This window comes from Heterodontus francisci, chromosome 29 (genome assembly GCF_036365525.1).
Source record: "Heterodontus francisci isolate sHetFra1 chromosome 29, sHetFra1.hap1, whole genome shotgun sequence".
Taxonomy (NCBI): domain Eukaryota; kingdom Metazoa; phylum Chordata; class Chondrichthyes; order Heterodontiformes; family Heterodontidae; genus Heterodontus; species Heterodontus francisci.
Window position 1 is genome coordinate 49,544,495 of NC_090399.1, and position 71,259 is coordinate 49,615,753.

At 47.3% G+C, this 71,259-nt stretch overlaps 2 protein-coding genes across 2 annotated transcripts; one reads left to right on the top strand and one right to left on the bottom strand.

Annotated features, from left to right (window-relative positions):
* Positions 1 to 4,424: 4,424 nt before the first annotated feature.
* LOC137345835 (probable G-protein coupled receptor 139) lies at positions 4,425 to 6,828 on the top strand. The gene is made up of 2 exons (XM_068009084.1): positions 4,425 to 4,494; positions 5,942 to 6,828. The coding sequence occupies exons 1-2, from the start codon at positions 4,425 to 4,427 to the stop codon at positions 6,826 to 6,828; spliced, it is 957 nt and encodes a 318-aa protein (XP_067865185.1).
* Positions 6,829 to 7,517: 689 nt separating this feature from the next.
* LOC137346274 (major histocompatibility complex class I-related gene protein-like) lies at positions 7,518 to 53,763 on the bottom strand. The gene is made up of 6 exons (XM_068009739.1): positions 53,647 to 53,763; positions 34,027 to 34,287; positions 24,646 to 24,921; positions 24,152 to 24,418; positions 21,978 to 22,082; positions 7,518 to 7,845 (listed from the first exon to the last, which is right to left on the bottom strand). Exons 1-6 carry the CDS (start codon positions 53,753 to 53,755, stop codon positions 7,829 to 7,831), a joined length of 1,035 nt encoding a protein of 344 aa, XP_067865840.1. The 5' UTR covers positions 53,756 to 53,763; the 3' UTR covers positions 7,518 to 7,828.
* Positions 53,764 to 71,259: the final 17,496 nt, after the last annotated feature.

The following is a 71,259-nucleotide window of genomic DNA, read 5'->3' on the forward strand; positions in this document are numbered from 1 at the left end:
CTCCTTCACCCCATTGCAAGCAAATACAGGGAGAGGCGGAGGGAGAATGTAGTATTAACCCTGAAACCTCAGTGGCAGGTGGAATGACAAAACTTTCTGCACCAAACTCATTGCCCGGATAAATCTTCCAAGTCGTTCAGTATCAATTTACTAACAGCTGCACGGCTGCCAATAGCAGACCGATAAAATCAACACTGTATTGTCCACAACCACTTGCAATGGAATTCCCTGGCAGCTGGAGCTGGAGGTCGGGCTCATTTTTGTAGGTGTCTCCAATATTCCAAAAATACACGAATTCCTGCATAACGCCGGGAGAAAAATGAGCACACTGGCGGCATCTGGAAGCAGTTTGTTGGATGTTGGCCCCAGAAATGTCAGCAGCAGAGACCACAATTTTCAACTTCACCTCCTGACAGATCCCTCACTCCACCATTACCTTCAAATCTTGGTTCAATGAGGAGTGTAGTGGAGCATGCTACGAGCAGCACCAGGCATACCTAAAAATGTGGTACCAACCTGGTGAAGCTACAAGGCAGGACGACATGCTAAAGAGTAGAAGCAGCATGCAATGGACAGAGCAAAGCAATCCCACAATCAATGGATAAGCTCAAAGCTCTGCAGCCCAGCTACATTCAGCCTTGAATGGGGGTGGATAATTAATCAATGGGAGGAGGAGGCTCCACGAACATTCCCATCCAGAATGATGGTAGAGCCCAGCACGTCAGTGTAAAAGACAAGGCTGAAACTTTTGCAACCACCTTCAGCAAGAAGTGCCGAGTGGATGATCTATCTCAGCCTCCTGCTGAGGTTCCCAGCATCATAGCTGCCAGTTGTTAGCCAATTCGATTCGCTCCATAAGATATCAAGAAACAGCTGAGTGCCCTGTACACAGGAAAGAGTATGGGCCCCCACAAGATCCCACCTGTCTTGCTGGAGACTTCTGCTCCAGCGTAGCCATGCCTCTAGATGAGGTGATCCAGTACAGCAACAACATTGGCATCTGTTCAACAACTGGCAACTTACCCAAGTATGTCATGTACTCAAAAAAAACAGCACAAATCCAATCCAACCAATTACTGCCCCTTCAATCTACTCTCAATCCTCAGCAAAGTGATGGAAGGTGACATCAATAGTATTATCAAGCTGCACTAACTTGGCAATAACCTCATCACAAATCCTCAGTCTGGGTTCCACCAGGACAACTAGACTCCAGATCTCATTACAGCATTCGACCAAACATGGAAAAAAGAGCTGAATTCCAGATGTCAGGTGATACTAACTACCCTTGACATCAAGACAGCATTTTGCCAAGTGTGGCATCAAGACGACTGAGTAAAATTGTAGTCAATGGGAATCAAGGGTAAATTCTCCACTCGATGGAGTCATAACTAGAACAAAGGAAATTTTTGCACTTGTTGGAAATCGATCATCTCAGTCATTGTTGTAGCAGTTCCTTAACATATGTCCTGGGCCCAACCATCTTCAGCTGCTTCATTAATGACTTTCCCTCCATCATAAGGTCAGACATGGGGATGTTTGCTGATAATTGCACAGTGTGCATTCCCATTCATAGCTCCTGAGATGATGAACTAGTCTGTGCCGGAATTCAGCAAGGCCTGGACAATATTCAATCTTGGTCTGATAGGTGACTACTTATATTAGCCACACACAAGGGCCAGGCGATGACCATCTCTAACAGGAGAGTATCTAACTATCTCCCCTTGATGTTCAACATCATTACCATCACCAAATCCCCTCCGATCAACATCCTGGGGTTGTCATTGACCAGAAATTTAACTGGACCAGCCACATAAATACTGTAGCGACAATAGCAATCAGGGGCTTGGAATTCTGCAGAGCGTAACTCACCTTTTGACTCCTCAGAGCCTATCCACCATCCCAGAAGGCACAAGTCAAAGTGTAATGGAATAGCCCCAACTTCCCGAGACGAGTCGAGCTCCAATGACTTTCAAGAAGATCGACACCATCCAGGACAAAGCAGCACAATTCTTTGGCACCCCATCCAACACCTTAAACGTTGATTCCCTCCACCACCAGTGCACAGTGGCTGCAGTGTGTATCATTTACAAGAGCCACTGCAGCAACTCACCAAGGACCAGCTCAACAGCTCCTTCCAAACCCGCAATCTTTACCATCCAGAAGACCAAGGGCAACACCACATGGGAACACCTCTACCCGCAAGTTCCTCTCCACCACACATACCATCCTGACTAGATTACACAGTGGCGCAGTGGTTGTGCACCGCAGCCTCACAGCTCCAGGGACCAGGGTTCGATTCCGGGTACTGCCTGTGTGGAGTTTGCAAGTTCTCCCTGTGTCTGCGTAGGTTTTCTCCGGGTGCTCCGGTTTCCTGCCAAAAGACTTGCAGGTTGGTAGGTAAATTGGCCATTATAAATTGTCACTAGTATAGGTAGGTGATAGGGAAATACAGGGACAGGTGGGGATGTTTGGTAGGAATATGGGATTAGTGTAGGATTAGTACAAATGGGTGGTTGGTGGTCGGCACAGACTCGGTGGGCCGAAGGGCCTGTTTCAGTGCTGTATCTCTAATCTGATTACCATTCCTTCACTCTCACTGGGTCAAAGTTCTGGAACGCCCTCCCTCACTGTACTTTGGTTGTACCTACAGCACACGGACTGCAGCAGTTGAAGAAATCGGCTCACCACCATCTTCTCGTGGGTAATTAGGGATAGGCAATAAATGCTGGCCTTGCCAGCGATGCCTAAATCCCATGAATGAATAAAAAAGTCCTTAGAAGTGGGATGGGGAGGCAGGGCCCAGGAGGGGCATTGCAGGCCAGCGGTTTATTGTTTCCAGAGGAGAACTCTTGCTCCACAGTATCAAATATACCTTTCAGGGCCTTTGCCAACACTAATGGAACTGCTAGAACGTGCATGGAGCCCAACGTTCATTCCAAATGATCCACCAAGGACTGGCCCGAGGCAACATTACCCTGGCTACATTGACAGCAGGGATGGACTAGTCAGTAATTCTGCACCAATTTAGGGATTTTTTCCGCCCTTGTTCAGTTGGGTGGTTGACCTGATTATTCAGTCCTGTACAGTCCATGCAATATGTCTCAAAAGCAAATAGCATCAATCGCCTATGCCACCAATAGTAATTATTTTTCCCCACAGAGCCTAGAATCGTTGTTTGCTTTTGCATTCTATCTCAGATAATGGCCCCCTTCTGTTACGTATCATAACCTAGAATTTCAGTCCAACGTTCTTCCTTCTTAAGGCAGTACTAACAATAACTTATTGTATTTAATAAAAACAAAAAATGCTGGAAACAATCAGCAGGTCCGACAGCATCTGTGGAGAGAGATGCAGGGTTAACGTTTCAGGTCAGTGACCTTTCATCAGAACTGGCAAAGATTAGAAATGTAATAGGTTTTAAGCAAATAAAGCGAGGGTGGGGCAAGAGATAACAAAAGGGAAGGTGTTGATAGACCAGAGGGTCAGAGAATACCTGACAGGAAGGCTCTTGGAGGACAAGAGCTGGAATTCTACCTGAAGAAGTTCAGAGTTTTGAAGAAGTTTGTGGTTGTTCAGTGCCATCTATTGTTGTATCTGGTAATTAATGTGTAATCTGTAAATCATATATATTGACTGTGATTTATCTGTTAATCATTAATTTATGTTGATTTTGCTTTGATGTTAGAGTAGAAGTTATAAAAGTGGAATCCTGTCCATTTTTTTTTTATTTTCGGTAAATTCGGTTCCTTTTGTTTATTGATCTCCGCGAGGCTCATAACAGTGTTTGTGCATCTGTATGTAACGCTGTGTTTTCCTGTGCATAATACTGACCTGGGAGTACTAGAAGGTATCTAGTTCCACGCACCGGTAGCCCTCACCTTAAGGATGATAAAGGAGAAAACATGAAAATTCTAACACACTTTTTAATGTGTTTAACAGTAACGTTCAAGGGGGTGATCAAGCAATGGAAAATGTAATTAAAACACAATAGATATACCAGAAAATATAAATTGGTGCTTTAATGTTTAGAAAAAATGAAGCCCCGTTTAGGATTACTCTGTTCCTTGGTGTGATGTAGCGTTTTTACTGATGATACTAAACAACAACTGTGAATGCCCAAATCTCAGAAGGATCACACCAGTTAATTTGGATCTTTCAACAAAAAAAAATGCTAAAAAGTCAACGTGACATTCTGGCTGTTTTTAATAGATGTTTGCATCACTAGTGGGATGAAACGTATTCCCTAATCATTATTGCACCAAGAGCAGGTACATAATATGCTTATTCATACAGCTGTAACTAATGTTAATTACTATGTAATCATCTCATGAGACCTTTGTTAGATATATATATATATAAAAATGTGTGTGTGTGTGTGTGCATGAGGGTTTGATCTGAATACATTTCGGCCCTGCTCATAGAAAATGGGAAGTTCAATACTGACACAGATAGAAGAAATCTACTACCCTCTTCTTGCACTGCTTGGTATTCCTGGTAAGTTATTCTCAGTAATTGTTTATCTTTGCGAGTGTTTAAGAACAAAGAACAAAGAAAATTACAGCACAGGAACAGGCCCTTCGGCCCTCCAAGCCTGCGCCGATCCAGATCCTCTATCTAAACATGTCGCCTATTTTCTAAGGGTCTGTATCTCTTTGCTTCCTGCCCATTCATGTATCTGTCTAGATACATCTTAAAAGACGCTATCGTGCCCTCGTCTACCACCGCCGCTGGCAACGCGTTCCAGGCACCCACCACCCTCTGCGTAAATAACTTTCCACGCATATCCCCCCTAAACTTTTCCCCTCTCACTTTGAACTCGTGACCCCTAGTAATTGAATCCCCCACTCTGGGAAAAGCTTCTTGCTCTCCACCCTGTCTATACCTCTTATGATTTTGTACACCTCAATCAGGTCCCCCCTCAACCTTCGTCTTTCTAATGAAAATAATCCTAATCTACTCAACCTCTCTTCATAGCTAGCGCCCTCCATACCAGGCAACATCCTGGTGAACCTCCTCTGCACCCTCTCCAAAGCATCTACATCCTTTTGGTAATGTGGCGACCAGAACTGCACGCAGTATTCCAAATGTGGCCGAACCAAAGACTTATACAACTGTAACATGACCTGCCAACTCTTGTACTCAATACCCCGTCCGATGAAGGAAAGCATGCCGTATGCCTTCTTGACCACTCTATTGACCTGCGTTGCTACCTTCAGGGAACAATGGACATGAACACCCAAATCTCTCTGTACATCAATTTTCCCCAGGACTTTTCCATTAACTGTGCTGCTGCTTTCTGCCTGTGCAATAACGACATCATCTCAATCTGTCTATTCATTGATTTTAATGGTTTCAGAAAGACGGAAAACATGTTATCAATTCCCAATTCCCGCATATTCTTCTAAATAAATTATATTATTAGGCCATAATACTTAACTTTTGTTGGACATTTATCAGCGTCAAACACAAAGGACAGGATTGAATATTAAGAGATGATTAATACTGTTACATTATTATAAGTTGCAATGGAAAATAACGAAGGTTAGTTGCAGAAAATACACAAAAGCATTTGTAGATCCGTTTTATGTTATCATTGAAGTAATGCGTAAACAAGGCACTGAATCTGTAAGGGCCCTGCTGTAAAATCTGCGTGATCCCTGATTTGAGTCTAAAGTGTCTGAACAACTAAATGGCAAATGACTATTAAGCTCCAAATGTTACCCAATTTCACAAGTTGTTGTTTTCCTTTGAGGTAACAGCCAATAAATGATGTGGCGTGGATTGCTAAATAGTTATGCCTCCTCAGGATTTCCACATTTACGCGGACAGAGTGAATGATTTGAGTGAAAGAAAAATCAGCACTAATTATTACAGTTTATTTTGTTCGAATTATTCGTCAAGTCTATGCTCCTGATTTATTTCATTACTCCCCCACTTGCAGCCAACCTGGTGACCATTGTGATTCTCTCCCGAGGAAAGTGTGGCCTCTCCAAATGCATCACTATTTACCTGGTGGCCATGGCAGCGGCGGATCTCCTGGTCCTGATAGTTGATGTGCTCCTGTATGAGATGAATGAAATTTATTTCCCAGAATCATTCCTGGACTACACTCCCGTCTGTAGTCTGAATTTCTTCCTAATTTTTGCTTCTATTGAATGTTCTGTCTGGTTAACTGTCGCTTTCACTTTTGATCGATTTATCGCCATTTGTTGCCAAAAAATAAGAACACATTATTGCACCGAAAGAACTGCGGCCGTGGTTGTGGCAACGATGTGGGGATTGAGTATTTTGGAAAACATTCCAATCTCCTTTACATTTGAACCTCGCATAATAATTGACGATGTATTGTGGTTCTGCAATGTAAAATCAAGCCTCTATACTGTACCGATATGGGTTGCATTCTTGTGGGTTGATATAGCTTTAATGCCTTTTATTCCATTTCTCTTGATTCTGATATTCAATGGTCTGACCATCAGACATATTCTATTGACAAACAGGATCAGGAGGGGTCTCCGGAGCAGCAGCAGCGACCCAGAAATGGAAAACCGAAGGAAGTCCATCGTTTTACTGCTGGCCATATCTGGCAGTTTTATTCTGTTATGGATGGTGACTTTCACTCATTATATATGTGTACAAATTTTGGATATTCAATATTTGCATACAGACTACAGTCATCCTTTCACCATCATGGAACAAACTGGATATATGCTGCAGCATTTGAGCTCCTGCACAAACACCATCATTTATGCAGTGTCTCAGACTAAATTCAGACTGCAGTTAAAGAATCTGTTTAAATATCCGTTGGTGTTAATTAAGTTCGGGAAATAACTTAAAGGTCTGAGTCTAACCAGAATTGGCGACCGGGAATTGAGACTCGCTTCCATCTAAATTAGGCAAAATGCGCAGGAGCCGATCAGATGTGTTGTGCATCCCACACGATTTTCTTTTCCATTGAATTTGAAGGAGAGGAAAATAGGACGGGATGTGCAATGAGTGGGTGAGCTGCTCCCGCCTGTTCTGCACCGCAGCTGCAGGTAGATTTGTCTAGCCGGATGATACATCCAACTGCAGAGGCGACCGAAGTGAAAATCAGGCGGTATTGTTAAACGTCAGTCGAAGCCTTGCAGTGAGTTTTATGCCCCACCCTGATGTTTAACCTTCCCTCTAAAGTATTCACTAAATCCATTGTAGTTGTGCGACAGCTTAACTTTCAATTTCACTATCTGGGTATGATGTTCAACTTGCCTCTGCGGCTTTGCAAATTGGCCACCGGTTAGAGAAAGTGTCTTATTCTCACTCCCATTACAATCATGGCCTAGCAGCAGAGGTGCTACATGAGCCTCGTTCCCTTCAGTTAGAGAAGGAAAAGAAGCCTTGGGTTTGCTTGGGCCCACTGTACTGGGGACGCTGCTGATGAAATGTGTGTGTGGAAAGGATGAGCTCGGCTGTGTTCCAGTAGTTGACAAGAGTTTCCATGATCACTGTTGTAGCTCACAAGTAGAGACTTGAGGTCAATGTTGGAGAAATTAAGCTTATGTTTATTAGGAGTGCATTAATATTTACAAAATATATTTAAAATGCCAGAAGCGTATTTATTCCGCACAGCTGTTATGTAATATAAAGCGATAGCAGTTGCAATTATGGATCAGATTTGGCAATGTTCCTTCAACACGAAACAAGTTACTAATATTTTAATAAAGTGATTGAAACCTCGTGCATGCGCTTATACAAACAACTTTGCTTTCCTCAGAAAAAAAATCATTGACAACCATTTCTTTGTGTTCTTGGATCCAATTCAAGTCTGGCGTTCGTCCCTCTCAGGTACTGGTTAAACAGCATTGTAAGCTAGGGATGAAAAATAATTGTTAGGCAATCCAGAGGTGATACTGCAGAGCACAGTGTGGTGAACTTATTCATTCTCTTTTCATGATAGTTCCCTTTACTCTGCTAGCTACAACAGTGCAACTATCTTCTGTCAATGCTACTCCACAGTCAATTATATTGAAAATAGTTGGATAGCTTCATTTCCTATTTCCCCTCAGTGGCAATGGGTACCATCTGCAGCTCTCCTTCTTTGATGGTACGACTGAAATCAGGAACTCAGAGCTTCTACTTGAAAATGACTAAGTAGAATGACTTGCCATTCACAAATACTTGACTGCAACCTGTCGCCTTCTATTAATTGGATGCTCGAATTCCAACAAGGACATCCAGCTGTTAGCAAACATTAGGGAGAAATTGATTCAAAGGCCAAAACTTAATGACAAAAAGGTTCGTCTTTACTGGTGCTGATTGCGCTGGTGAATGCGGGTTGGCTTTCGGGGAGTTAGAAACATAGAAAAATACGAGCGGGAGCAGGCCATTCGGCCTTTCGAGCCTGCTCTGCCATTCAGTACGATCATGACTGATCATCCAAACTCAGTAACCTGTTCCCGCTTTTCCCCCGTATCCCTTGATCCCATTACCCTAAGAACGATATCAAACTCTTTCTTGAATATATTTAATGATTTGGCCTCAACTAATTTCTGTGGTAGAGAATTCCACAGGTTCACCACTCTCTGAGTGAAGAAATCTCTCCTCATCTCAGTCCTAAATGGCTTACCCCTTATCCTTAGACTATCACCCCTGGTCCTGGACTTCCCTGCCAACGGGAACATCCTTCCTGCATTTAGTCTGTCCAGTCCTGTTAGAATTTTGTAAGTTTCTATGAGATCCCCTCTCATTCTTCTAAACTCTAGTGAATACAAGCCTAATCGACCAAATCTCTCTTCATACATCAATCCTGCCATCCCAGGAATCAGTCTGGTGAACCTTCGCTGCACTCCCTCCATAGCAAGAACATCCTTCCTCAGATAAGGAGACCAAAACTGCACACAATACTCCTGATGTGGTCTCACTAAGGCCTGGTATATTTGCAGCAAGACATCTTTGCTCCTGTACTTGAATCCTCTCGCTATGAAGGCCAACATACCATTTGCCTTCTTAACTGCCTGCTGCACCTGCATGCTTACTTTCAGTGACTGGTGCACAAGGACACCCAGGTCTTGCTGCACCTCCCCCTTTCCCAATCAATTGCCTTTCAGATAATAATCTGCCTTTCTGTTTTTGCCACCAAAGTGGATAACCTCACATTTATCCACATTATACTGCATCTGCCATGCATTTGCCCACTCATGCAACCTGTCCAAATCACACTGCAGCTTCTCTGCATCCTCCTCACAGCTCACACTCCCACCCAGCTTTGTGTCGTCTGCAAACTTGGATATATTACATTTAATTCCCTCATCTATATCATTAATATATATTGTGAAAAGCTGGCGTCCTAGCACTGATCCCATATGGTACCCCACTAGTCACTGCCTGCCACTCAGAAAAAGACCCGTTTATTCCTACTCTTTGTTTCCTGTCTGCCAACCAGTTCTCTGTCCATGACAGTACCTTACCCCCAATCCCATGTGCTTTAAATTTGCACACTAATCTCTTATGTTGGACCTTATCGAAAGCCTTCTGAAAGTCCAAATACACCACATCCACTGGTTCTCCCTTATCTATTCTACTAGTTACATCCTCAAAAAATTCCAGTAGATTTGTCAGGCATGATTTCCTTTCATAAACCCATGTTGACTTTGTCCGATCCTGTCATTGTTTTCCAAGTGCTCTGCTATTACATCTTTTATAATGGACTCTAGCATTTTCCCCACGACTGATGTCAGGCTAACTGGTCCATAATTCCCTGTTTTCTCTCTACCTCCTTTTTTAAATAGTGGGGTTACATTGGAGTCTGTAGAATTTTGAAAAATGACCTGAAGCACATCTACTATTTCTAGGGCCACTTCCCTAAATACTCTGGGATGTAGATTATCAGGCCCTGGGGAATTATCGGCCTTCAATCCCATCAATTTCCCTAACACCATTTTCCTAATAATACTGATTTCATACAGTTCCTCCTTCTCACTAGACCCTATGTTCCCCAACATTTCTGGGAGGTAATTTGTGTCCTCCTTTGTGAAGACAGAACCAAAGTATGTATTGAATTGGTCTGCCATTTCTTTGTTCCGAATTATAAATTCCCCCATTTCTTACTGTAAGGGGCCCACATTGTCTTCAATAATCTTTTTCTCTTCACATATCTATAGAAGCTTTTACAGTCAGTTTTTATGTTCTCTGCAAGATTACTCAAATACTCAATTTGCCCCTTCTTAATCAATCCCTTTGTCCTCCTTTGCTGAATTCTAAACTGCTCCCAATCCTCAGGTTTGCTGCTTGTTATGACCATTTCATAATTCTCCTCCTTGGATCTAATACTATCCCTAATTTCTTTTGTAAGCCATGGTTCAGCTTCCTGTTTCATTTTTGCACCAGACAGGAATGAACAATTGTTGTAATTCATCCATGTGCTCTTTAAATGCTAGTCATTGCCTATCCACTATCAACCCTTTAAGTAACGTTCCCCAATCTATCATAGCCAACGCACACCTCATACCTTCATAGTTTTCTTTATTTAGATTCAGGATCCTCGTCTTGGAATCAACTCTCTCACTTTCCATCTTAATGAAGAATTCGATCATGTTATGGTCGTTCTTCCCCAAGGGTCCCCGCAGAACAAGATTGTTAACTAATCCTTTCTCATTACACAATAACCAGGCTAGGATAGCCTGTTCTCTGGTTGGTTCCTCAATATATTGGTCCAAAAAATCAACACGTACACACTCCATGAATTCCTCCCCTACAATATTATTGCTAATTTGGTTTGCCCAATCTATATGTAGATTAAAGTCAACCATAATTACAGTTGCACCCTTATTGCATGCATATCCTGTTTAATGCCATCCTCTACATCACCACTGCTGTTTGGGGGTCTATGTACAACCCCCACCAATGTCTTCTGCCCCTTGGTTTTTCTTAGCTCCACCCATACAGATTTCACATCAGGATTCTCTGAGCTAATATCCTTCCTCACTATTGCATTGATTTCCTCTTATACGAACAATGGTACTCCACCTCCTTTCCCTTTTTCCCTGTCCTTCCTTAATTTTATTACCCTTGGATGTTCAGTTCCCATCCTTGGTCACCCTGCAGCCATGTCTCCGTAATCATAACTATATTGTCTCCATCCATTACATCTATTTGAGCGGTCAGTTCGCCTGCCTTATTACGAATTCTCCGCACATTGAGGCACAATGCCTTTAGGCTTGTCTTTTTAACATTGTTAGTCATCTTAGCATTAGTTCGCACTATGGCCCTATTTGTTTCTCACCCTTGATTTCTATGCCTTCCACTTTTGTCTTTTTGTTTCCTGTCTTTCGTTTCTATCCTTGTTTCCTCCTCCTCAGTCACCCCACTCAGGTTCCCATCCCCCTGCCATTCTAGTTTAAATCCTCTCCAACAGCATTAGCAAACGCCCCTGCGAGGACATCGGTTCCAGTCCTGCCTGGGTGTAACCCATCCCACTTGTTCAGGTCTCACCTTCCCCAGAACAGGTCCCAATGTCCCAGGAATCTTAATCCCTCCCTCGTGCACCATTTCTCCAGCCACACATTCATCTGGTGAATTCTCCTGTTCCTATACTCACTAACAGGTGGCACAGGAAGTAATCCTGAGATTACTACCTTTGAAGTCCTGCTTTTTAATTTAGCTCCTAATGCCTTAAATTCATCTTGCAGGACCTCATCCCTTTTTCTGCCTATGTCATTGCTACCAACATGGACCACGACCAACGGTTGTTCACATTCCCCCTTCAGAATGTCCTGCAGCTGCTCCAAGACATCCTTGACTCTAGCACCAAGGAGGCAACATACCATCCCGGAGTCTCAGTTGCAGCCACAGAAACGCCTGTCTGTTCCCCTTACAATTGAATCTCCTATCACGATGGCTCTCCCAGTCTTTTTCAAAGATACAAAGAACAAAGATAATTACAGCACAGGAACAGGCCCTTCGGCCCTCCAAGCCTGCGCCAATCCAGATCCTCTCTCTAAACATGTCGCCTATTTTCTAAGGTTCTGTATCTCTTTTCTTCCTGCCCATTCATGTATCTGTCTAGATACATCTTAAAAAACGCCATCGTGCCCGCATCTACCACCTCCGCTGGCAACGCGTTCCAGGCACCACCCTCTGCGTAAAGAACTTTCCACGCATATCCCCCCTAAACTTTTCCCCTTTCACTTTGAACTCGTGTCCTCTAGTAATTGAATCCCCCACTCTGGGAAAAAGCCTCTTGCTATCCACCCTGTCTATACCTCTCATGATTTTGTACACCTCAATCAGGTCCCCCCTCAACCTCCATCTTTCTAATGAAAATAATCCTAATCTACTCAACCTCTCTTCATAGCTAGCGCCCTCCATACCAGGCAACATCCTGGTGAACCTCCTCTGCACCCTCTCCAAAGCATCCACATCCTTTTGGTAATGTGGCGACCAGAACTGTACGCAGTATTCCAAATGTGGCCGAACCAAAGTCCTATACAACTGTAACATGACCTGCCAACTCTTGTACTCAATACCCCGTCCGATGAAGGAAAGCATGCCGTATGCCTTCTTGACCACTCTATTTACCTGCGTTGCCACCTTCAGGGAACAGTGGACCTGAACACCCAAATCTCTCTGGACATCAATTTTCCCCAGGACTTTTACATTTACTGTATAGTTCACTCTTGAATTGGATCTTCCAAAATGCATCACCTCGCATTTGCCCTGATTGAACTCCATCTGCCATTTCTCTGCCCAACTCTCCAATCTATCTATATTCTGCTGTATTCTCTGACAGTCCCCTTCACTATCTGCTACTCCACCAATCTTAGTGTCGTCTGCAAACTTGCTAATCAGTCCACCTATACTTTCCTCCAAATCATTAATGTATATCACAAACAACAGTGGTCCCAGCACGGATCCCTGTGGAACACCACTGGTCACACGTCTCCATTTTGAGAAACTCCCTTCTACTGCTACTCTCTGTCTCCTGTTGCCCAGCCAGTTCTTTATCCATCTAGCTAGTACACCTTGGACCCCATGCGCCTTCACTTTCTCCATCAGCCTGCCATGGGGAACCTTATCAAACGCCTTACTGAAGTCCATGTATATGACATCGACAGCCCTTCCCTCATCAATCAACTTTGTCACTTCCTCAAAGAATTCTATTAAGTTGGTAAGACATGACCTTCCCTGCACAAAACCATGTTGCCTATCACTGATAAGCCCATTTTCTTCCAAATGGGAATAGATCCTATCCCTCAGTATCTTCTCCAGCAGCTTCCCTACCACTGACGTCAGGCTCACCGGTCTATAATTACCTGGATTATCCCTGCTACCCTTCTTAAACAAGGGGACAACATTAGCAATTCTCCAGTCCTCTGGGACCTCACCCGTGTTTAAGGATGCTGCAAAGATATCTGTTAAGGCCCCAGCTATTTCCTCTCTCGCTTCCCTCAGTAACCTGGGATAGATCCCATCCGGACCTGGGGACTTGTCCACCTTAATGCCCTTTAGAATACCCAACACTTCCTCCCTCCTTATGCCGACTTGACCTAGTGTAATCAAACATCTGTTCCTAACCTCAACATCCGTCATGTCCCTCCCCTCGGTGAAAACCGATGCAAAGTACTCGTTTAGAATCTCACCCATTTTCTCTGAGTCCAAGCATAACATTCCTCCTTTGTCCTTTAGTGGGCCAATCCTTTCTCTAGTTACCCTCTTTCTCCTTATATTTGAATAAAAGGCTTTGGGATTTTCTTTACCCTGTTTGCTAAAGATATTTCATGACCCCTTTTTGCCCTCTTAATTCCTCGTTTCAGATTGGTCCTACATTCCCGATATTCTTTCAAAGCTTCGTCTTTCATCAGCCGCCTAGACCTTATGTATGCTTCCTTTTTCCTCTTAGCTAGTCTCACAATTTCACCTGTCATCCATGGTTCCCTAATCTTGCCATTTCTACCCCTCATTTTCACAGGAACATGTCTCTCCTGCACGCTAATCAACCTCTCTTTAAAAGCCTCCCACATATCACATGTGGATTTACCTTCAAACAGCTGCTCCCAATCTACATTCCCCAGCTCCTGCCGAATTTTGCTATAGTAGGCCTTCCCCCAATTTAGCACTCTTCCTTTAGGACCACTCTCGTCTTTGTCCATGAGTATTTTAAAGCTTACGGAATTGTGATCACTATTCCCAAAGTAGTCCCCTACTGAAACTTCAACCACCTGGCCGGGCTCATTCCCCAACACCAGGTCCAGTATGGCCCCTTCCCGAGTTGGACTATTTACATACTGCTCTAGAAAACCCTCCTGGATGCTCCTTACAAATTCTGCTCCATCTAGACCTCTAACACTAAGTGAATCCCAGTCAATGTTGGGAAAATTAAAATCTCCTATCACCACCACCCTGTTGCTCCTACATCTTTCCATAATCTGTTTACATATTTGTACCTCTATCTGACGCTCACTGTTGGGAGGCCTGTAGTACAGGCCCAACATTGTTACCGCACCCTTCCTATTTCTGAGGTCTGTCCATATTGCCTCACTGCTCGAGTCCTCCATAGTGCCCTCCTTCAGCACAGCTGCGATATCCTCTTTGACCATTAATGCAACTCCTCCACCCCTTTTACCTCCCTCTCTATCCCACCTGAAGCATCGATATCCTGGGATATTTAGTTGCCAATCATGCCCTTCCCTCAACCAAGTCTCAGTAATAGCAATAACATCATACTCCCAGGTACTAATCCAAGCCCTAAGTTCATCTGCCTTACCTACTACACTTCTTGCATTAAAACAAATGCACCTCAGACCACCAGTCCCTTTATATTCATCATCTGCTCCCTGCCTGCTCTTCCCCTTAGTCACACTGACTTCATTATCTAGTTCCTTACAGGCTTTTGTTACTACCTCCTTACTGTCAACTGACCTCCTCAATTGGTTCCCATCCCCCTGCCACATTAGTTTAAACCCTCCCCAACAGCGTTAGCAAAAGCACCCCCAAGGACATTGGTTCCAGTCCGGCCCAGGTGTAGACCGTCCAATTTGTAATAGTCCCACCTTCCCCAGAACCGGTCCCAATGTCCCAAAAATCTGAACCCCTCCTTCCTGCACCATCTCTCAAGCCACGCATTCATCCTGACTATTCTTTCATTTTTACTCTGACTATCACGTGGCACTGGTAGCAATCCTGAGATTACTACCTCTGAGGTCCTACTTTTTAACTTGGCTCCTAACTCCCTAAACTCTGCTTGTAGGACCTCATCCCATTTTTTACCTATATCATTGGTGCCTATGTGCACAATGACAACTGGCTGTTCACCCTCCCCCTTTAGAATGTTCTGCAGCCGATCTGAGACATCCCTGACCCGTGCACCTGGGAGGCAACATACCATTCAGGAGCCTCGTTTTCGACCACAGAACCGCCTATCTACTCCCCTCACAATCGAATCCCCTACGACTATAGCCCTTCCACTCTTTTTCCCGCCCTTCTGAACAGCAGAGCCAGCCACGGTGCCATGGACCTGGCTACTGCTGCCTTCCCCTGGTGAGCCATCTCCCTCAACAGTATCCAAAACGGTATACTTGTTTTGGAGGGAGATGACCGCAGGGGACTCCTGCGCTGCCTTCCTGCTCTTTCTCTGCCTTCTGGTTACCCATTCCCTTTCGCCCTCAGCAATCCTAATCTGCGGTGTGACCAATTCACTAAACCTTCACTTTTCCTCCCCTGCTGTGCAGCAGAGCCATCCGTGGTGCCACAAACTTGGTTGCTGTTGCTTTCCCCTGGGAGGCCATTCTCCACCTGACAGTATCCAAAGCAGTATATCTGTTTGAAAGGGGGATGGCCACAGGGGACTCCTGCACTACCTGTCTGCGCCTACTACTCCGCCTGGTGGTCACCCATCCCTTTTCTGCCTGTGCAGTCATTACCTGCGGTGTGACCACCTCGCTAAATGTGCTATCCATGATGTCCTCAGCATCACGGATGCTCCACAGTGAATCCACCCGCAACTCCAGCTCCGTAATGTGGGTAGCCAGTAGCTGCAGATGAATACACTTCCTGCACACATGGTCGTCAGGGACACTGGAAGCATCCCTGATTTCCCACATAGCGCAGGAGGAGCATATCACGGGGCTGAGCTCTCCTGTCATGATTTACCCTTAGGTTAATTAGTTACTCCCTTTAAAAAATACAAATTACACTGGGGGCCTTGTTCTACTCCAAACACTACCCACTACAATCTAAGTCCTTAATAAATTGCACTAATTTAAAAAAAAACACTTTAGTCGTACTAACCTTAACACTTATAAGGTAGGTTTAAAAAATAACTTTCTCCTGATTTTTTAAGCTATTTCCAGGCACTAACGGCTGTTACTCACCAACCAATCACCTTGCAGCTTTCCTGTGATGTTGCTGTTGACTTTATTTTCAAACTCCGGTGCACCTGGACTGCTCTCACAAAGGTCCACTCCCAGAAGATAAATGACTGGGCCTCGACCCTCAGGCTCAATTTATCCTCTTCTTTCACTTGGCATTCTCCCAACAGGTCCGCTCCTCTCTGCTTCGCTCCCGGAAGGTCAGTCATTACCTCCAGGATTCTTTTCCTAGACTCGGAATCTAAACACTGACTGCTTCTTGATTGCCATCCAGTGACTCCGACAGGAAGGTGCGGCTCTGTGAGACATGGTTGAGGTTAACTCCTCCGAGTCTCAGGGAACATTAAGGGCTGAATTTTGCGGCCCCCGTAGGTGGGATCGGAGGTGGGTGCGGCACTACGTATCGCAACAAGGGAAGGGGGCGAAGGGCCTATCGGCCAGCGATCTTCCCGGGGGTGGACTAGGCTGATGACGGCCTTCCCACACAGAGACCAATTGAGGCCCTTAATTAGACTATTAAGGACCAATTAAGGGCCTCTTCTCACCGCCACTGAGGTCTTACCGGGAACGGTGGGGTGGGGGGGGGAGGGGAAATGGGGGGGCGGCCTTGACCACGCGGGGAGGGTGCCTTGTAAAACGAGGAAATAAGTGAAATGACATGACAGACAACATGATGGGAATGGACTATGACTGGAAAGAATAAGAATTGAAAATGTATTCAGATTAATGCGCATGTAGAATTCTATAGAGTTTTTTCTGCCCGTTTCTTTTCCGCTGGCAACTTGGTCATTCCCAGCCACCGGCAACCCTTGGCCATCTGGTCTTTTCCCTTCTTTTCCCTTCCTCTATTGGTTTCTTGGTCATCCTTGCTGGATTCTAAATTGCTCCCAATCCTTGGACTTACCACTTTTCTGGCAACCTTATTAGCCACTTCCTGTGATCTAATGCAATCTTTAACTTCTTTTGTTGGCAACGGTTGATTAATCTTTCCTGTTGTTTTTTTTGTGTCTTACAGGAATGTATATTTATTGGCAACCATGTAATACTTCTTTAAATACTCGCCATTGCCTGTTTACCGCCAAATCTTTTAGTGTATTTTCCCAATCCATCATAACCAACTGGCCCTTCATACCTTTTGTTCAGATTTAGGACCCTAGTTTCAGAATGACTATATCACTTTCAAACTTAATGTTGAAATTTATATTATAGTCACTATATCCCAAAGCCTCATTTACAGCAAAGTTATTAATTATTCCTTTCTTATTACATAATACTAAATCTAAAATAGCTGAAATCCAAGTTGGTTCTTCTACATACTGCTCCAGAATACCATCTCGCACACACTCCAGGAGTTCATCTTCACTCCTTTACTGCTGATTAGATTTACCCAGTCAATATGTAAATTGAAGTCACGCATTATTCTCCATGTTTCATGCACCTCTAATTTCCTGATTTATACCATGTCCAACATTACCACTACTGTTTGTTGACCTATAAACAACTCCCACCAATGTTTGCTGCCCCTTGCTGTTGCTTAGCTCCACCCAAATTGATTCTGCATCTTGATCTTCGATCTAGGATTCTCTGTCGCTAATGTAGTGATCCCATCGTTTAGTAAGAGCGCTACCCCACATCGTTTTACTTTTTGCCTATTCTTCCTAAATGACGAATATCCTTGAATATTCAGTTTCCAGTCTTTCCAGCAGCAATGTCTCTGTAATGGCAATTAAATCATAGCCATTTACCTCCATTTGCGTCTTCAATTCATTTGTGAATGCTGCATGCATTCAGATATAGTGCCCTTAACTTTGTCTTTTCAATATTATTCCGCATTCTGATTCAATTTGATGCTTGCCTCCACTTTGTTTTCTAATTTCGCTTACTGCTTTTCGACTTCATGATACCAGTCTTGCTTCCCTCCAATTTTCCCTTCTTGCTATACTCAGATTGTCAATTCCCTTATTGCTACATTGCTCTCTTGCCTTCTCCTCTCTTTAAATTATCACATCTTCCCTCACTTGATCCCTTGTCCCCACTATTTATTTTAAAGCCCTCTCCACTGGCCTAGTTATATGACTCACCAGAACACTTGTCCCAGCAGGTTTCAGGTGAAGACCATCTCACCAGTACAGCTCCCAGTTTCCACAGCTTGTGCTGGTGCCCCACAAATCGAAACCCATTTCTCCCACACTGAACTTTGATCCATGCATTTAACTTTAATCTTATTTACTCTATGTCAATTTGCCCGTGACTCAGGTTCCAGAGATTATTACATCTGAGATTCTGCTATTTAATTTATCCCCTAGTTGCTCATACTATCTATGCAAAACCTCTTTCCTAGCCCTGTCTATGTCATTGGTACCAACGTGGACCACGACAACAGGATCCTCCCCCTCACACTGCGGTTCCTCTCCAGCCCTGAGCAGATGTCCTAAACCCCGGCACTAGGCACACAACACAGGCTTCTGGACTCTTGCTCTTGGCTGCAGAGAATGGTGTCTATCTCCCTGACTATACCGTCTCCTACGACTACTACATTCCTATTTACTCCCGCATCTTGAATGGCTTCCTGTACCATGGTGCCTTGGTCAATTTGCTCATCCATCCTGCAGCCCTCTCTCTCATCCATACAAGTTGAAAGAACCTCAAACCTGTTCGACAATTGTAAGGGATGAGGCCCCTCCACTTCTGCCTTCTCGATCCAATTACCTGCCTTACACGCAGTCACATCCTCCTGTTCTTGACCACTGACCAAATCAGATGACCCTGTCCGAAGGGGTGTGACTGCTTTCTGGAAAACGTGTCCCGGTAGCTTTCTCCTCCCTGATACATTGCAGTGTCTGCAGCTTGGCCTCCAGCTTATCGACTTTGAGCCGAAGTTCCTCGAGCCACAGATACTTACAGCAAACGTGGTTGCCATGGAGCACACTAGTGTCCACAAGCTCCCACATACTGCAGCCACAATACATCACCAGTCTTGTCATCCTTATTGTGATTTAATGAACTAATTAATTACTTTCTTAATTGATTGTTTAATTCATGCCTCTCCTCACCACCACTTACTATACTAATTTAAATCTGTGTAATACAATAAACCTGACCATTTAAAAAGAGCAAAAAACAATAGACTCACCAGTTCATTGTTTCTCTTCTGCTTGTGTCCCTTAATTAATAAAGTAGCTACTTCAGGCTTTTTTTTTAATTACGCTTTTCTAATTTGCAGCTACTTACAGACACTCCCTAAAAGCAGTTATTCACCAACCAATCACCTTACAGCTTTCCTTTGATGTCATTTTCTTTTTCAAGCTCAGTCAGTGGGCACCAAATCCTGAAGGTAAATTGCTCTGCCACCACCTCGGGCCTCGCTTTACCTTCTCCTCAATGGTTTCCCCACAGGTCCGCCACTCTGTCACCACCTCTCCCGTCTGTCTCCAGGTGAGTGAAGGCCCCAAGCCGGGGCCTCGTTTTACGTTCTCCTCAGTAGTTTCCCCACAGGTCCACACTCTGCCACCACCTCTCTCGACTGTCTCCAGATGTGTGAAGGCCCCGAGCCTGGGCCTCACTTTACCATCTCCTCAGTGGTTTCCCCATAGGTCTGCCACTAGCAATTTGTGCACTAAGACACCCAGATGCCTCTACATCTCAGAGCTCTGCAATCTCTCACCATTTAGATAATATGCTTCTTTTTTATTCTTCCTGCCAAAATGGAGAATTTCACATTTTCCCACATTATACTCCAATTGCCAGATCTTTGCCCACTCACTTAACCTATCTATGTCCCTATGTCCTTATGCCCTCTTCACAAGCTACTTTTTAATTTATCTATGTGTCATCAGCAAATTTAGCAACCATACCTTCAGTCCTTTCATTCAAGTCATTTATATAAATTGTAAAATGTTGAGGCCCCAGCACTGATCCCTGTGGCACACTACTGGTTACATCTTGCCAACCAGAAAATGAGCCATTTATACCTACTTTCTGTTTCCTGTTAGCTAGGCAATCTTCTATCCATGCCAATAGGTTACCCCCTACACCCATGAGCTTTTCTTTTTCTGAATAACCTTTGATGTGGCACCTTATCAAATGCTTTCTGGAAATCTAAGTACAGTACATCCACCAGTTCCCCTTTATCCACAGCACATGTAACTTCCTCAAAGAACTCCAATAAATTGGTTAAACGTGATTTCCCTTTCACAAAACCATGTTGATTCTGCCTCATCACCTTGACTTTTTCTAAATGCCCTGCTATAACCTCTTTAATAATATTATCTAATATTTTCCCGATGACAGACGTTAAGCTAACTGGCCTGTAATTTCCTGCTTTCTGCCTCCCTCCCTTTTTGAATAAAGGAATTACATTTGCTATTTTCCATCTAATGGAACCTTCCCCAAATCTAGGGAATTTTGGAAAATTTAAACCAAAGCATCAACTTATCGCCAGCCACTTCTTTTAAGACCCTAGGATGAAGTCCATCAGGACCCGGGGACTTGTCAGCCCACAGCTCCAAAAATTTGCTCATTACCACTTTCCTGGTGATTGTAATTTTCTTCAGTTTCTCCCTCCCTTCCATTTCCTGATGGACAGCTAATTCTGGGATGTTACTTGTATCCTCTACAGTGAAGACCGATGCAAAGTACTTGTTCAATTCATCTGCCATCTCCTTATTATGTATTATTAATTTTCCCAGACTCACTTTCTATAGGACCAACACTTACTTTGATAACTCTTTTCTTTTTTAAAATATCTATAGAAACTCTTACTATCCATTTTTATATTTCCAACCAGCTTTCTCTCGTACTCGTAATTGCTCTAACTGAGGTCCAGACCACATCTGGAGTATTGTGTGCAGTTTTGGTCTCCTTATCTGAGGAAGGATGTTCTTGCCATGGAGGGAGTGCAAAGAAGATTTACTAGGCTGATGCCTGGGATGGCAGGATTGACGTATGAGGAGAGATTGGGTCGGCTCGGCCTATATTCACTAGAGTTTCGAAGAAAGAGAGGGGATCTCATAGAAACCTGTAAAATTTTAACAGGACTAGACAGGCGAGATGTTGGGAAGATGTTCCCGATGGCTGGGGAGTCCAGAACCAGGGGTCGCAGTCTCAGGATATGGGGTATGCCATTTAGAATCAGGATCAGGAGAAATTTCTTTATTCAGAGGGTGGTGAACCTGTGGAATTCTCTACCACAGAAAACAGTGGAGGCCAAGTTATTCAATATATGTAAGAAGGAGATAGATATATTTCTTAATGTCAAAGGGATCAAGGGATACCGGGAGAAAGCGGGAACAGGGTACTGAATTAGACAATCAGCCATGATCTTTTTGAATGGCGGAGCAAGCCCGAAGGGTCGAATGGCCTACTCCTGCTCCTATTTTCTATGTTTCTATGTATTTATGCAGGCTACTCATTATTTCTTGACTTTTCTATTCTGTTATGCTTCTGATTGAACCTAGAATTGCAATAGTAAACCTTTCCTCAATAACATTCTAGTTCTTGCACAAGTTAAGCCATGGACCAATTGTCACTCCATAACTGATGCTTAAAATTCAAGTATAATCCTGGGTTGGGGTGAGAAGGGATTTTTTGCAAAAGGTACAGTGTCATAACTTTTAAAAAAATATTCCCTTGCCTTACCTCTTCGTCTTCTCCTCCACATATAAATTAAAACAATAATTGCCAACGACAACAATACAAGCATGACAATCAGCCCCACATGTCTTTCTTTCTTTACTTTTTCTTCTGAAAAATATTAGAAACAGTTTTATAATTAGACATGTGGATGGACAGTCATATGGCACTGCTCATGGTAAGTGAAATTAGACATTTTTGCTATGAATAGTATTCCCATACTATATGGCCCATAAAATATTACCTTATTTAGAAAGAGGAAGGGGAGGAAGAATGAGAACTTGAATGTGTGAGGAGACAGTGAGAGACGAGGGAAAGGAGAGGGCAAAGTGGAGAGAAAGCAGGTCAGAGAGGTGAAGGAATGAGTGAAGGAGAGAGGGAAGAGTGATAGAGGATGACTAGAAGGGAGGGAGATGGGGAGGTAACAGTCAGTGGGTCAGGAAAGATTTCCCTATTCAATGATGGGTTAGCATGAGCCTAATTCCATTCACCGCTCCATTCATTGGGCTTAGGTGCATGGTTTGAAATGTTCATGGGGGTTGCGGGGAGAGAAGACCAAACAGATGAGTTACTCCGCTTGGTGGGTCAGTAACATTAGGGAGGGAGAGTTCTTTGGGAGTAGAAGGTCCTGATTGCTGCTCAGTGTGTTAGGGAAGTCTTAAATATACAAGATGTGCTCTTTACTACTGGGAGGGCAAACGATGATATAAGGATGCATAGAGGGAGTGGAAGGTCATGAAGCTGGCTAGTGAGGGGGAATGCAGTGTTAAAGTGCTACTCAGTGACATGGGGGAGCGTTTGGGGGGAAAGTGAACAATGTTGGAGGGTAGGTGCTTCACCATCTGGGAAAATTACATCAGTGACGGAGGTTCGGCAGTCTAACTGCTGCCTGGTTTGAGGAGAACACGTCAATTGTCAACTGTGGGGGAATCAAGTGATGGGGAATGGAAGAATGGGCAGAGTCAGGGAGGTAGGGCTATTCACTTGGAGTGGAGCTTTGGGACATTGAGGAACAAAGAAGGGTAGCGAAAATATTGCTTCATTAGGGGACAGGTCACCAAGTTATAGGATCTACTACATGGTAGGAGGAGGAGGGGGAAACGAGGCCTAAGTTGGTGATCAGTGCTGAGTGAGAATGAAGGATAACTCCTTGAAAAGCTCCTCATGGTGAAGAGGAAGCAACAGCAATGGCCCTGGTGAATGGGAGGGGGGAGCTGGGACAAAGGCAAGGTTCCTGGTGAATGTAGGGTTGGGTAGAAACAATATGGATGGGCCTAGTGAGTGTGGTGGGACAAAAGCAATGGTCCTGGTGAATGAGAATAATGAAAAAGGCAATGGTCCTGGGGAATGGGGGCAGTAGAGAGGCTCTAAATGGGCCTGGTAGAAAATTACATCGCTTACTAGTGAAACATGGTTTCCAGAGTAGTCACAACAGGTCACAAATATAAATATGCTGCTGGAAGGCCCATGGGAAATGATTGTGGTCACGGTGCTCAGTGAGACAGGGGTAAAGCTCATGTCTCCTGACTTGGCTTACTGGTTGGGCCATGGAGCCAGTAGCCATGTGGAAGAAGCCTGTGTCTGCAGGGTCTGGTGAAAGGGGCAATATGAGGGGCAGTTGAATAGTTGATGCTCAGCACGCCAGCTCTCAGGGATGAGGGATAGAGCTTCTGACCATTCCCAAACATCTCTGTGTTGGAACTTTTTGGGTCGGGACTCACGGTGCAAAGTTACAACTCCTAAAAATGTAAAAGACTAAATTATCTGCATAAAATTTGCATTTAGTTAAAATAGTTAAATTCTTACCTTCTTTTACTTATACCATTGCACAGCCTGCAATTGCATACAGACTTTAATACCACAGCTCAATTTAGTGCAAGGTCCACTTTGTACTATCATGTAACATTAGCTAGTACCCTATCATCTTCAATCTGTCACATAATGTTATGTTTACAAGTCTCACTATTGGTACAGCAGTTTTGGAATCTCACCATTTTCAAGTTAGGTAAATAGACACACAGACAGAGAGACAGATGGAAATATGATTATATGAGTCTGTGTATACACAGAAAAGCATACCTTTAATGAGCCGGTAGCTGTTATTACCTAATTAAAGGGATTGTATAAAACAACACGTGACATGCACACATTGGGCTGCTGCATCACGAAATTGTCCTTACCCCAGGGGACAGTCTTTCCACCCGGCAAGCTGCTGTGCTCAATATGACAGGAATAACTTTTCCCATCGTATGGATCAAATTCAAGGAATTTCGTTATTTGATAGGTTCCATCTTCATTGGGTAATAACCCGGTAGATTTGGACTCAGAGACGTGTTCTCCATTCTTCAACCAGGTCACACTGATGGACTGCGGATAAAATCCAGTCACAATGCAGTGGAGAAACCAACGATGGCCACTTCTGGCAATAACTAAGACCTTGGGAGAAACTAAATGATAGAAAGATAATTATTTTCAACTTCAATAAAAATCGCACATTTCATGACAAAATCAAGGGGATAATTTTAGCTTTTGCTGCTGGAATTAAATGGGAAATATTGGATCAGCCACCTGTGAAAGGAATCTGGGAAGAGGTATAAACGGAAGCAGATCCAATATCATCCGTCGTACACTATCGCCAAACTTTAAAGTTACCCCCAGCTTGTTCTGAACTTACCTTTTCGGGTTAGTGATGCCTTTCCGACTGAATAGTATGTCCTCCATAAATCCACACAGTCCTTTTCTAACAGGCTCTTGAAATAGAGGTCCATCTTTTTTTCGTTATCCCATTTCACTTTGAAGGTCTGAGCTATTGGATCATGTACAGTCCAAACCAATTTGTCTTTATCAAAACTAAATGCGTATCTTCCATCATAAGCAAACTTCAACACCCCTCCACTCGGATTGGTATCATTCAGCACACAACCAAATATTCCTTGAATGTAGTGAGCATCTGAAACAATAATTCAGTCAATAAGTAGTTACAAATTTATCACAGCAAATCTGAGAATTTCAGTTATTTTCTGGTCACTTCACATCCAGTCACTCTTTTCATTACTAAGGGGAGAAATGGAGTTAAGTAGGTAAAAGAATATCATTAAATAGGGACATAGAATGTAAAGCACAGAAAGAGAACAATTGGTACCAAAGTTAAGCTGAAACTGTTTGTTCTAATCATACTTCTCTGCCAATGCTCATTTCCTTCCATAATCTTCCTTTTGCATGTCGTTATTGAGTTCCCTTTCTAATGATGCTGTAGGAGCTGCCTCAGTAACACTGCAGATTCTAATGGGGGGAAAAGTCCTAATTTCTACCATTATTCTTCCAAAGTCTGTTTGCCCCTGATTAATGATCCAGCAGCCAGGGAAAATAATCATTCACGGGTACCCTCTCAAAAATCCACATAACTTCAAAAACATCTCACATCTGCCACTAACCTTATCTATTTTTGTGAAAATGAACCCCCATTTTTCTTGTCTGTCTTCATAACTGCAACCACTCATTCTTGTGAATGGTTTCTCCATAGCTCTAATAATCTTGCTATAGCAAGTATTCAAATCTGCATGCAAAACAACAACAGTGCCATAGCCAATGCCTTCTTTCAGTCATCATCACATTCAATGCCCCTATGATTGAAAAAGCTGACAGTGTGAAACTGGTCTTGCTAGTTGTATGACATGGGCTCATAGCAAATCAGCAGTTTGTTTTACACTCCACCCTTTCTTTTCTGTTGACTTCAAAAGTTGAAAATGGACTGCCGATGGACTCTGACTTCAATGGAAGATAATATTAGGAGCTGCGTATAATGTTTGACTGGTCCAATGTCGCACGTGTTACACTGCCACCAATAGTTAAAAGTTTTTGAAGTGTGGTCAGGAGAACTTTTTTGACATTTCTGGCCCAATAGAAAGAAGGCACTGCTGCATCTGGTTCTGCAGAATGAGATCGGTCAAGAGAATCAAGTGTCAGTAGGGGAACGTTTAGGGAACAATGATCATAGTATCATCATGTTTAGATTAACTTTGGAAAAGGTCAAGGAGAAACTGGAGAAAAATATAGAATGGGAGGAGGACCAATTTCAGTGGGTTGAGGACCAATTTCAGTGGGTTGAGAATGGATCTGTCCCAGGTAAATTGGAATCAAAGATTGGCAGGCAAATCTGTAGTCTATAATATGCCTTTAAAGATGGGATGGTTTAGATACATTCCAAGTACAGGGTGAAAGGTATGGAAGAAAAGCCAAAGCTCTCTGGATGATGAAAGAGATAGAGGGTAAGATGAAGCAGAAGAAGGGTGCATATGACAAGTTTCAGGTTGATAATACAAATGAGAACCAGGCTGAATATAGAACGTTCAGAGGGAAAGTGGCAAAAGAAATGAGGGGAAAAGAAACAGTACGAGAAGAGACTGGCAACTAACATAAAAGGGACTTGAAAAGTATTCTATAGGCATATAAATAGGAGAAAGGAGATATGAGTAGGCTAAAAATTTATAAAGAGATAGTATTAGAGAGGCTGACTGTACTTAGAGTTGATGTTACCAGGACTACATGGGATGCATCCAAGGATGCTGAGGGAATTAAGGTTGGAAATTGCAAAGGCAATGGCCATAATCTTCCAACCCTCTGTAGATACAGGGGTGGTGCCAGAGGACTGGAAAATTGCAACTGTTACACCCCTATTCAAAGTAGGTGTCAGGATTAGACTAGCAACTACAAGCCAGTCTGTTTAACCTCAGTGGTAGGAAAGGTATTAGAAACAGTAATCCGGGATAAAGTTAATAGTCACTTAGACAAGTGTTGATTAATTAAAGGAAAGCCAGCATGGATTTGTTAAAGGCAAATCATGTTTAGCTAACTTGATTGAGTTTTAAGAGGTAACAGAGATTATTGATGATGGTAATGCGCTTGATTTGTTGTATATGCACTTCCAAAAGGAGATTGATAAAATGCCACATTATAGGCTTGTCAGCAAAGTTGCAGCTTATGGAATAAAAGGGACAGTGGCAGCATGGATACAAAATTATCTAAGTGACAGGAATGAGAGAGGAGTAGTGGTGAACTGTTGTTTATTTTTGGACTGGAGGAAGATATACAGTGGGGCTTCCCAGGAGTCAGAGCTAGGACAACAGCTTTTCCTGATTAAATATTAATGACTTGAACTCGGGTGTACAGGGCATTTTCAAAATTTTCAGATGAAACAGTACTTGGTGGCATAGTGAACTGTACAGAGGATAATGATAGATTTCAAGAGGACATTGACAGGCTGATGGAATAGGTGGACACATGGCTGATAAAATTTAAAGGAGAGAAGTGCAAAGTGATACATTTTGGTAGGATGAACAAGGAGAGGCACTATAAAGTACAGGTTACAATTCTAAAGAGTGCAGAAACAGACAGACCTGGGGATATACGTACACAAATCATTGAAGGTGGCAGGGCAGGTTGAGAAAGTGGTTAAAAAGACAATAAGGGATCCTCAGCTTTATAAATAAAGGCATGGAGTACAGAAGCAAGGAAGTTATGGTAAACCTCAACTGGAGTATTGTGTCCAATTCTGGGCATGCATTTAGGAACAATGTGAAGGCTTTAGAGAGGGTGCAGAAAAAAATTAACGAGAATGGTTCCAGAGATGAGTAACTTCAGCTATGTGGAATAGATTGGAGAAGCTGGGGCTATCTTCCTGAGAGATGACAAGGTGAGAGGAGATTTGGTAGAGGTGTTCAAAATCATGAGGATTCTAAATATAGAAATAAAGAAACTGCTCCCATTGTCAGAACAGTTGGGAACTAGAGGACACAGATTAAAGTGATTGGCAAAAGAAGCAAAGGTGACATGAGGAAAACCCTTTTTATGCAGAGAGTGATTAGGATCTGGAATGCACTGCCTGATGATGGAGGCAGATACAATCATGGCTTTCAAAAGGGAACTAGATAAGCACCTGAAGGTTAAAAATTTGTAGGGCTATGGGGAAGGGGCTGGGGTGTGAAACTAGCTAAATTGTTCTTGCAGGGAGCCAGCATGAGCTCGAGGGGCCAAGTGGCCTCCTCTGTGGTATAACCATTTTATGGTTCTATGAAATTCACATTTCCACCTTTATAATGTGGCAGTACTCTCAGAGGCAGAGCTCCCAAGTATGTTGGCACTAATCAAACAGAGGCGGCATTGGTGAATCAAACACATCCACAGGATGGAAGATGGTTGCATAGCCAAGAACCTTCTGTATGGTGAGGTAGCCGGGACCAGATGACCAGTAGGGCGCCCAAAGCTATCCTTCAAGGATGCTTGCAAGCATGACATGAAGGCCCTAAATGTCGACAATCACACTTGGGACTCACTAGCTGATGAAAGAGGGAAATAGCAACACACCCTGTGGACACTGTGTGCACTACCACGATGACCAGTTGCGACAGCAGCTTGGCAATACGCGCCAACGTCAAAAACAACAAGTGTCACTTGGTAGCTTCATGTGCAGCACTTGTGGCAGAACCTGCATCTCAAAGATTGGCCTGCGCAGCCATTTGCAAAGGTGCTCCAAGAAAAGAGACCTCACCTAAATGGATTGTTTGTTGCCTGTCCATCATCTTCCGTAGATGAAAGGATGTCAACCCTTTATAATGGAATCTGCCACCATAAGCCTCTCATGCTAAAATTACACCTTCCTACCCACAGTGGCACTGTCAGACTATGGCTTCACATTCCCCAGGTAAACTGCAATGCTCCAATCAAATCTACTTTACTGTTTCCCAATTGAATATATTCTGTTATAAATCTCTCTCTATATTAGAAATCTTATGTACTAACTCTCCACACAACCTTACTTTGTTCTAATTTATTTTTTTTCCTATTAATTCATGATCAAAATCATGAAAGTCTTGAATAGAGTGATTAAGGAGAAACTGTTTCCTATGGCAGACAGGTCAGTAACCAGAGGACACAGATTTAAGGGAATTAACAAAAGAATCAGAGGTGACATGAGGAGATTAGTTTTAATGCAACAACTTGTTATGATCTGGAATGCACTGTACGAAAGAGTGCTAGAAGTAGATTGAACAATAACTTTCAAAAGTTACTTGGATTGATACTTGAAGGCTAATTGCAGGAATATGGGAAAAGAACAATGGAGTGGCACTGATTGGATAGTTCTTTTGAAGTGCCATCACATTCACAGTGGGCTAAATGGCATCATTCTGTGCTGTATCATTCTGTGACTCAATATGCCAACATTTCAATGGGAATTGCTGAGGTAAATTAGGCTGAAATGCCAATATCTGTCTGGTGATGGAACTGCAATGCCTCAGTGTTATATTGGGCCAACACTTCAGCCTTTATTTCTGAAAAATACTCATGTATAAACTAGCTCTACATTTTTTTTCTTCATTCACGGGATGTGGGCGTCGCTGGCCAGGCCAGCATTTATTGCCCATCCCTAATTGCCCTTCAGAAGGTGGTGGTGAGCTGCCTTCTTGAACCGCTGCAGTCATGTGGGGTAGGTACACCCACAGTGCTGTTAGGAAGGGAGTTCCAGGATTTTGACCCAGCGACAGTGAAGGAACGGCGATATAGTTCCATGTCAGGATGGTGTGTGACTTGGAGGGGAACTTGCAGGTGGTGGTGTTCCCATGTATTTGCTGCCCTTGTCCTTCTAGTTGGTAGAGGTCGCAGGTTTGGAAGGTGCTGTCGAAGGAGCCTTGGTGCATTACTACAGTGCATCTTGTAGATGGTACACACTGCTGCCACTGTGCGTCAGTGGTGGAGGGAGTGAATGTTTGTAGATGGGGTGCCAATCAAGCGGGCTGCTTTGTCCTGGATGGTGTCGAGCTTCTTGAGTGTTGTTGGAGCGGCACCCATCCAGGCAAGTGGAGAGTATTCCATCACACTCCTGACTTGTGCCTTGTAGATTGTGGGACAGGCTTTGGGGAGTCAGGAGGTGAGTTACTCGCCTCAATATTCCTAGCCTCTGACCACAGTATTTATATGGCTACTCCAGTTCAGTTTCTGGCCAATGGTAGCCCCTAGGATGTTGATAGTGGGGGATTCAGCAATGGTAATGCCGTTGAATGTCAATGGGAGATGGTTAGATTCTCTTTTGTTGGAGATGGTCATTGCCTGGCACTTGTGTGGCACTAATGTTACTTGCCACTTATCAGCCCAAGCCTGGATATTGTCCATGTCTTGTTGCATTTCTACATGGACCACTTCAGTATCTGAGGAGTTGCGAATGGTGCTGAACATTGTGTAATCATCAGCGAACATCCCCACTTCTGACCTTTTCATTGAAGGAAGGTCATTGATGAATCAGCTGAAGATGGTTGGGCCTAGGACACTACCATGAGGTACTCCTGCAGTGATGTCCTGGAGCTCAGATGATTGACCTCCAACAATCACAACCATCTTCCTTTGCGCTAGGTATGACTCCAGCCAGCGGAGGGTTTTCCCCCCGATTCCCATTGACCTCAGTTTTGCTCGGGCTCCTTGATGCCATACTTGGTCAAATGCTGCCTTGATGTCAAGGGCAGTCACTCTCACCTCACCTCTTGAGTTCAGCTCTTTTGTCCATGTTTGAACCAAGGCTGTAATGAGGTCAGGAGCTGAGTGGCTTTGGTGGAACCCAAACTGAGCATCACTGAGCAGGTTGCTGCTAAGCAAGTGCCGCTTGATGGCACTGTTGATGACACCTTCCATCACTTTACTGATGATTGAGAGTAGGCTAATGGGGTGGCAGTTGGCCGGGTTGGATTTGTCCTGCTTTTTGTGTACAGGACATACCTGGGCAATTTTCCACATTGCAGGGTAGATGCCAGTGTTGTAGCTGTACTGGAACAGCTTGGCTAGGGCACAGCAAGTTCTGGAACACAGGTCTTCAGTACTATTGCCGGAATATTGGCAGGGCCCATAGCTTTTGCAGTATCCAGTGCCTTCAGTCGTTTCTTGATATCACGTGGAGTGAATCGAATTGGCTGAGGTTTGGCATCTGTGATGCTGGGGACTTCAGGAGGAGGCCGAGATGGATCATCATCTCGGCACTTCTGGCTGAAGATTGTTGCAAATGCTTCAACCTTATCTTTCGCACTGATGTGCTGGGCTCCCCCATCATTGAGGATGGGGATATTTGTGGAGCCACCTCCTCCAGTTAGTTGTTTAATTGTCCACCACCATTCATGGCTGGATGTGGCAGGACTGCAGAGCTTAGATCTGATCCGTTGGTTATGGGATCGCTTAGCTCTGTCTATCGCATGCTGCTTATGCTATTTGGCATGCAAGTAGTCCTGGGTTGTAGCTTCACCCGGTTGACACTTCATTTTGAGGTATGCCTGGTGCTGCTCCAGGCATGCCCTCCTGCACTCTTCTTTGAACCAGGGTTGGTCTCCTGGCTTGATGGTAATGGTACAGTGGGGGATATGCCGGGCCATGAGGTTACAGATTGTGGTTGAGTACAATTGTGCTGCTGCTGATGGCCCACAGCGCCTCATGGATGCCCAGTTTTGCATTGCTAGATCCGTTCGAAATCTATCCCATTTAGCACAGTGATAGTGCCACACAATGGACGGTATCCTCAATGTGAAGGCGGGTCTTCATCTCCACAACGACTGTGCGGTGGTCACTCCTACCAATACTGTCATGGACAGATGCATCTGTGGCAGGCAGATTGGTGAGGACGAGGTCGAGTATGTTCTTCCCTCGTGTTGGTTCCCCCACCACCTGCTGCAGACCCAGTCTAGCAGCCATGTCCTTTAGGACCCGGCCAGCTCGGTCAGTAGTGGTGCGACCGAGCCACTCATGGTGATGGACGTTGAAGCCCTCCACCCAGAGTACATTTTGTGCCCTTGCCACCCTCAGTGCTTCCTCCAAGGGGTGTTCAACATGGAGGAGTACTGAGTCATCAGCTGAGGGAGGGCGGTAGATGGTAATCAGTAGGAGGTTACCTTGCCCATATTTGACCTGATGCCATGAGACTTCATGAGGTCCGGAGTCGATGTTGAGGACTCCCAGGGCAACTCCCTCCCTACTGTATACCACTGTGCCACCACCTCTGCTGGGTCTGTCCTGCCGGTGGGACAGGACGTACCCAGGGATGGTGATGGCAGTGTCTGGGACATTGTCTGTTAGGTATGATTCCGTGAGTATGACTATTTGAAGCTGTTGCTTGACTAGTCTGTGGGACAGCTCTCCCAACTTTGGCACAAGCCCTCAGATGTTAGTAAGGAGGACTTTGCAGGGTCGACAGGGCTGGGTTTGCTTTTGTCGTTTCCGGTGCCTAGGTCGATGCTGGGTGGTCCGTCCGGTTTCATTCCTTTTTATAGACTTTGTAGTGGTTAGGTACAACTGAGTGGCTTGCTAGGCCATTTCAGAGGGCATGTAAGAGTTAACCACATTGCTGTGGGTCTGGAGTCACATGTAGGCCAGACCAGGTAAGGACAGCAGATTTCCTTCCCTAAAGGACATTAGTGAACCAGATGGGTTTTGACAACAATCGTTTCATGGCCATCATTAGACTAGTTTTTAATTCCAGATTTTTTTATTCAGTTCAAATTCCACCTTCTGCTGTGGTGGGATTCGAACCCATGTCCCCAGAGGAATACCCTGGGTCTCTGGGTTACTAGTCCAGTGATAATACCACTACGCCACCGCCTACCCTTCTCACTTCTCACTTTCACAGTTTTCTATCAATGTTGGTACGTAACTATAAATAATATTACAACATGCCAGAATGTCTGACATTAATTTGGAGACTAAATTATGTTTGCACAGTGTCGGCTCGTATTCACAGTCCTCCAATTTTGTTACAATGGGCTTGACGCCATGCAAAGAATTTTGGCTTTGGATAATAGTAGAAAATGGGTGATATTGGATCAGGTAATGATTACACACTCCACTTGCTATCCATTTCCACTGAAGTCAATCAAAGGGAAAATTGAGCAAAAATTATATTGAGCAGTTGATTCAATATTGCTCATTTTACACAATCGCACAAAGATAATTTATTCCTAATGGAAAGAACATTGCAGTCAGTGCACTATTACAAAAGCAAAATACTGTGGATGTTGGAAATCTGAAACAAAAACAGAAAATTCTGGAAATGCTCAGCAGGTCCGGTTGTGGAGAGAGAAACAGACATAACGTTTCAAGTTTATCGACCTTTCATCAGAATAGCCACTGTTGATTACCATATGGCATTGGAGCCTCAAAATTACATATTTACATTGCATATCATACATGTGTTCATCAATATCATTCAACAAATGCAAGAATATTAATTAAAAAACCTTAAATTCAATCTGACAATATAATTCAATAAACACAATTTAGGTGATATGATTCTATAAATGTAATATTTCCAATGTCATTCAATATAAGAATAATACTGTGCATAAATATATTAACATGATTAAGGGGTGGGGGATTTTAAATTGGGGCCACAGTGTAAAATGGTCAATATCAAATCAGTGTGCTGTTATACATTGCCCAACATTCAATAAATATTGTGTTGGGGTATTTGCAACTTTTATCATCAAGTGGCCAATAGTCAATCGGTCGCCACTTTACAACAGGCCTGATTTTCAGAAAAGCCACTGAAGTGTCAGCTGATTCACAATTGGCCATATTTCACCTGTTTTATACCATGCCCAATTATCGATTGAGGTGTACCCTGATTCATGGGCGGCCATATTCACCTGGTGTTAAAAATTAACATTTCTTCTGGGAGTGAAACTCCAATGCAACTGGGGTGGTAGCAGAAAAGTGGTCAGTTGTACAACCTTGTCCATCATTCTTTAAAGTGAATGGAAAGGAAAATCAGGCAGGGTGTACGAAGGGTGGCCTCTATGCTACTGATCATTTTGCATTCCACCAAAACTGAATTTCACCCCTAGTATTACTAATATCATTCATTAAGATCAACGTTGCCTTTCAGAGATGGGGTAAATTGGAAAATACTGATTAGACACATTATGATGTTCCTTTCTATTGAAAGGGAACCTCATCGCTGATGTTACTCTATCCCCTAAAGTTAAAATAACCCCAGTCATTCCCTACATTCACTTCAAATGAATACACTCACTTGCTGTTTCGTTGATTTTCTGTAGATATCTATCAACCTGTCCCTTGATGAGTCCATGGAAGCCAGCTTGAGTGATGGTGTACATTTCCCAGTATTTCTTGTCAAATGCTTCCTCCATCCATTGCTGTCTTGGAATAGTTGCATTCATATTTTTGTCGTAATAGTCTATCTCACAGCCATCCAAAAGCCCCATCACACTATACTCCGGGAGATCAGCGCTCCCATGGTTCAGGGTGTAGTGATACAGCAGAGAATGAGACTCTAAGACAGAATTTCAAAACAAAAATCCCCATCATTGCAAATCAAATATTAAAAATGTTAGCTTGCTGAACAACTTTACAAAGAGTTTGAAATAATAACTAAGTCGGAAGAACTTACGCAGAAAAATGCAAGACCATTGGATATTTTGCCATCACACCCCCAAGTTGAATCAATTCAGAAAAGGCAAAACAAGCCTCAATAGCAAAGCATTTACAGCTCATCTAATTTGTCACTCACAACCTTTAATTTATTAACTGCATGTCTGGGGATGCAGCAGTGCACCCAGCATTACGGTACTACGCCATGCAGAATCCATCCCTGGTATGAGTCGGGTGATTTGGTTTCAACCCACTGGTTGCAGCTGAGCTGAAATGGAGAAAGTCACCTATGCTTCCTTCTCCTCCTCTGCTCCATAGTCGCCATTTCAGGGGATTGCGCGTGCATGTGGCGAGGATAAAATGGGTCCAAGTTATGATGCCTACTATTGAAACAGGAAAATGAAATTGCTCCAATTCCCACATACTATGGAACTCTATCAGGAATACGGGGTAAAAGTGGGAACCATGTGCTGCCCATTTTCTAGCTGATGCAATTCATTAATGACCATGTGAAAAAATTTACATTTCAACTCGAGTCACTCTAATACCCTCACTAAGGAAATATCTTGCAATAGTGGTTATTCCTCCTGCATGAGCCAGAATAGTAATGGGTTGCAGACTATTGAACTTTGAGGGAAACAATCCAGGAAAACTGTCCTCAAGCATTCTCTACACTCAGGCAGTTTCCATCAAGGGTAATATGACAATGAACAGCAGTGAAAATCTCCGGCTGATTTTTTTTTTTGCTGAGCCCTAGCCCTGATACCATCGGGCAAATGGTGATGTGGACACAACCTCCCAACTGACGTCATCTCTATTAGCATTCAGCAGGCACCTGCTCCACCTGTATGGTCCAGTACCACATGCACAATTGAGAAGTTAGAAGGATAATTGCTGTTTTCCTTGAAATCATACCAGGGTAGATTTTCAACTTGCCTCCCGGTCCTTAACTTGGTGTCGTGTATCAGCTGCCAGTTATAGAAACCACTCAACTTTAATTTCCAACAACTTGAAAACCAATCAAAATCGGACACTTCCTACAATATGCAACCATACTGCAAACTATCCTGTCATTTGGAAGTAATTTTCACTCTCACCGCTGAGCGGCAAACCGGTAGGACAGGATCAGTAGCCCATTTTACAGCCTATTAAATTGCCTTTCCACTAAAATAAAAGCAAAATACTGCAGATACTGGAAATCTGAAATAAAAACTGAAGGTGCTGGAAATATTCAGCAGTTAAGGTTCAGTAAAGAAAATAAGAACATGTTTCAGAAAGTTCTGATGAAAGGTCACAAACGTGAAATGTTGGCCGTAATTTTATGTTGGGTAGGAGGCCCCGCCCACCGGCCAAAGAGTCGGGGGCGAGCCCGCCTCAGCAGGGCCTGGGAGCCAAGCTATGATTTTTCCTGGCCCAGGCCGGTAAATGGCCTCGGACAAGAATTCTATACCTCTGAGGCAGGAAGTCCTTCTCCTTAGAGCTGCCCGTCAATCAGCATGTCAGCAGTTCTCAGTCCCAGCAGCGCCACTGGGAGCGGTGGCTACGGCTGGGACTGCAGCCAGGGAGTGCAGCAAGAGGCAAACCGGCCCCAGAGAAAAGGTATGTTTGTGGGGCCTCACCAGGGATAATTGCTGGACCTCGGCAACGCAAGGGGATCAGTTGGGAGGAGCGGAGTGAATGTCTTTCAGTGGGGGTGGTTGGACCATGGTGGGGGGAGCCATCCTTGGGGCACAAGGTGCCCAATCAAGAGGACCACACCCCACCACTCGCCCGCCCCCGCCAGCCGCAAGGAGGCCGCCAGGTTTTAATTGGGAGGCTGAGCTGCCCACCAGTAAAATACCAGCGACGGCAGGAGAAGGCCCTTAAATTGCAGTTAATTGGCCACTTAAGGGCCTTAATTGGCTTGGGGAGGGGAGGCCATTTCTCGCCACCACTGCCCCGCGTAAAATTGCAGCAGGGTGAGAAGGCAACAGGATCGGCATCCCCACCTCGCACTTAATTTTACGACCACCACCCCTCCCACCCGCCCCGCCTCCAGCCCACTCCTGCGAGGAGTGGCCTGTAAAATTCCAGCTGTTAGTTCTGTTTCTTTCTCCACCGATGCTGCCAGACTTGCTGAGTATTTCCAGCACTTTCTGTTTTTATTTTTGTCATTCCATTAAATTGGGTGAACAGCTTCTGAGCAGCAGTTTTCTACCTGATGGTGAAAGTGAAAATTGTCCCCTTTTGTCTGAACTGCTGACCACAGAGGTGAGGACACCTTCCATCACTTTTCTGATGATCAAGAGTAGACTGATGAGGGGGTAATTGGCCAGATTTGTCCTGCTTTTTGTGGACAGGACATACCTGGGTAATTTTCCACATTGTCGGATAGATGCCAGTGTTGTAGCTGTACTGGAACAGCCTGACTCGGGGCAAGCCAGTTCTGGAGCACAAGTATTCACGACTGCTGATGGGATGTTGTCAGGGCCCATAGCCTTTGCTGTATCTAGTACCTTCTGCTGTTCCTTGATATCACATGGATTGAATCAAATTGGCTGAAGACTGACATCTATGACGCTGAGCACCTCAGGAGGAGGCCAAGATAGATCATCCACTCAGCACGTCTGGCTAAATGTCTTTGCACTGATGTGCTGGGCTCCCCCATCATTAAGGCTGGTGATGTTTGTGGAGCCTCCTTCTCTAGTTAATTGTGCAATTGTCCACTGCCATTTATGACTGAATGTGGCAGGACTACAGAACTTTCATCTGATCCATTGGTTTGGGATCGCTTAGCTCTGTCTATCGCATGCTGCTTCTGCTGTTTAGCATGCATGTAGTCCTGTGTCTTCGCTTCACCAGGTTGGCCCCTCATTTTTATATATGCCTGGAGATGCTCCTGGCATGTTCTCCCGTACTCCTCATTGAACCACAGTTGATGCCCTGGCTTGGTGGCAATGGTAGAATGAGGGATATGCCGTGCCATGAGGTTACAGATTGTGCTTGGATATAATTCTGCTGCTGCTAATTGCCCACAGCACCTGAACGCCTATTTCTGAGCTGCCAGATCTGTTCTGAATCTATCCCATTTATTACGCTGGTAGTGCCACACAACACGATGAAAGATATCCTCAGTGTGAAGACCAGACAACATCTCCACAAGGACTGTGCGGTGATCACTCTCACCAATACTGTCACGGGCAGATGTATCTGAGACTGGTGGATTGTTGAGGGTGAGGTCAAGCAGGCTTTTCCCTCTTATTGGTACCCTCATCACCTGTCGCAGGCCCAGTCTTGCAGCAATGTCCTCAAGACTCAGCCAGCTTGGTCAGTGATGGTGCTACCCAACCACTGTTGGTGGTGGGCATATTAGTCCCCCACCCAGATTACATTCTGTGCCCTTGTTACCCTCAGTGCTGCTTCCAAGTGGTGTTCAACATGGAGGGGTACTGATTTATTAACTGAGGGAGGGCGGTAGGTCATAATCAACAGGGTGTTTCCTTGCCCATGTTTGACCTGATGCCATGAGACTTCATGGGGTCCGGAGTCAATGTTGAGGACTCCCAGGGTAACTCCCTCCCAACTGTTTGCCACTATGCCACCACCTCAGGGATGATGATGGAAGAGTCTTGGACATTGGCTTAAGATAGGTCAGGCTCTTGCAACTAGTCTGTGGGACAGCTCTCCCAATTTTGGCACAAGTCCCTAGATAAGGACTTTGCAGGGTGTGCCATTGTCATTTCCGCTGCCTAGGTCGATGCCAGGTAGTCCGTCTGGTGTTATTCTTTTCTGACTTTTCTGTAGCGGTTTGGTACAACTGAGTGGTTTGCTAGGCCATTTCAGAGGGGTAGTTAACTCTGTGGGTCTGAAGTCACATGTCGGCCAGACCAGGTAAGGATGGCAGATTTCCTTCCCTCAAGGACATTCGTAAACCAGATGGGTTTTTACAACAATCCAGAAGTTTCATTGTCATCATTAATGAGACCTACATTTAATTCCATTTTTTTAATTAATTAATTGGATTTAAATTCCACCAACTGCCATGGTGGGATGTTAACTCATGCCCCCACAGCATTAGTTGAGGCCTCTGGATTACTAGTCCAGTAACATTACCACTTTGCCACCTCCCCTTCCACATTGACCACAACATTGAGCTGCTCCCCTTCCCTATTCAAAATGTTCCACTGAATGTTTTTCGTGATACACCTGTTTGGTTCTATAACCATTAATAACCGTGGCTAACATAAATCTAGTGACATTTTTGATTGACCCCAAGCCTCAACAAGTTGTTGTATTGGGAGTTCCAGACTTCCACTCCCCTTCATGTGAAGAAATGCTTCCTAACATCAATCCTAAATGGTAATTTTAAAGTTATGACCCTCGATTGGTCTCCCACAACAGAGGAAATAGTTTCTCTCCATCAATCCTGCTAAATCCTTTAATCATCGTAGACTCTCCAATTAGATCACCCCTTAGTCTATTATAGTCAAGAGAGTACACACCTTATCTATGCAATCTGTCCTCATAATGTAATCCTTTTTTGCTTCTGCATAATTCTGATGTATCTGTCAAACCTCTGCCTTCCTGAGGTGCAGTGCCCAGAACTGAAATCAGTTCTCCAGATGAGGTTGAACCAGAACTCTGTACAGCTGTAGCACAACTTCCACCTCTTTGTATTCCAGCCACCTTGAGATAAAGGCCAATATTCCAGTAGCCTTTAAATTCATTCTTTCTACCTTTTCGTGATTTCTGTATTTAAATTCCTAAATTGCTCTGTTCATGCTCAGATCCTAGCTTCTTGCCTTTTACAAAATGCTCTGATCTATCTTACGTATGTCCAAAGAGGATGACCTCACACTTTGCCACATTGAAGTCTACCTAACCACTCACTTAGTCTATCAATGTCCCTTTGCAAATTTCTGTACCCATCTTCACTATTTGCTACCTAAATAGTGCTGCCTAACCTGGTGTCATCAGAAACCTTGGAGATGTGGCTCCCTTTTCCTTCATCTAAGCCATAGTGAAAAGCTAAGATCCTACAAGTCACATCCAGCCAATTTCAGTAGATACGAATACCTCTATCTCTGTCTTCTAACTCCTAGTCAATTCCCTAACCAATCCAATAGATTGTCTCCAATTCTGCACAGCTTCATTTTTGTTAATAATCTCCCATGTGGATACTTACAAATGCCTTCTGGAAGTTCATGTAAATAATATCCATAGGCAATCCTTTTTGACCATGTTAGTTACCTCCTCACAAAATTCAACTAGGTTCATTAGACATGACTTACCCTTTGCGAATATACCCTAGCTCAATCCAATATGTTCATATTTGTCCAAATACTGAGTCTGGCTATGAGGGACATTTTTCTGAAATTAGCTTTCAAAATGTTCACTGAGAATGCAATTCGGCATCACAAAAATTGCTACCTAGCCTTACAATCTTAATCAGAAGGTGACTGCTTACATCATCTCAACCTCTGTCATTTGTCACCTTGTGTTTTTGAACCAGGGCCTTACCCTCCATATAACCCAGCAAGTATTTCGATATCATTTTAAAACCATTGTTGCAGATAATATCTACGATCATATGAACATGGTCAGGTGAGGTCTTAATATTTGAGGATCACACATGATTGTCAACACTGGATTGTGTCTCTTGTAGGAAGAGGAGAGTTATCTCCATGAGCACCACAGGAATAGAAAGCACAGTTTCGCCAGCCTTTATTCTGGAATGCACTCAGTCAGTCAAGTTTTGCAGAACTGCTGTTTAGCAAGGCCTTAACAGACCGAACACATTTTATCCACAGTATGGGACTCATGCAGTCAACAGCAAAGAGACTTGCTTCCCATTCATTTGAACTGGAAATCAACTGAGCATTGAGGGTTGAAAAACTATTGAACACTCATTGGTTCTGTATACATAAGATTTGTATTTCATAACTACAAGTTATGGCCATTTTCTGCACAAGATTCTACAGGGAGGTATCTGAAAAACTACAAAACAACACAGTAAAGGCTAATTGGAAACAAGACTTTGAACAGTCTCAAATTGTTTTGACTACTTTATGGTATAGCTCGATAAGTCAATGCATTGACTTTGTTAATTAGGATGCAGATAAAGATACTGATTAACTACCACTGGCTGTTCGAATTTGTACCCAGAAAACCTTACACCAATATTTTGTTTCCTTGAGAGAAGTATTACTTTTTTGCATTTTCTTACATAATAAACTAACTCCTAAAATTAAATTAAATTGATTTTCATAATTTTAGAATTTAAATAAAAACCAGTTCAATTTGAATCCAGGAACAACTTGCTCACACAACAGAATGTGGAACCCTGTGCCCAGAAGTTCACAGATACAGAATTAAGTGAAGTGTTTAGACAAAAAAAGATAGCTACTTCATCCAACCCTATCAACATATCCTTTCACTCCTTTCCCTCTCATGTACTTATTTAGCTGATCCTTAAAGACCTCAATGTTAGTGCCTCAACTGCCCCATGTGGCACGTTCTTCCTCAGAAATAACTATAACCCCAATTTGGTGTCATCCGCAACTTTGAAATTGTACAAATCGTTTGCATAAATGGTGAACAGCAGTGCTCTCAGTAGTGATCCCAATGGAGCACTACTTCCCACTTTCTGGTAGTCTGTGTAACTACATTTAACCCCTACTCATTGTATTCTCTTTTGTCCATTCTGCTACTTGTCCCCTGACTCCATATACTTTGACCTTTCTCTCTCTCTTTGTCATTGTTACTACTGACATGGAACACAAAAGTCCGAGTGTTTCAAGCCTGTGTCCTCAGTACCTTGCTCTATGGCAGCAAGGCCTGGACAATGTATGTCAGCCAAGAGCGACGTCTCAACTCATTCCATCTTCACTGCCTCCAGAGCATCCTTGGCATCAGGTGGCAGGACCGTATGCAGAAGTCCTCGAGGCGGCCAACATCCCCAGCATATACACTCGACTGAGCCAGCTTGGGTGCTTGAGATGGCTTGGCCATGTGAGCCGCATGGAAGTTGGCAGGATCCCCAAGGACACATTGTACAGCGAGCTCGTCACTGGTATCAGACCCACCGGCCGTCCATGTCTCCGCTTTAAAGACGTCTGCAAATGCGACATGAAGTCCTGTGACATTGACCACAAGTCATGGGAGTCAGTTGCCAGTGATCGCCAGAGCTGGCGGACAGCCATAAAGGTGGGGCTAAAGAGTGGCGAGTCGAAGAGACTTAGCAGTTGGCAGGAAAAAAGATAGAAGCGCAAGGAGAGAGCCAACTGTGTAACAGCCCCGACAACCAATTTTATCTGTAGCACCTGTGGATGAGTCTGTCACTCTAGAATTGGCCTTCATAGCCACTCCAGGCGCTGCTTCACAAACCACTGACCATCTCCAGGCACTTACCCATTGTCTCTCAGGACAAGGAGGCCAAAGAAGAAGAAGAAGAAGCCTTTCTTTCTCTCTTCCTGCTTCTTTCATTCACTCTCTCTTCCTGTCTCTTTCTCTCTCTCTATCTCTCTCAGACTCTTTATCTTCCATCTCTATCCTTGCACTTTGTGCTTCTTTGTGTCGCTGTCTTTTATATCTATCTATATCTATCCCCATTTCTTTCTCTTTCTCTCTCTGCCTTTGTACCTATCTCTCTCCTTCTTTGTCCCAAATATTAATTATGTCACTGTCTCTGTCTTTTCCCCTGTCTTTCATTCTCTCTCTCCTCTCTCTTATTCCATCTCAGTCACTGTCCTTCTGTTTTCTCTTTATCACTATCTCTTTGACCCTGTGTGTCTTTAATTCCTTCACTCTCCCTCTGTCCATCACTCTCTCTCTCTCTCTATCTCTGTTTCTTTCCCAGTTTCTATTTTTCTTTCTCTTTATCTCTATTATTTTTCTCTTACTCTTTCTGCCAAAATTTCTCTCTTATCCCCATTATATAGGCTTCATTGAAAAGTACTCTGAAACATTTCAGACTCACAGGAGGGAGAGGAAGTGAGTAGAGATGAAGAGTGGAGGGGAAGTAGAATGGAGGGAAGGGAGAGCATGGAACAGAGGGGGGGAGTGGAGAAACGGAGACAGAATGGAGAAAGGGGAAGAAAGTGTAGGAAGGGGGGCAGGAGGAGAGGGCACAGAGTGAAGGACAAGAGAGTGGAGGGGTGGGAGACAGTGGAGGAGAGGGTAAGGTGAGGAAAGAGGAGAGAGTGGAAGGGATGGAGTGCAAGGGGAGGAAGGGGATAGAGAAGGGGCAGAGAGAGAGGGCAGAGGGAAAGGGGCAATTGGTAGGAGGAGAATGGAGGGGGAGTGGAGATCTAGGGGAGGGGAAATGGGGAGAGGGAAGGGAAGGAGATGGGAAGGGATGTGGAGGGGAGGGAGTGGAGGAGAGGGTGAATGTGGAGGGAGGGATAGTGAACTGGGAGTGGACAGTGGAGAGGGGTGAAGGGAGAGTGTACAAGGGAGGGGAGTTAGTGGCTAGAAAGGAGAGAAAGGTGAAAGAGGAATGGATGGGAAAGGGAGGGTGAAATTTGGGTGGGGAGGGAGTATAGGGGAAGGAGTGGGATAGGGTGGAGAGTAAGGGAGAAAGGTGTTGACGCGTGTCGGGGGAGGGGAGCAAGAGCGTGGTGTGGAGGGGGATAGTAGAGGAGCAGAGGAGAGAGGGCTGGAGGGAGAGGAGGGGAGGGGAGGAGGAGGGGAAGGGTTGAGGAGAAGAGGGGGATGGGAGGGGAAGTGGAGTGGGGCTTGGCGGATCGGAGGGGGAGGTGGAGAAATATCAGGGAGAGGAACGGAGAGAATGAAGTGGAGGGTGATAGAGTGGAGGTTCGGGAGAGTGTGAAGAGGAAGGGGAGAGTTTGGATGGCAGGGACAGAGTGGAGAAGGAGTGGAGGCTGAGAATTGAAGGAGAAGAGTGGGCGAGCGTGGACTCGGGGAAGGGGGAAGGGGAGAGAATGAAGGGTGGACAGTGTTTCTCTCTCCACCAATGCTCTTTGGCCTTATCAACATTTCCAGTATTTTCTGTTTCTGCTTCCGATTTCCATTATCTACAGTATTTTGCCCTGGATCCCTGGTTTACTGAATACTGAAGCAGTTACAGACTCCCTCACACCAGGGCTGAGAAAATATTCTGGTTTATTGAGTCCAGCAACATTGATTGTTACGTGGTCCCTATCTCACCGTCCTCTCTCTATCCCTGTCTCTGTTTCTTTTGTTTCATTCTCTCATTTCTTCCCTGTCAATTTCACTATGTTCCTTTATATTTCTCTCTCTCTCTGTATCTGTCTATCTTTCACCCTATCCCTGTATTTGTCTCTGTCTCTAAATATACCTTTCTGTGTGTGTGTCTCTCTCTCACTCTTTCCATCTCTCTTTACTTTTCTGACCATATTTCTTTTGATGTCCCTGTCACTTGTTCCCTTTCTTTAGCACTCTCCTCTCTCTCTTTGTATTTTTATCTTTGTCTCTCCTCTTACTCACTCTCCCTTTCACTCTCCCTATCTCTCTGTTACAAGCATTACTGAATCTGCCTCTTTCTCTCTCTGTCCATGTGTTCTTTTTCTGTGTCTCTAGTTTTGTCTTTCATTGTCTGTCTCTCTGACTTTCAGCATCGCTCTCTCTGTTTCTCTCAGTTACTGTTTCACTGAATTTCATCGTCTCTCTCTAACCTTCTACATTTCTTGCTCTAAGTGTCTCTTTTATATCTCTTTTGTTATTTCTATCTTTGTCTCTCTTACTTTCTCTCACTCACTGTCTTTTTCACTCTCTCTCTTTCTCAATTCCTCTCTCTGTTCTGCTCTCCAAAGTATTCATGAATGAAAAGTATGCTGAAATGTTTGTGTCTCACCATTTAAAATGACGAGTATCAAATTGCATTTCTGAAACAGTATGTGTTATATTGAAGATTCAAATAAGGGCTGGAAATCTTTCAGATAAATTTAGCTTCTCAACCTGAAAGATTTTAGGGTTTAAAGATGTGCTGGGATCTGAGCTCAAATATTGTTTCCATGCAGACATTCCAGCATGTTGGAGCTCCCTGTTACTTTTGCGAGACAGGGATGAGATGGGATTGTTCAATGTAATCTCAGGCCTCACCATGCAGGTGCGGACTTCAGACTTAGAAGTGCTCAGGGCTGAATTTCTAAGGACATAAGCAATAGGAGCAGGAGTAGGCCATTCAGCCCTTCAAGCCTGCTCTGCCGTTCAATGAGATCATGACTGATCTTCCACTTCAACACCATTTTCCTGCACTATCCCCGTATTCTTTGACATTTTCAATACGTAGAAATCTATAGGTCTTCGTCTTGAATTGGTTCTGGACTCCCCAGCCAGGGGAAACATCCTTCCTGCATCAACCGTGTCGAGCCCTGTAAGAATTTTGCATGTTTGAATGAGATCATCTCTCATTCTTCTAAACTCCAGAGAATGAAGGCCCTGTCTATTTAATCTTTCCTCAAAGGACAATCCCTCCATCCCAGGAATTAGTTTGGTGAACCTTCGTTGCACTCCCTTTATGGCAAGTATATTTTTCCTTAGGTAAGGAGACCAAAACTGCATACAATACTCCAGGTGCAGTCTCACCAAGGCTCTATATAATTGCAGTAAGACATCTTTATTCCTATACTCAAATACTCTTGTAATGAAGGCCAACATACCATTTGCCTTCTTAATTGCTTGCTGCACCTGCATGTTAGCTTTCAGTGACTCATAAACAAGGACACCCATGGCCCTTTGAATTTCAACACTTCCCAGCCTCTCACCTTTCAAGAAATACTCTGTATTTCCGTTTTTCCTACCAAAGTGGGTAGCCTCACATTTCTCCACATTGTATTCCATCTGCCAAGTTTTTTCTCACTTGCTTAGCCTCTCCAAATCCCCTTCAAGCATCTTTGCATCCTCCTCACAACTCACACTTCCATCTAGTTTTGTGTCATCTGCAATCTTGGAAATATTACATTTAATCCCACATCCAGATCATTGATATAGATTGCGAATAGCTGGGGCCCAAGCACTGATCCTTGCGGTAACCCACTAGTCACAGCCCGCCAACATGAAAATGACCCATTTATTCCTACTCTGTTTTCTGTCTTTTAACCAGTTCGCAATCCATGCCAGTATATTCCCCCCAATTCCATGTGCTCTAATTTTGTTTACTAACCTTTTGTGTGGGACCTTTTCAAAAGCTTTCTTAAAATCTAAACAGACCACATCCACTGGTTCAACCTTATCTATTCTGCTAGTTACATCTTCAAAAGCTCCAACATGTTTATTAAATATGATTTCCCTTTCATTTACACCAAAAGGATAACCCGAGTAGCATTGCCAACTTCAGCGCCCCTGGTGCAGGCCCATACGGTGCACCAGGAAATTCTACATCATTAGCTTGTGATTCTTTGTTTTTTTCTTTTCAATGACAGATGGAAGGTACAGAATTCCCTAATATGCAGCTTGGATGTAATTCAGAAGTGGAAAATTCCTGTCATATTTCACTGAAGTAGTGAACAATTGGGCTGATTAAAAAAGCAAATAAAATCACATTCCAACCATTAATCTCAAGCCAATGACTTTGAATGGGACTGTTGGAGGACAGACTCAGTATTGTATCAGTCTGGCCCGTGATAACACCAAGATTGAATTGCACTTTGACACATTGCTTGACAGCTGATCAGAATAGCACAAATGATTGGAGTAAATTTGCGTTATCTGTAATTTGAATCCTGCTGCAAAGTACACTCAAGCTCACAGTATCTGGATTATTAGTCCCAACTTCAGTAATGTAAACACTGTACTAATTTTCCCCATCGAACATAGAGCTGCCACAAACATCTAAGTCCTACCTGAAGAAAGCTTTAAGTCTGTACAAGCTTGTTGGAGAACTATCTTGCCACTATCTGTCCAGTAGAAACATATTGCAACGTGCAGCAGTACCATATACTGTGTGTGAGGTTAGTCTGTGATAGAGCAGTGTATTTCAGTAAGGTAGTAAGTGGCGACTTAATTCATCTGGTGTGTTCAGGGTGTCTGCTAGTTGCCCAACTTTTGGAAGGAACCTGTGTTTTGATGAGAGCAAAGGGATTTCATTTGTTCATTAGTCTAAAAGGTGGTCTTATTGAAACATATGTCCCAGCCACATGGTGTTACATGGGTGGTTCCCACTGTTCAACTCCCCATCTGTCTGCAACAAGTGCATTTGTATTAAAAGTTCAATCCCTTGATGTTATATTTTTCAAATAACCAGACAGTGACAGGTTTTCTTGTAGGTTTTAAAAAACAGAAAGTCAATTGTTTATTGATCAATACGCCTTATCCCAAATTTGACACAACTTCATTCACTCACGCATTTGTTCATACACACGAGCGTGCACAAAAACACACATACATACACACGAAACAGACAGAGAAGGGAAAGAGGTAGATGGGTTTCGTGGCGGCAAAGGGTTATGATAAACCTGTTGCAGGCCTGAGATGATTGTAGATTTCTGTCTTGATTGTAGGTTCTGTTGAAGATGACCGGTCACTTCTAGCTCTTCCAGCTCTGCTGTATTATGTAGATGTTAGATATTTTCATCAGGGAAGATGTTTTCTAGCTTGCTAGAATGCCAGCTGTTACAAGTAGCTTCACCTTCTGGGTCAGTCTCTTAGGTCTTTTTTTTAAAATAAAACTGTCACTTCTCACCTTCTGTTAGGAGACATTCTGGTTTCTTTCCCATGGTAATCACACAATAGCCAAGGATGTAACTACTTCACACCTCCTGTGTTTTAGAAGAAGACATTCAACTCTGGAATGTTTTTAGGATGGCTGCATTTTCTGACAAAGCAACCTCTAGGTAGCTCAGTACTTGCACATGCACAAATGCAGCCTCATGCATTGAAACGTCACTATCTGCGACATTTTTGGCAGCTGCCAGTAATAAAGATGGTGCTGCTCAAATTATCACAAAAACAAAAACAAATTAAATCCAAGTCCCCACAAAGGCTGCGATCGCTGCCTCCATCCCACCTCCAACAGTACTCCGCTCCCTCCTGCCATCGCACTTCTCGTCACCGTTGCCTTCTGCACCCATCTGTTCGCTGCTTGCTCCCGCTATTGCCATCTTTTTTCCCGCATGGGGGAAGCGGGGGTGAGAGAGTGACAAGATGGCGAGGGGAGGGAGACTGCGATCGGGACGGAGCAGGGAGCAGAAGCAGGAGGGAGCAGGAAGCAGAAGTAGCAAAGAGTGGGGCAGCAGAGGCAGAGCAGAAGGGAGGAAGCGGTCAGGCTGGGAACGAGTGGCCCAGAGGTCGGGGAAGGGGGTGAAGCAGGAGCGAGCAAGTGGCCGAGGGAGGAGAAGTGGCAAGGTGGGAAGTGAATGGCCCACAGGTAGGTGGGAAGGGGGTGAAGCGGGCAGCGAGCAGCCGAGGGGGGAGAAGCAACGAGGCGGGGAGCAAGCGGTGAGCAGGCGTTGCAGTACGCAAAGACGCTTTCGTGCATATGTGCGAATTAGTCCTGGCAAACTGGGTGCTGATGTAGGCTGCACATGCGCAGCACCATACTGACAGCAGGGGTCCGTTCTGCACAACATGTCCGAATCTAGGAGCACTCTGATGATGTCGGTGCTGGACTGCATTGTCAGGAGTCACTTTGTTTAAGGTTAGGTGCGAGACTGTGTGAATACAAAAAATGTAATCCCAGTTTCTTTGGCAGCCATTTTGGGCCATTGTTCACTTTTAAAAAATAAACGTTCATTTTTTCTTAAATCCGTTTTCATAAGTCCGTTTTTATTTCTTAACTCTTCAGACATCTTCGCACCTCCAATGTCCATGACACAGATAAGATCCTGAGGGGACTTGACAGGGTGGATGCTGAAAGGATATTTCCCTTATGGGAGAGACTACAACGAGGGGACATTGTTTAAAAATTAGAGGTCTCCCATTTAACATGGAGATGAGGAGATTTTCTTTTCCTTTTAGAAGGTTGTTAGTCCGTGAAATTCTCTTCCCCACAGAGCAGTGAAGGCTGGGTCATTGAATATTTTTTAGGCTGAGTTAGACCGAATCTTGATTGACAAGGGAGTCAAAGGTTATAGCAGGAAGACCAGAAAATAGAGTTGAGGCCACAATCAGATCAGACATAGTCTTACCAAATGGCAACGCAGTTTCGAGGGGCTGAATGGCGTACTCATGCTCCTAATTCACATGTTCATAAAGGGATAGTGCAGCAAAAGAGTGAAGAGAGTGGAAATAAAAGCAGAAAAATGCTGAAAATATTCAGCAGGTCTGGCAACAACTGTAGAGGTAGAAATAATTTAACATTTCAGGCCAAGATAATTTAACATTTCAAGTAAAGATATCAGCTGGAAGAATTAAGGCATAAGATAGAATAAAGAGGCAAAAGAGAAACCCGTAGCCTATGTTTTCACTGCCTCAGTATTAGCAGGTCTCTGTGCGCTTTCTGCATTGTGTACTTTTAATGTAGATTTCCAACATTTGCAGTTTACTTGTTTCCATCTTTATTGAAAGAATCTGAAGTGATAATGACATTTTATCATATGCGTTCCCAACCCACCTCCTTCCTAATAAGTAGTTTTAGTCATCTTTGAATATACGTGATTTGGGAGGGGCAGGGGATGGATTCGCCTACAATACTGCTTCTAGTTTTTTTAATTTCATGGGATGTAGGCATCACTGGCTGGGCCAGCATTTGTTGCCGATCCGTAATTGTCCTTGAGAAGGGGGTGGTGAGCTGCCTTCTTGAAATGCTGCAGTACATCTGGTGTAGGTACACCCGCAGTACTGTTACGAAGGGAGTTCCAGGATTTTGATCCAGCGACACTGAAGAAACAGCGATATAGTTCCAAGTCAGGGTGGTGTGTGGCTTGGGGGGGATCTTGGAGATTGGTTCCCATGCATCTGCTGACCTTGTCCTTCTAGATGGACATTGTCACAGGTTTGAAAGGTGCTGTCTAAGCAGCCTTGGTGCGTTGCTGCAATGCATCTTGTATATGGTACACACTGCTTCCACTGTGCACCAGTGGTGAAGGGAGTTAATGTTTAAGGTGGTAGATGGGGGTGCTGATCAAGCAGGTTGCTTTGTCCTGGACGGTGTCGAGCTTTCTGAGTGTTATTGGAGCTGCATCAATCCAGACAAGTGCAGAGTATTCCATCACACTTCTGACTTGTGCCTTGTAGATGATGGACAGGCTTTGGGGAGTCAGGAGGTTGGTTACTCACCACAGAACCCCCAGACTCTGACCTGCTCTGACAGCCACAGTATTTAAGTGGCTACTCCAGTACAGTTCCTGGTCAATGGTAAGCCCCAGGATGTTGATAGTGGGGGATTCAGCAATGGTAATGCTGTTGAATGTCAAGGCGAAATGGTTAGATTCTCTCTTGTTCGAGATTAAATTTGCCTGGCACTTGTGTGGCACAAATGTTACTTGCCACTTATCAGCTCAAGCCTGGATGTTGTCCAGGTCTTGCTGCATATGGACATGGACTGCTTCAGTATCTGAGCAGTTGAGACTGGTACTGAAAATGGTACAATCATCAGAGAACATCCCCACTTCTGAACCTATGATAGAGGGAAGATCATTGGTGAAGCGGCTGGAGATGTTTGGGCCGAGGACACTACCCTGAGGAACTCCTGCAGTGGTGTCCTGGAGCTGAGATGATTGACCTCCAACGACCAGAACCATCTTCCTTTGTGCTACGTATCACTCCAACCAGTGATGCATTTCCCCCAATTTCCATTGACGTCAATTTGGCTAGGGCTCCTTGATGCCATACTCAGTTGAACGCTGCCTTGATGTCAAGGGCAGTCACCCTCATCGCACCTCTGGAATTCAGCTCTTTTGTCCATGTTTGAACCAAGGCTGTAATGAGGTCAGGAGCTGAGTGGCCCTGGCGAAACCCAAACTGAGCCTCAGTGAGCAGGTTATTGCTGTGTAAGTGCCGCTTGATAGCACTGTCGACACACATTCCATCACATTGCTGATGAGCAAGAGTAGACTGATGGGATGGTAATGGACCAGATCAGATTTGCCCTCCTTTTTGTGAACAGGACATACCTGGGCAATCTTCCACATTGTCGGTTAGATGCTAGTGTTGCGGCTGCATTGGAACAGCTTGGCTAGGGGCACAGCCAATTCTGCAGCACAAGTCTTCAGTACTGCAGCCAGAATGTTGTCAGGGTCCATAGCCTTTGCTGTATCCAGTGCCTTTAGACATTTCTTGCTATCGTGTGAAGTGAATCGAATTCGTGGAAGACTGGCACTTGTGATGCTGGGGACCTCAGGAGAAGGCTGAGATGGTTCATGCACTTGCCATTCGTTGCCCATACCTAATTGCCCTTGACAACTGAGTGGCTTGCTAGGCCATTTCAGAGGGCAGTTAAGAGTCAACCACGTTGCTGTGGGTCTGGAGTCACATGTAGGCCAGAGCAGGTAAGGACGGCAGATTTCCTTCCCTAAAGGACATTCGTAAACCAGATGGGTTTTTACAACAATCGATTATAGTTTCATGGCACCATTACTAATGTAATTAGTTTTCAATTGCCAGCTGCCAAGGTGGAATTTGAACCCATGTCCCCAGAGCATTAGCCTGGGCTTCTGAATTACCAATTCAGTGACATTACCACTTAGCCACCATCTCCCCTATATATATGCTGGGTCATGAGGTTACAGAGTGTGGTTGAATATATTTCTGCTGCTGCTGATGTCCACAGTGCCTCATGGATGCCCAGTTTTGAGCTCCCAGATTTGTTCTGAATCTATCCCATTTCTCACAGTGGTAGTGCCACACAACACGATGGGCAGTATTTGCAGTGTGAAGATGGGACATCATTTTCACAAGGATTGTGCAGTGGTCACTCCTATCAATACTGTCATGGAGAGATGTACCTGTCACAGTTGGATGGGTGAGGACAAGGTCTTGTAGGTGTTTCCCTCTTGTTGGTTCCCTCACCACCTTCTGCAGGCCCAGTCTGGCAGCTATGTCTCCAGGGCTCAGCCAGCTCGGTCTGTAGTGGGGTTACCAAGCCACTCTTGGTAATGCTCTAGAAACAGAACTTGAGAAATCCCTGTCATACAGTTCTGCTTCCCCTCAAGGCTAGTTCTCGTCTGCTGGAGTTATTCATACTCACAGTTCACCCTCTCCCTTTCTACTTAGTTACTTAATTCCATGTGAGCAGCTTACACATGAACCATAGAAACATAGAAAAATTACAGCACAGAAAAAGGCCATTCAGCCCATTGTGTCTGTGCCAGCCGAAAACTAACCACCCAATCTAAATCCACCTTCCAGCACCTGGTCCATTGCCTTGCCCCCAGCACTTCAGATGCATGTCCAGGTATTTTTTTAAAGATTTGAGGGTTTCTGCCTCCACCACCATCACTTGCAGTGAATTCCAGACACCCACCACCCTCTGGGTGAAAAAGTTTTTCCTGATGTCCCCTCTAATCCTTCTACCAATCACCTTAAATCTGTGCTCCCTGGTAATTGACCTCTCTGCTAGTGGAAACAGGTCCTTCCTGTCTACTCTATCTAGGCCCCTCATAACTTTGTACACCTCAATTAAGTCACCCCTCAGCCTCCCCTGTTCTAAGGAAAACAACCCTAGCTGATCCTTTCTTTCCTCATAGCTGCAACTTTCAAGCCATGGCAACATTCTTGTAAATCTCATCTGCACTTTCTCTGGAGCAAAGGATCAAAGGTGATGGTTATACCACATGACGAATGAATGTGTACCTCTGCTATATATGGTTATTTTAACAGAGGCCTGTATTTAGGGTTAGCAAAAGATCAGACACATTTGCTGAAAATTAGAGATGTGTTTATTGCCTAAAGCAAATATAATCAGAAAACTTTCAGCCCTAGAACAAACCCCAAGAGCAGTAATAATTCTCCACACTGTGCTCTACAGTACAAAGGTCTGGGAGGGTGTGGCACCCTTACTGGAGAGAGATCAAAAATCATAAAAATTCTTAGTTATTCCCAACCCTCTCAGGGATCCCTCTATGCGGTGATTCTCTGGGCTTTAAAACCACGCAGGCCACCGGCACCTGAAATAAATGGCACCCAGTTATAAAATCCCGACTGTACGATGTAATCCCTCACCAGCACCATCAAAACAGATGATCTGATCATCATCATATTGCTGCTTCTGGGATCTTGCTGTGCGCAAATTGGCTGCCACATTTCAGACTACAGCCGCTACACTTTTGAAAAGGACTTCATTGGCTGTAAAGCACTTTGGAACATCCTGAGATTGTGAAAGGCGCCATATAAATGCAAGTCTTTCTTTCCCTCTTTCTTATACATGGAGCAGTAACAGGTGCTGAAAGCTGCCTTCGGTGTGTTCACCCCGAACAGGGAGAGACTGTGACCAGCACTCAGTGAGCTGGGCTCGATCGTGCCTTTTCTTGACAATGGGCCAGTTGGCAGCCTGCTTCACATGTGTTCATATGAAGGGTCACAGACCTGAAACGTTAACTCTGTTTCTCTCTGCACAGATGCTGCCAGACCTGCTAATGATTTCCACCACTTCCTGTTCTCATTTCACATCCCTCCGGATTTGTCATCCCATTTTAATCAACACGAAGAGAGATTGGGGAAACTGGGCCTGTATTCTCTAGTTTTGAAGAAGGAGAGGTGATCTCATTGAAACCTACAAAATACTTATAGGGATAGACAGGGTAGATGCAGGTAAGAAGTTTCCCCTGGTTGGGGAGTCTAGAACCAGGGACACAATTTCAAAATAAGGGGGAAGCCACTTAGGACCGAGATGAGGAGAAATTTCTTTACTCAGAGGGTTGTGAATCTTTGGAATTCTCTACCCCAGAGGGTTGTGGAAGCTCAGTCATTGAGTATGTTTAAAACAGAGATTGACAGATTTCTAAATACAAATGACATAAGGGGATATGGGGATAGTGTGGGAAAAAGTTATTGAAGTGGATGATTAGCCACGATCATATCGTATGGCTGGGCAGGCCAACTCCTGCACCTATGTTCCTAAGTTCCCAACAGAAGGTGAAAACAGAAAGATGTAAAACATGACACCAGCGCACACGATCAGAATTACCCCAAGTTAAAACTACACATGTTGGGAATCTGCGATGTAAGAAAAAGCAGAGAGTGGTGCAAATATGCAGCAGATCAGTCTGAAAGAAATAGACAGATTAATCGCTTCACTTCCATACAAACTAATCAGCTTTGTATAACACTTGATATCACCCACAGGCCGCCAGTCTGTTACAGTCTGTGATCAAATGGTGAATGTGTAAGACGTTAAATAATGCAACGAGAACTGGTTACTTACCAGACAGAGCTGTCCGGACGCGGTAGAAACTCAGTACAAGTGATAGAAACATACGGCCTGTTCCCCCTGCCATCTCCACGAGCGAGAATGCGGAACAATGAATGACCATGAGCTGAACTTCACTCACAAGTGGGCAGTGAGACAGCTCACAGTCCAATCACCACAAAAAGAAATGGTTCGTCACTGGTTTCCAAGGGGTCTCCCTGAACCCTGAGCAGCTCCGCAACAGACTTGCACTCAAAATAAAAGACACTGCGGATGCTGGAAATCTGAAATAAAACCAGAAAGTGCTGGAAATCCTCAACAGGTCTGACGGCATCTGTGGACAGAGAGAAGCAGAGTTAACGTTTCAGGTCTGTGACCAGCATCCCAGATGCTGATAGACCTGCTGAGGGTTTCCAGCACTTTCTGGTTTTATTTCACACTCACTCACACTGATGAGAGTTGCTTGCCTGGTACAGTGCAGGGAGAGTTTAAGCACCATCAGATGATCATTAACACCCTTGGGAAGGCACGTCAACTTACTGACGCAATGATTCAGAACAGCAAAGGCCCACGCCAGCTTGGCGCCATTTCCACAGCCACTCCAAAAGAATGTGTAACCTGCGCCGATTTACTTGAGCGGACCCTCCTCGGGGAGATGAGTCTCACTGAGGGCTGTGATCGGGACATTGTCCCGAGCCAACTCTCTATCAACAAGAGCAGTTCTTGCCTCAGGTCTGTCAACTGTGGTGTTGTCCATGAGGTTCCACAACTTCCATGTACCAACGGTGATCGGTGCCACCCTTACTTTCTTTTCGGAGATTGACTTATGACCGCGTTGATGGGATCCCCTGCTGCCCAGGGTAGGTGAAGCAGACAATGCTAAGGGCACTTTTTCTAGCCCGACCTCTTTCTTGGGAGGTGAGCATTGTGGTCCTGTGAAGGGCAGCTCAGTTCCACTACTGCTTCCTTCTCGTGAAAAACAACCCTGTAGCATGGGCTGCCTGCAAGCAGGTTCAAGGCTAAAGGCGCCAGTAAATCCACACCTGCTGCTATGTCGTTCACCCATCACCAGAGGGTTTGTGACAGATGGATAATGGATGACAGATAAAGAAATATGATGAACATGACTAGAGCGTGAATTGGATTTTAGTAAGGGAGAGTTGTGCATCGTCAGCCTCCCTCCCTGAATCCCCCATGGGCGCAGTGGGCGGCACAGTGGCGCAGTGGTTAGCACCGCAGCCTCACAGCTCCAGCAACCCGGGTTCGATTCTGGGTACTGTCTGTGCGAAGTTTGAAAGTTCTCCCTGTGACCGCGTGGGTTTCCGCCGGGTACTCCGGTTTCCTCCCACAGCCAAAGACTTGCAGGTTGATAGGTAAATTGGCCATTGTAAATTGCCCCTAGAGTAAGTAGGTGGTGGGAGAATATGGGATTAATGTAGGATTAGTATAAAATGGGTGGTTGATGGTCAGCTCAGACATGTTTCAGTGCTGTATCTCTAAATAAAAATAAATAAATAAATAAAAATAAAAAACTATCAACATCCTGGGGGCTACCATTAACTAGAAACTGAACTGGACCAGCCATATATATTTCGTGGCTTCACGAGCAGGTCAGAGTCTAGGCATCCTGCAGCGAGTAACTCACCTCCTGTCTCCCAAAGCCTACCATCCACAAGGCACAAGTCAGGAGTGTGATGGAATACTCTCCACTTGCCTGGATGGGTGCAGCTCCACAAACACTCAAGAAGCTCAACAACATCACCCAGGACAAAGCAGCCCACTTGAATAGCACCCCATTCACAAGCATGCACTCCCTGGACCACAGACGCACAGTAGCAGCAGTGTGTACCATCAACAAGATGCACTGTAGCAATGCACCAAGGCTCATTCGACAGCACCTTACAAACCCATGACCTCTACCACCTGGAAGGACAAGGGCAGCAGTTGCATGGGAATACCACCACCTGCATGTTCCCCTCACACACCATCCTGAATTGGAACTATATCACTGTTCCTTCACTGTCGCTGGGTCAAAATCCAGGGCCTCCCTTCCTGACAGCACTGTGGGTGAACCGACCACACGTGGACTGCAGCATTTCAAGAAGGCAGCTCACCACCACCTTCTCAAGGGCAATTAGAAATGGGTAATAAATGCTGTCCTAGCCAGCGATGCCCACATCCTATGAACAAATTATTAAAAAACTCTCTCTCATCCTGACCTATCTTGGTCCACTGGCAGGATGAGTCTAGATGGCCGGATAGATCCAGTTGCAATGGGAGACCAGGTCATCTTCTGTGTCTTGTCCAGCTGTACGTGTTCACAACACACTGCTGAATCCCCTTCAGGGTCCTTCGACCTTAGATTGGGCTCATCTGTCCAACCCACCCGAATCAGTCTTTGCATGCCGGGGAGATAAACCCCAATTCGCCAAGGGTAGCACCTCTCACAGGTGGGAAGGCTGCACTCCTTGGAGTGGCTCGTCCTCTATTGGTCCTCATCGTCACCCAGCTGTACCTGCGGCTCCAAGCAACTGTTAGCATGGAACAGCGGCCACAGCCCAGTAAACCACTTGAACATGTGGCCAAATTAGGCAAGGATAGCCATCAGGAATGGACAGTAATTTGCAGGCGCAGAAGGGCATTACTGTTTCACTCTAACCTTTAGTTGTCCCAGCTGACGAGTAAATGTATTTAAGGAGGAGGTAGATAGATTTTGAAATCTCGGGGAGTTGACGGTTAGGCAGAGCAAGCCCGAAAGAGATGTTGAGGACTGGGACAGATCAGCCATGATCTTTATTGAATGGCAGGGCAGGCTTGAGGGGCTGAATGGCCTCCTCCTGATCCAATTTCTTATGTTCATTTGTTCTTATGTTCCCGTGATCCTTTTGCACTGAAAAATCTGAGATTCTTGAGTGTTGTTAGAGCTGCACCCATCAGGCAAGTGGAAAGTATTCCATCACGCTCCTCACTTGTAGATGGTGGACAGGCTTTGTGGAGTCAAGAGGTGAGTTGTTTGCTGCAGGATTCCTAGGAGCTTGTGGACTGATGGTTTACTAAAAATAAAGCATTCACATTTACTCTACTCTACAACAACAAATGTACTGCATTATTTTGTGCTTCTGTGAAGTAAAATCAAACCATTAAAATATAAAGTCAAAGTGCTGTGCAAAAATAAGGAAGTAGTGACCTTGAAATGGGAACTGAAAAATTCCAGACAAAACACGTCATTCTCCAACCAGATTAATTTGTTCGCTCCCTACAGTACCCTAAATCTTACTGCATAACTACATTTTTTTTTCATTCATTCATGGGATGTGGGCATAGCTGGCCAGGACACCATTTATTGCCCATCCCTAGTTGTCCTTGAGAAGGTGGTGGTGAGCTGCCTTCTTGAACTGCTGCAGTCATGTGGGGTAGGTACACCCACAGTGCTGTTAGGAAGGGAGTTCCAGGATTTTGACCCAGCGACAGTGAAGGAACGGCGATATAGTTCCAAGTCACGATGGTGTGTGACTTGGAGGGGAACTTGCAGGTGGTGGTGTTCCCATGCATTTGCTGCCCTGGTCTTTCTAGTTGGTAGAGGTTACGGGTTTGGAAGGTGCTGTCTAAGGAGCCTTGGTGCATTGCTACAATGCATCTTGTAGATGGTACACACTGTTGCCACTGTGCATCGGTGGTGGAGGGAGTGAATGTAGTGAATGGGTGCCAATTAAGCGGGCTGCTTTGTCCTGGATGGTGTCGAGCTTCTTGAGTGTTGTTGGAGCTGCACCCATCAGGCAAGTTGAAAGTATTCCATCACACTCCTCACTTGTGCCTTGTAGATGGTGGACAGGCTTTGGGGAGTCAAGAAGTGAGTTACTTGCTGCAGGATTCCTAGTCTCTGACCTGCTATTGTAGCCACGGTATTTATATGGCTACTCCATTTCAGTTTCTGGTCAATGGTAACCCCTAGGCTGTTGATAGTGGGAGATTCAGCGATTGTAATGCCATTGAATATCAAGGGGAGATGGTTAGATTCTCTCTTGTTGGAGATGGTCATTGCCTGGCACTTGTGTGGCACGAATGTTACTTGCCACTTATCAGCCCAAGCCTGGATATCGTCCAGGTCTTGCTGCGTTTCGACACAGACTGTTTCAGCATCTGAGGAGTTGTGAATGATGCTGTACATTGTGCAATCATCAGCGAACATCCCCACTTCTGAACTTATGATTGAAGCAAGGTCATTGATGAAGCAGATGAAGATGGTTGGGCCTGGGACACTACCCTGAGGAATTCCTGCAGTGATGTCCTGGAGCTCAGATGATTGACCTTCTACAACCACAACCATCTTCCTTTGTGCTAGGTATGACTCCAACCAGTGGAGGGTTTTCCCATTGACCTCAGTTTTGCTGGGGCTCCTCGATGCCATACTCGGTCAAATGCCGCCTTGATGTCAGGGCAGTCACTCTCACCTCACCTCTTGAGTTCAGTTCTTTTATCCATGTTTGAACCAAGGCTGTAATGAGGTCAGGAGCTGAATGGCCCTGGTGGAAACCAAACTGAGTGTCTCTGAGAAGGTTATTGTTAAGCAAGTGTCGCTTGATGGCACTGTACTTGGCACCTTCCATCACTTTAGGATGATTGAGTGACTGATGGAGCAGTAATTGGCCGGGTTGGACTAGTCCTGCTTTTTATGTACAGGACATACCTGGACAATTTTCCACATTGCCGGGTAGATGCCAATGTTGTAGCTGCCCTGGAACAGCTTGGTTAGGGGCACAGCAAGTTCTTGAGCACAAGTCTTCAGTACTATTGCCGGAATATTGGCAGGGCCCATAGCCTTTGCAGTATCTAGTGCCTTGAGTCATTTCTTGATATTACGCGGAGTGAATCGAATTGGCTGAAGTCTGGCATCTGTGATGCTGGGAACTTCAAGAGGAGGCTGAGATGGATTATCAACTCGGCACTTCTGGCTGAAGATAGTTGCAAATGTTTTAGCCTTATCTTTCGCACTGATGTGTTGGGCTCCCCCATCATTGAGGATGGGGATATTTGTGGAGCCACCTCCTCCAGTTAGTTATTTAATTGTCCACCATCATTCACGGCTGGATGTGTCAGGACTGCGGAGCTTGGATCTGATCCATTGGTTATGGGATCGCTTAGCTCTGCCTATCGCATGCTGTCTATGCTGTTTGGCATGCAAGTAGTCCTGTATTGTAGCTTCACCACATTGACACCTCATTTTGAGGTATGCCTGGTGATGCTCCTGGCATGCCCTCCTGCACTCTTCATTGAACCAGGGCTGTTCTCCTGGCTTGATGGGTAATGGTAGAGTGGGGGATATGCAGGGCCATGAGGTTACAGATTGTGGTTGAGTATAATTCTGCTGCTGCTGATGGCCCACAGTGCATCATGGATGTCCAGTTTTGCATTGCTCGATCTGTTCAAAATCTATCCCATTTAGCACGGTGGTAGTGCCACACAACACGATGTTCGGTATCCTCAATGTGAAGGTGAGATTTCGTCTCCACAAGGACTGTGCGGTGGTCACTTCAACCAATACTGTCATGGACAGATGCATCTGTGGCAGGCAGATTGGTGAGGACGAGGTCAAAATACATATAAAAAAACAACAGTTTATATAAATAATGACAGTGGCATGAATTACAGATGGATGGAGATAAATTATGTCTGGGCACCTTGGCCCGCGTATCCCTAAATCACGAACCTGCCTACACTCGGTGCTAAATGTTCAACAGAAGGAAAATCGGACGGGTTCTGCAAACTGGGTTATTTATGGAGCCAGTGGGAGTCCCGACACTGGATCACAAAGGCAAGGAGAACCCCACCTTGGCCCCTTGGAGACTCCCCAGCTCTATTATTATATTCAAGTAAAAGGTGTTTTGGGTATCCGCATGCGTCCTGGGTATGCCTGCCTTTTTGTGGGATATGTTGAACATTCCTTTTTCCAGTCCTACTCAGGCCCTCTCCCTCACCTCTTTTTTCCAGTACATTAATAACTGTATTGGTGTCACTTCCTGCTCTCGTCCAAACTGGAAAACTTCATCAACTTTGCTTCCAATTTCCACCCCTCTCCTACCTTTACATGGCCTATCTCCGACACTTCCCTTCCCTTCCTCGACTTCTCTGTCTCCATCTCTGGGGATAGGCTGTCTACTAATATCCATTATAAGTCCACCGACCCCCACGGCTACCTTGTCGACACTTCCTCACACCCTGTTTCTTGTAAGCACCCCTATTCTCCCAGTTTCTCTGTATCCGATGCATCTGTTCTGATGATGCAACCCTCCACAACAACACTTCTGACATGTCTTCCTTTTTCCTCAAAAATGTTCTGTTGAAATGTTACGGATCTGAAAAGTTAACCCTGCTTCTCTCTCCATAGATGCAGCCTGATCTGCTGAGTATTTCCAGCACTTTCTGTTTTTACTTCTATTTAACGGCACTCAGGCAATTAACTGCCCGGTGCCGAGATCCCCATCCCTTTAAGGACGGGGATCCCGCCTTCAAGAGCTGCCGGCCAATCAGAGGGGCTGGCAGCTCAGCAGTATCGGCAGCGCCATCAAGGGCAATGGCTTCTGCCAATATTATAAGAGGAGCAGGGCCAGGACCAGCGCTGCAGCTCGGGACCCCAGGTAAGTGTGGCAGGGGCCAGTTTGGCAGGCCCCGTCAAAGCGGGGAGAAGAGGGCAGGCCTTGAGGGCAAGGGGTGGTGGTGTTCTCAGAGGGGTAACCTTTGCCGCTGGGGGCCCTCCATGGGCCACAGATTGCCCATGGATGATTCCTCAGCCCACGCCCACATGGAGGCCATCTTGTTTTACTGGGCGACCTCTCCACACAGCAGGACTCCCACTAGAAGCTGGTAAAATACCAGCAGCCGCGAGAAGAGGCCCTTAAGTGACCATTAAGGAAAGCCAACGGGCATTCCTCCCCCCACCTTCTGTCACTATTTTCTGTGTTCCACCCCCCCTCCGACTTCTGTTCCCTTCCCGAGAGGGCCCATAAAATTCCAGCCAATGTGTGGCCCACCCCATCTGGTTTTCACTCTATGGTCAGCACAGGTGAGGCTTAACATCTAGATGGTAAAGATGGAAATCTGTCCCTTGGCCTTCCTCTTGTGTGCCATGTGATGTAATGTTAGAAGAATTGGGTTCACAGTTGCATTTTGACGGTTTGGGAACAGAAATAACCTGTGCTTGTGGTTAGTGAAATCAGTAAGTTGCTTGCAACATTTTGTTGTGAAGTGTACAATGGTACTTCTCCCCCCTCTCTCTCTCTCTGTGCCCCCCCTCTCTTTGTTGGTATTTTTGGTTTCCAACAAAGAGGAAATGTGTCCCTCTGATCTGTGCTGAGGTTGTTCATTTCAGCCAAGGCTGTGACCTGCTGGGATGAGTGATTCGAATTAGTCGCTGTGTGCTGACACATCCGAGGTACCCATTGCCTGACCTTATTGAGTGCCCATCACTAGAAGATCCTTGTGTGCTGATGTTGGATCAGTCTGTGCTGCCCCTCATAGTGGAATATCCCATTGATTATCAGCATACAGGCTCACACCTGAAAATAATCTCGTCAGCGAAATGGGAAATATTACTCTTGAAGTTGATTTCAACTATTGGATGGTCAACAAGGAGAGTACATCCTGCCCTCTCCAGCAGCAAACAGGCACTGCCCACAGTGAAGCCTCAGCATCCAAATGTAGCTTGCAGACTAAAGGGCAGTGTAAAATTAAATGGCACAGGGGGCACTGGGCAGACAACAAAGGAGGTGTAGAGTACACGGGTGGCAGCAAGACAGATGGGAGATACTGGGAGTGACAACATAATAACTGGGCAGGCGTCGGTGACAGGAGGGTAGATGGGGGTGCCCAACGGGACAGCAGGGAAACATGGTTTGCACAGGTGGTAGCAACATTGGTGGGGGTGCCTCTGATAACAGCAGGGAAAGTGGAGGTTCACGTGGTGACAGCAGGATATTTGGAGGACCCGGAGTGAGAGCAGGGTAGGTGGGGGGTCCCGGGGTGAGAGTAGGGTAAGTGGGGGGTCCCGGGGTGAGAGTAGGCTAAGTGCAGGGTCCCGGGGTGAAAGTAGGATAAGTGCGGGGTCCCGGGGTGAGAGTAGGGTAAGTGCGGGGTCCCGGGGTGAGAGCAGGGTAAGTGGGGGGTCCCGGGGTGACAGCAGGGTAAGTCAGGGATCCCAGGGTGACAGCAGGGTAAGTGCGGGGTCCTGGGGTGAAAGTAGGGTAAGTGGGGGGTCCCGGGGTGAGAGTCGGTTAAATGCGGTGTCCCGGGGTGAGAGTAGGGTAAGTCAGGGATCCCAGGATGAGAGTAGGATAAGTGCGCGGTCCCGGGGTGAGAGTAGGGTAAGACAGGGATCCCGGGGTAAGAGTAGGGTAAGTGGGGGGTCTCGGGGTGAGAGTAGGGTAAGTGCGGGGACCCGGGGTGAAGGTAGGGTACGTGCGGGGTCCCGGGGTGAAAGTAGATTAAGTGCGGGGTCCCGGGGTGAAAGTAGGGTAAGTGCGGGGTCCCGGGGTGAGAGTAGGATAAGTGCAGGGTCCCGGGGTGAGAGTAGGGTAAGTGCGGGGTCCCGGGGTGAGAGTAGGGTAAGTGCGGGGTCCCAGGGTGAGAGTAGGGTAAGTGCGGGGTCCCGGGGTGAGAGTAGGGCAAGTGGGGGGTCCCAGGGTGAGAGTAGGGTAAGTGCAGGGGGTCCCGGGGTGAAAGTAGGGTAAGTGCGGTGTCCCGGGGTGAGAGTAGGATAAGTGCGGGGTCCCAGGGTGAGAGTAGGGTAAGTGCGGGGTCCCGGGGTGAGAGTAGGTTACGTGCGGGGTCCCAGGGTGAGAGTAGGATAACTGTGGGGTCCCGGGGTGAGAGTAGGGTAAGTGCGGGGTCCCAGGGTGAAAGTAGGATAAGTGCGGGGTCCCGGGGTGAGAGCAGGGTAAGTGGGGGGTCCCGGGGTGAGAGCAGGGTAAGTGCGGGGTCCCGGGGTGAGAGCAGGGTAAGTGCCGGGTCCCGGGGTGACAGCAGGGTAAGTGCGGGGTCCTGGGGTGAAAGTAGGGTACGTGTGGGGTCCCGGGGTGAGAGTAGGGTAAGTGCGGGGTCCCGGGGTGAGAGTGGGGTAAGTGCGGGGTCCCAGGGTGAGAGTAGGGTAAGTGGGGGGTCCCGGGGTGAGAGTAGGGTAAGTGGGGGGTCCCAGGGTGAGAGTAGGTTATGTGCGGGGTCCCGGGGTGACAGCAGGGTAAGTCAGGGATCCCAGGGTGACAGCAGGGTAAGTGCGGGGTCCCGGGGTGAGAGTAGGGTATGTGGGGTGTCCCGGGGTGAAAGTAGGGTAAGTGCGGGGTCCCGGGGTGAGAGTAGGATAAGTGCGGGGTCCCGGGGTGAGAGTAGGGCAAGTGGGGGGTCCCAGGGTGAGAGTAGGGTAAGTGCGGGGTCCCGGGGTGAAAGTAGGGTAAGTGCGGTGTCCCGGGGTGAGAATAGGATAAGTGCGGGGTCCCGGGGAGAGAGTAGGGTAAGTGCGGGGTCCCGGGGTGAGAGTAGGGTAAGTGCGGGGTACCGGGGTGAGAGTAGATTACGTGCGGGGTGCCAGGGTGAGAGTAGGGTAAGTGCAGGGTCCCGGGGTGAAAGTAGGATAAATGTGGGGTCCCGGGCTGAGAGTAGGGTAAGTGCGGGGTCCCAGGGTGAGAGTAGAGTAAGTGCGGGGTCCCGGGGTGAAAGTAGGATAAGTGTGGGGTCCCGGGGTGAGAGTAGGGTAAGTGCAGGGTCCCGGGGTGAGAGTAGGGTAAGTGCAGGGTCCCGGGGTGAAAGTAGGATAGGTGGGGGGTCCCGGGGTGAGAGCAGGGTAAGTGGGGGGTCCCGGGGTGACAGCAGGGTAAGTCAGGGATCCCAGGGTGACAGCAGGGTAAGTGCGGGGTCCTGGGGTGTAAGTAGGGTAAGTGGGGGGTCCCGGGTGAGAGTAGGTTAAATGCGGCGTCCCGGGGTGAGAGTAGGGTAAGTCAGGGATCCCAGGATGAGAGTAGGGAAAATGTGGGGTCCCGTGGTAAGAGTAGGGTAAGTGGGGGGTCCCAGGGTGATAGTACGGTAAGTGCGGGGTCCCGGGGTGAGAGTACGGTAAGTCGGGGGTCCCAGGGTGAGAGTAGGGTAAGTGTGGGGTCCTGGGGTGAAAGTAGGGTAAGTGCGGGGTCCCGGGGTGAGAGTAGGTTCAGTGCGGGGTCCCGGGGTGACAGCAGGGTAAGTGAGGGATCCCGGGGTGAGAGTAGGGTAAGTGCGGAGTCCCGGGGTGAGAGTAGGGTAAGTGAGGGGTCCCGGGTTGAAGGTAGGGTAAGTGGGGGGTCCCAGGGTGAGAGTAGGGTAAGTGCGGGGTGCCGGGGTGACAGCAGGGTAAGTGCGGGGTCCCGGGGTGAGAGTAGGGTAAGTGGGGGGGGTCCCGGGGTGACAGCAGGGTAAGTGGGGGTGTCCCGGGGTGAAAGTAGGGTAAGTGCGGGGTCCCGGGGTGAGAGTAGGATAAGTGCGGGGTCCCGGGGTGAGAGTAGGGCAAGTGGGGGGTCCCAGGGTGAGAGTAGGGTAAGTGCGGGGTCCCGGGCTGAAAGTAGGGTAAGTGCGGTGTCCCGGGGTGAGAATAGGATAAGTGCGGGGTCCCGGGGAGAGAGTAGGGTAAGTGCGGGGTCCCGGGGTGAGAGTAGGGTAAGTGCGGGGTACCGGGGTGAGAGTAGATTACGTGCGGGGTGCCAGGGTGAGAGTAGGGTAAGTGCAGGGTCCCGGGGTGAAAGTAGGATAAATGTGGGGTCCCGGGCTGAGAGTAGGGTAAGTGCGGGGTCCCAGGGTGAGAGTAGAGTAAGTGCGGGGTCCCGGGGTGAAAGTAGGATAAGTGTGGGGTCCCGGGGTGAGAGTAGGGTAAGTGCAGGGTCCCGGGGTGAAAGTAGGATAGGTGGGGGGTCCCGGGGTGAGAGCAGGGTAAGTGGGGGGTCCCGGGGTGACAGCAGGGTAAGTCAGGGATCCCAGGGTGACAGCAGGGTAAGTGCGGGGTCCTGGGGTGTAAGTAGGGTAAGTGGGGGGTCCCGGGTGAGAGTAGGTTAAATGCGGCGTCCCGGGGTGAGAGTAGGGTAAGTCAGGGATCCCAGGATGAGAGTAGGGAAAATGTGGGGTCCCGTGGTAAGAGTAGGGTAAGTGGGGGGTCCCAGGGTGATAGTACGGTAAGTGCGGGGTCCCGGGGTGAGAGTACGGTAAGTCGGGGGTCCCAGGGTGAGAGTAGGGTAAGTGTGGGGTCCTGGGGTGAAAGTAGGGTAAGTGCGGGGTCCCGGGGTGAGAGTAGGTTCAGTGCGGGGTCCCGGGGTGACAGCAGGGTAAGTGAGGGATCCCGGGGTGAGAGTAGGGTAAGTGCGGAGTCCCGGGGTGAGAGTAGGGTAAGTGAGGGGTCCCGGGTTGAAGGTAGGGTAAGTGGGGGGTCCCAGGGTGAGAGTAGGGTAAGTGCGGGGTGCCGGGGTGACAGCAGGGTAAGTGCGGGGTCCCGGGGTGAGAGTAGGGTAAGTGGGGGGGGTCCCGGGGTGACAGCAGGGTAAGTGGGGGGGTCCCGGGGTGACAGCAGGGTAAGTGCGGGGTCCCAGGGTGAGAGTAGGGTAAGTGCGGGGTCCCAGGGTGAGAGTAGGGTAAGTGCAGGGTCCCGGGGTGAGAGTAGGGTAAGTGCAGGATCCCAGGGTGAGAGTAGGGTATGTGCAGGGTCCCGGGGTGAGAGTAGGGTAAGTGCGGGGTCCCGGGGTGAGAGTAGGGTAAGTGGGGAGTCCCAGGGTGAGAGTAGGGTAAGTACGGGGTCCTGGGGTGAAAGTAGGGTAAGTGCGGGGTCCCGGGGTGAGAGTAGGTTCAGTGCGGGGTCCCGGGGTGACAGCAGGGTAAGTGAGGGATCCCGGGGTGTGAGTAGGGTAAGTGCGGAGTCCCGGGTTGAGAGTAGGGTAAGTGAGGGGTCCCGGGTTGAAGGTAGGGTAAGTGGGGGGTCCCAGGGTGAGAGTAGGTTCAGTGCGGGGTCCCGGGGTGACAGCAGGGTAAGTGAGGGATCCCGGGGTGAGAGTAGGGTAAGTGCGGAGTCCCGGGGTGAGAGCAGGGTAAGTGCGGGGTCCCGGGGTGAGAGTAGGGTAAGTGGGCGGGGGGGTCTCGGGGTGAGAGCAGGGTAAGTGCGGGGTCCCAGGGTGAGAGTAGGGTAAGTGCGGGATCCCAGGGTGAGAGTAGGGTAAGTGCAGGGTCCCGGGGTGAGAGTAGGGTAAGTGCAGGATCCCAAGGTGAGAGTAGGGTAAGTGCAGGGTCCCGGGGTGAGAGAAGGATAAGTGGGGGGTCCCAGGGTGAGAGTAGGGTAAGTGCGGGGTCCCAGGGTGAGAGTAGGGTAAGTGCAGGGTCCCGGGGTGAGAGTAGGGTAAGTGGGGGGTCCCAGGGTGAGAGAAGGATAAGTGGGGGGTCCCAGGGTGAGAGTAGGGTAAGTGCGGGGTCCCAGGGTGAGAGTAGGGTAAGTGCGGGTTCCCGGGGTGACAGCAGGGTAAGTCAGGGATCCCAGGGTGAGAGTAAGGTAAGTGCAGGGTCCCGGGGTGAGAGTAGGGTAAGTGCGAGGTCCCGGGGTGAGAGTAGGGTAAGTGGGGGGTCCCGGGGTGAGAGTAGGGTAAGTGGGGGGTCCCTGGGTGACAGCAGGGTTAGTGCGGGGTCCCGTGGTGAGAGTAGTGTAAGTGGGGGGTCCCGGGGTGACAGCAGGGTAAGTGCGGGGTCCCGTGGTGAGAGTAGGGTAAGTGGGGAGTCCCGGGGTGAGAGTAGGGTAAGTGCGGTGTCCCGGGATGAGAGTAGGGTAAGTGGGGAGTCCCGGGGTGAGAGTAGGGTAAGTGCAGGGTCCCGGGGTGAGAGTAGGGTAAGTGGGGAGTCCCGGGGTGAGAGTAGGGTAAGTGCAGGGTCCCGGGGTGAGAGTAGGGTAGGTGCAGGGTCCCGGGTGAGAGTAGGGTAAGTGCAGGGTCCCGGGGTGAGAGTAGGGTAAGTGGGGAGTCCCGGGGTGACAGCAGGGTAAGTGCGGGGTCCCAGGGTGAGAGTAGGGTAAGTGCGGGGTCCCAGGGTGAGAGTAGGGTAAGTGCAGGGTCCCAGGGGTGAGAGTAGCGTAAGTGCAGGATCCCAGGGTGAGAGTAGGGTATGTGCAGGGTCCCGGGGTGAGAGTAGGGTAAGTGTGGGGTCCCAGGGTGAGAGTAGGGTAAGTGCGGGGTCGCGGGGTGAGAGTAGGGTAAGTGGGGGGTCCCAGGGTGAGAGTAGGGTAAGTACGGGGTCCTGGGGTGAAAGTAGGGTAAGTGCGGGGTCCCGGGGTGAGAGTAGGCTCAGTGCGGGGTCCCGGGGTGACAGCAGGGTAAGTGAGGGATCCCGGGGTGAGAGTAGGGTAAGTGCGGAGTCCCGGGTTGAGAGTAGGGTAAGTGAGGGGTCCCGGGTTGAAGGTAGGGTAAGTGGGGGGTCCCAGGGTGAGAGTAGGTTCAGTGCGGGGTCCCGGGGTGACAGCAGGGTAAGTGAGGGATCCCGGGGTGAGAGTAGGGTAAGTGCGGGGTCCCGGGGTGAGAGTAGGGTAAGTGAGGGGTCCCGGGTTGAAGGTAGGGTAAGTGGGGGGTCCCAGGGTGAGAGTAGGTTCAGTGCGGGGTCCCGGGGTGACAGCAGGGTAAGTGAGGGATCCCGGGGTGAGAGTAGGGTAAGTGCGGAGTCCCGGGGTGAGAGTAGGGTAAGTGCGGGGTCCCGGGGTGAGAGTAGGGTAAGTGCGGGGTACCGGGGTGAGAGTAGATTACGTGCGGGGTGTCAGGGTGAGAGTAGGGTAAGTGCAGGGTCCCGGGGTGAAAGTAGGATAAGTGTGGGGTCCCGGGGTGAGAGTAGAGTAAGTGCGGAGTCCCGGGGTGAGAGTAGGGTAAGTGCGGGGTCCCGGGGTGAGAGTAGGGTAAGTGCGGGGTACCGGGGTGAGAGTAGATTACGTGCGGGGTGTCAGGGTGAGAGTAGGGTAAGTGCGGGGTACCGGGGTGAGAGTAGATTACGTGCGGGGTGTCAGGGTGAGAGTAGGGTAAGTGCAGGGTCCCGGGGTGAAAGTAGGATAAGTGTGGGGTCCCGGGGTGAGAGTAGGGTAAGTGCAGGGTCCCGGGGTGAGAGTAGGGTAAGTGCAGGGTCCCGGGGTGAAAGTAGGATAGGTGGGGGGTCCCGGGGTGAGAGCAGGGTAAGTGGGGGGTCCCGGGGTGACAGCAGGGTAAGTCAGGGATCCCAGGGTGACAGCAGGGTAAGTGCGGGGTCCTGGGGTGAAAGTAGGGTAAGTGGGGGGTCCCGGGTGAGAGTAGGTTAAATGCGGCGTCCCGGGGTGAGAGTAGGGTAAGTCAGGTATCCCAGGATGAGAGTAGGGAAAATGTGGGGTCCCGTGGTAAGAGTAGGGTAAGTGGGGGGTCCCAGGGTGAGAGTACGGTAAGTGCGGGGTCCCGGGGTGAGAGTACGGTAAGTGGGGGGTCCCAGGGTGAGAGTAGGGTAAGTGTGGGGTCCTGGGGTGAAAGTAGGGTAAGTGCGGGGTCCCGGGGTGAGAGTAGGTTCAGTGCGGGGTCCCGGGGTGACAGCAGGGTAAGTGAGGGATCCCGGGGTGAGAGTAGGGTAAGTGCGGGGTCCCGGGGTGAGAGTAGGGTAAGTGGGGGGGGTCCCGGGGTGACAGCAGGGTAAGTGGGGGGGTCCCGGGGTGACAGCAGGGTAAGTGCGGGGTCCCAGGGTGAGAGTAGGGTAAGTGCGGGGTCCCAGGGTGAGAGTAGGGTAAGTGCAGGGTCCCGGGGTGAGAGTAGGGTAAGTGCAGGATCCCAGGGCGAGAGTAGGGTAAGTGGGGGGTCCCGGGGTGACAGCAGGGTAAGTGCGGGGTCCTGGGGTGAAAGTAGGGTACGTGTGGGGTCCCGGGGTGAGAGTAGGGTAAGTGCGGGGTCCCGGGGTGAGAGTGGGGTAAGTGCGGGGTCCCAGGGTGAGAGTAGGGTAAGTGGGGGGTCCCGGGGTGAGAGTAGGGTAAGTGGGGGGTCCCGGGGTGAGAGTAGGTTATGTGCGGGGTCCCGGGGTGACAGCAGGGTAAGTCAGGGATCCCAGGGTGACAGCAGGGTAAGTGCGGGGTCCCGGGGTGAGAGTAGGGTATGTGGGGTGTCCCGGGGTGAAAGTAGGGTAAGTGCGGGGTCCCGGGGTGAGAGTAGGATAAGTGCGGGGTCCCGGGGTGAGAGTAGGGCAAGTGGGGGGTCCCAGGGTGAGAGTAGGGTAAGTGCGGGGTCCCGGGGTGAAAGTAGGGTAAGTGCGGTGTCCCGGGGTGAGAATAGGATAAGTGCGGGGTCCCGGGGAGAGAGTAGGGTAAGTGCGGGGTCCCGGGGTGAGAGTAGGGTAAGTGCGGGGTACCGGGGTGAGAGTAGATTACGTGCGGGGTGCCAGGGTGAGAGTAGGGTAAGTGCAGGGTCCCGGGGTGAAAGTAGGATAAATGTGGGGTCCCGGGCTGAGAGTAGGGTAAGTGCGGGGTCCCAGGGTGAGAGTAGAGTAAGTGCGGGGTCCCGGGGTGAAAGTAGGATAAGTGTGGGGTCCCGGGGTGAGAGTAGGGTAAGTGCAGGGTCCCGGGGTGAGAGTAGGGTAAGTGCAGGGTCCCGGGGTGAAAGTAGGATAGGTGGGGGGTCCCGGGGTGAGAGCAGGGTAAGTGGGGGGTCCCGGGGTGACAGCAGGGTAAGTCAGGGATCCCAGGGTGACAGCAGGGTAAGTGCGGGGTCCTGGGGTGTAAGTAGGGTAAGTGGGGGGTCCCGGGTGAGAGTAGGTTAAATGCGGCGTCCCGGGGTGAGAGTAGGGTAAGTCAGGGATCCCAGGATGAGAGTAGGGAAAATGTGGGGTCCCGTGGTAAGAGTAGGGTAAGTGGGGGGTCCCAGGGTGATAGTACGGTAAGTGCGGGGTCCCGGGGTGAGAGTACGGTAAGTCGGGGGTCCCAGGGTGAGAGTAGGGTAAGTGTGGGGTCCTGGGGTGAAAGTAGGGTAAGTGCGGGGTCCCGGGGTGAGAGTAGGTTCAGTGCGGGGTCCCGGGGTGACAGCAGGGTAAGTGAGGGATCCCGGGGTGAGAGTAGGGTAAGTGCGGAGTCCCGGGGTGAGAGTAGGGTAAGTGAGGGGTCCCGGGTTGAAGGTAGGGTAAGTGGGGGGTCCCAGGGTGAGAGTAGGGTAAGTGCGGGGTGCCGGGGTGACAGCAGGGTAAGTGCGGGGTCCCGGGGTGAGAGTAGGGTAAGTGGGGGGGGTCCCGGGGTGACAGCAGGGTAAGTGGGGGTGTCCCGGGGTGAAAGTAGGGTAAGTGCGGGGTCCCGGGGTGAGAGTAGGATAAGTGCGGGGTCCCGGGGTGAGAGTAGGGCAAGTGGGGGGTCCCAGGGTGAGAGTAGGGTAAGTGCGGGGTCCCGGGGTGAAAGTAGGGTAAGTGCGGTGTCCCGGGGTGAGAATAGGATAAGTGCGGGGTCCCGGGGAGAGAGTAGGGTAAGTGCGGGGTCCCGGGGTGAGAGTAGGGTAAGTGCGGGGTACCGGGGTGAGAGTAGATTACGTGCGGGGTGCCAGGGTGAGAGTAGGGTAAGTGCAGGGTCCCGGGGTGAAAGTAGGATAAATGTGGGGTCCCGGGCTGAGAGTAGGGTAAGTGCGGGGTCCCAGGGTGAGAGTAGAGTAAGTGCGGGGTCCCGGGGTGAAAGTAGGATAAGTGTGGGGTCCCGGGGTGAGAGTAGGGTAAGTGCAGGGTCCCGGGGTGAAAGTAGGATAGGTGGGGGGTCCCGGGGTGAGAGCAGGGTAAGTGGGGGGTCCCGGGGTGACAGCAGGGTAAGTCAGGGATCCCAGGGTGACAGCAGGGTAAGTGCGGGGTCCTGGGGTGTAAGTAGGGTAAGTGGGGGGTCCCGGGTGAGAGTAGGTTAAATGCGGCGTCCCGGGGTGAGAGTAGGGTAAGTCAGGGATCCCAGGATGAGAGTAGGGAAAATGTGGGGTCCCGTGGTAAGAGTAGGGTAAGTGGGGGGTCCCAGGGTGATAGTACGGTAAGTGCGGGGTCCCGGGGTGAGAGTACGGTAAGTCGGGGGTCCCAGGGTGAGAGTAGGGTAAGTGTGGGGTCCTGGGGTGAAAGTAGGGTAAGTGCGGGGTCCCGGGGTGAGAGTAGGTTCAGTGCGGGGTCCCGGGGTGACAGCAGGGTAAGTGAGGGATCCCGGGGTGAGAGTAGGGTAAGTGCGGAGTCCCGGGGTGAGAGTAGGGTAAGTGAGGGGTCCCGGGTTGAAGGTAGGGTAAGTGGGGGGTCCCAGGGTGAGAGTAGGGTAAGTGCGGGGTGCCGGGGTGACAGCAGGGTAAGTGCGGGGTCCCGGGGTGAGAGTAGGGTAAGTGGGGGGGGTCCCGGGGTGACAGCAGGGTAAGTGGGGGGGTCCCGGGGTGACAGCAGGGTAAGTGCGGGGTCCCAGGGTGAGAGTAGGGTAAGTGCGGGGTCCCAGGGTGAGAGTAGGGTAAGTGCAGGGTCCCGGGGTGAGAGTAGGGTAAGTGCAGGATCCCAGGGTGAGAGTAGGGTATGTGCAGGGTCCCGGGGTGAGAGTAGGGTAAGTGCGGGGTCCCGGGGTGAGAGTAGGGTAAGTGGGGAGTCCCAGGGTGAGAGTAGGGTAAGTACGGGGTC

What these genes read in the sequence shown, in the direction of transcription:
- LOC137346274 (XM_068009739.1), bottom strand. Translation starts at nt 53,755, where the DNA reads ATGGTCATTCATTGTTCCGCATTCTCGCTCGTGGAGATGGCAGGGGGA. An exon ending in CGTCCGGACAGCTCTGTCTG is followed by an intron (nt 34,288 to 53,646) that starts GTAAGTAACCAG and finishes ATTCTGTCTTAG; the next exon opens with AGTCTCATTCTCTGCTGTAT. An exon ending in TGGAAAGACTGTCCCCTGGG is followed by an intron (nt 22,083 to 24,151) that starts GTAAGGACAATT and finishes AATATTTTTCAG; the next exon opens with AAGAAAAAGTAAAGAAAGAA.
- LOC137345835 (XM_068009084.1), top strand. Translation starts at nt 4,425, where the DNA reads ATGGGAAGTTCAATACTGACACAGATAGAAGAAATCTACTACCCTCTT. An exon ending in TGCACTGCTTGGTATTCCTG is followed by an intron (nt 4,495 to 5,941) that starts GTAAGTTATTCT and finishes CCCCACTTGCAG; the next exon opens with CCAACCTGGTGACCATTGTG.